The following is a 72,089-nucleotide window of genomic DNA, read 5'->3' as shown; positions in this document are numbered from 1 at the left end:
TCACTTACTTCCCATCTTTCCATATGCATGCCGCCCATCTCTTTATCGTTTCCCCTTTATCTTACACAGAAACACACACTCCCTCACCCACGCAATATACCATACACCATCATTTTCCTATGCAATCGTCCTCACACACACAAACACACCCTCACACGCAGGGACATACTCAAACACACGTTCACGCACACCCATTGAGGCACACATCACTTTAACAAAATATAAACACACACACACATCCACCCTCATTGGCCTACAAATTTTGTTGTTCATAAAATAACTGTAAACAATCTAAAAAAAGGCCTTTATTCTTTATAAGCCTCTTTGCAAGTTGAAAGTAATGAACAAAGTGAAAGCGTCCTACAAATATTACATAACATGAATAAACCTGGATCATTGAAAAATCATAAGTATGACAAGGATGAAAAGGAAGAGATACATCACTCAAGGAAGCCTACAAATAATGTTTACTGAAGAGAGTAGCAAACTCAATTAACAGAAAAGTTATGGAGAAAACATATCATTATTACTGCCCTGAGCATGGATTTCTGCAAGGCCGAAAAGGAGTTTTTTTCTGTCCATGATGGGTTGAATATTATATCAAGTAAAATTGTCATTAAAGGCAGAACCATCGTTTTCATTAGATATGTCGATCGATCTGGAGACCATTTCATGACGGTGTTCAGGTGGGTGTTTCACAAAGCCGTTCGTAGAGTTACGTACTACTTTACGAACGACTGGAACCTGTTCATACATGCAAGGCCAATTACAAAGGGATATGTCATGTACCATAAGAAAGGATCACCAGTCGTTCTTAAGGTTATTTGTAACGTAATACGAACAGCATTATGAAACACCCACCAGCAGATACAAGTAACGTAACAGTAAAACAAGTATGTTTCTCGGTCATCTAAACGGAGGAGAATTGTCAGATCTGGAAATTGATCAGACGATGAATGTTGATGAAACGCTCCCCGTAAATAAAGATGGGCTTAGTGAAATATGTTACAACTTGATATAACTTTGTTTGGAAAAAAAAACACGACTCACCATTGGTATCTCTGTATGAGAGTGGCATGGAATGAATACCTGTTCAGTTGGTTTGTTTAATTATCATGTCGCAGCCTCAGCTGCATTTACAAAGTTGAAATCATCAGCATTTGATAAAAAAGAACACTGTATTATTCTGTATTTATATTAATAGGAATTTCATATATTAAATAGATCCAATATTCTTACTTCTGCTATTATTAAATTAAGACTTTTAACGTTTCACATTTCAGCCACCATACATGTACCTGTCTTTGCTTGCAGATATAAATTTATGGCTATTCAGCTACGATCTATCAATTTAGGCATTAAAATATGACATCAAATGTGATCAATATTCGTTAGCAAAAAGTATTGCTGGTAGAGTAGTGTCATTCCACAGATTGAGCAAATAAAGCAAGATTGAGTGTATTGTTGTTTATATCTATTGAATAATTATATTCCCTATTTTACCATAAAAATTTATGTCGCATAAGTGAAATCTGGTTGATATGTTCTGGATGAAAAGAATAAATAATCTATGTTGATAATCTGGGCCCCGTCTTACAAAGAGCTGCGATAGATCCGATCAACCAAAACTATGGAAAGCCAGCATTGTCATCATCTAAAATGCACAAATATCAAATATATTTTCTAGATATGATGTACAGATATGAAATATAAATTTCATACATTCACTGTTTTCTTGAAGTGTAGTTTGGCGCTTGAATTCTCCACTTAATACATTTATATTGCAATGATTTTTTTTAAATAGCAGAACGGATACCTATTTTCTCAGAAACATTTTAATTTCTCTACACAAATAACATTATAGGCTAATTTATCATCTATCATTTATACCAATAGTTATCTGGAAGGGTATATCTTAAGCCTAGCCATTTATAACACACAGTCAATGAGAGATGTTTCTAAGCGCTCCATACTATTACCCTGGTTTTTACACGGCTACTCTGATCGGGCTCTAGAGTGTTCAAGGAATTTCTAATTTTCTACCGGGCACGCATTTACTTTACCTGGGTGGAGAGTGGCACATGCCTAACCAAAGGGCGCTAGTGCTGCGGTGTGATCTGAACACAGGACCTTGTGATTCAAAGTCTAGAGACTTATCCACTTAGCCACCATACCTCTACATAAATGACCACGGATTTGAAGTTAATCATTTTTCACTTTCATTTTTCATGAATATTTAGCTGATGATGGACCGAGATTTCGATTCCCATCACCGCACCGTTACGACCTTGCTACATGGTGTGAGGAGAAGTATTATCCATACGAAAAGGACGGGATGTTTGCAAGCCCAAACTATCCACTAGATTATAACAGCGATGAAGAATGTGTCTATAGATTTGAAGGTATTCATTTCACCTTTAAAAGATGTAACTCACTCTTTATTCAGTGTGAGCTCGTTATTTTTTTGTTCATTTGCATAGTATTTTTATACTACGGAGCCCCTAAGGTGACACGTTTTTTTCCACGAGTAATATATAATTAAAGTCATAAGTCGAGGCAGCGAGTTAGGAAGAAAACATGTCGTGTCACCTAAGGCGCTCTGTAGAATAGAAATACAATTTACATGAAAAAGAAAAATCAACCGCTCACATTGAATAAAGAGTGAGTTCGAGGGAACGAGTTAGTGGCCCGTATTCTGAAGTCGGGTTTAACTTAAACTCAGATTTAAAGTTGTGGTTTAAGTATGGATAGCCAACTGTTACATAAATCATTAACAGTAGAGATATCATATTTCAGCTCATTTGGCTCTCAAATCATTCATAATTGTCTAGGAAGTATACAAAAATGATTGTATTTACCATCGATGAATCAGGAAAGAGCACAGCAAACATAACAAACATACAACTTAATAAACAATTTGACACTTTTGGCTTCCCATAATTTTAGCACAGAGTTAGACCATGGTCTAAGTTAAACCTGACTTCAGAATATGGGCCACTAACTCTTGGTAACTAGTAAGAAACAAAAATCAATGTCGTGTCACCTTAATGTCACCTTTCATCTCAACTGGTTATGTATTGTTTTTTCAATAATGAAAGATGAACGTCAAAATAATACTAAATTATAAAATCATTGATTTTCCCCCAAATCTATCAAGTGACTTCACCAATCAGCATATAGATTTATCAAACCGTTGTGGCGGACATTTGATAAAGGTATATCTCAACCCCGATCATGAATATATAATACATAATCTAATTTACCCTGCACACACTTAAAGTCACAAGACTAACATAAAATTGAGCAAAGTAAGTGAGTGGCGATCCTATTTTTGACAAATCAAATTCATTTTATAAAATCCAAACAAGTAACCTAAAAGTATGTACAGCACTCTAAATCTTGATGATAACATCTTGGCATTGTTCAAACCCATTACGATCCTCTTTGACTAGCTGCCGAAAACGAGGTGATTGAGCTGGTCTTCTCTTCAACTTTCAACGTAGAGGGCTCAGCCGGGTGCGAGTACGACTACATCGAGATCCACGATGGTCGCTATGGTTACTCCCCACTCATCACTCGTGATTGTGGTAACGTTGCTCCTCCTCGGATAGTGTCCTCCGGAAATCATCTTCTTATGTTTTTCATCACCGATAGTTTACTGGTAGAGCAGGGATTCGCTGGGATATTCAGGTATCTACCAGGTAAGCTAATGGTGAAAGTTCTATAGCCACTGGAATCTTGGAAAATTTAAGATTAAGATGCTCTGCTCAATTCATTTACTTTAAAGACATAAATTACTAATATACCTCGAGAGGGATATGGAAGTGATAAGAGTGAAACTGTATATTTGATTAGCGAAACTCTTCGCATGTTGCTCAAGTTCTACGCCATACCTTGGATAAGGTTAACAATTTATCCCTTTTAAGATAAATGTTTAACAACACTGTTATCGGGTCAAATTTAAATGGATAACTTTTTCTAAAGACAAGTGCACACATAGTTTACAAACTTACATGTAGCATTTCCATTTCTTTGAATAAAGGATAAAAGGGTGGTGCCGTTGCCGAGTGGTCTAAGGCGCCTGAACTGACTAGACATCTGCAAGTCCGGGGTTCGATCTCCAGACACGGCACCTCTGCCCGGCCGTGAGCATGGCTTTTAATCGACAAAGCGCTTTTATCCCCAAATGAAGAACTTGATTAGCTATGGTCTATGGTTCGCTATGGTTTGAATGATATTGTGTTAATTTTATCGTATACTTGTTTTTTCATAATTCTTGAATTACTAACACAACGAGATCTTCGTGACATTTTTTTTTCAGCTCCAACCAAACCCCAAGCAACAAGTGTTTCGACAAGAAGGACATACGGACCTGAAGGTAAGCTTGGTCTAAAATGATTACATTTATTTGCTAATTTACTGACGGAAAATATAACTTTCTTTAGTAGAACCAAGAGGAAACTACAGATTGAAGCTGGGAGGTCAGGTGCTTTTATGTCGTATCCATCCAAATCCAACGATTAGGGTTCGAATCATATTACAAGAATGATATACATTCTGTAGAGTTAAAGTCACAGTCAGAACAAGAAGAACTTGAGAGCATGAAAGGGTTTTATCCATTTATATTTTACTTGAAGTATTGATGTTTGCATCGTGGGACAGTGGCCTTCTTGGACGATTGGAAGGGGTTCATATTCTGGATCTAAAAGGAGCGATGTAGATGAGATTAGGAGAGAGATTCCATCTTTCAAGTGGAATATTTTTTCTTCTTCCTATAATGAAGCTGGCCGTGGCAGTTATAAATTTATTCAGCCATGGATCTATTCCAAGACCGAGTAAGGTTTTTCGGATAGCGACGTAAAACGATCGGTTCCCGGATATAAATAATTACACCTGACTGATACACGTTTGGAAAAGCCTGGGGTTTGATAAATATGGTAGCTATGGTAACTTTGCCATTATTGTTTCCTTTAAAATTAATGAATTTTGACATTTTTCTTTTCTGGTAGAATGTTTCTTTTCGATGGACGGTTACGATGGTGAGATCTCAGCAGAGGACGTGTTCAGGATACTAGATGAAGATAAGAGATGGCCAACCAAAATAGACTGTACGTGGGAGGTTACTGTCCCTCCAAACAACAAGGTCTGTACCCGAATCAGAATTATGACGTCTGAAACAATGGGGGAAGCTTGATATAAATCCCCCAAAAAATAATAGAAAAGAAAACTGAGAATATTGTGGGAAGTTAACTGTCCATCCAAAGAACAAGGTATCCACCAGGGTCCCGTAACACAGAGGTTAGCGATTAATCGTACGCTCACTTTCACGATTGATTACATACATTGTAGCCAATTCAATCAATCGTAAAAAAAGTTCTACAATGATTGCTAAGCTTTGTGTTACGGGACCCAGATCCGTCATGAGCAGGGCAGTTGACAAGTGGCAAGGGTTTGAAATGGATTCACACATTATACGAAACATAATTTGGATCACAAACCATATTGTAAATGTCATTATTATTATTGACAATTTGAGCTGCTAGAAAAATGTGAATTTCTCCATTTTTTTTCCTTACGAGTACTCACTTTAAAGTATTATGGGGTGTATCTCGATATGACTAGTCAATAATTGACGAATATAAATCCGGATCTCCGAATTTCTCTGTCTATCTATCTATCTATCTATCTATATGTCTGTCTGTCCGTCCGTCTGTCTGTCTGTCTGTCTATCTATTTATCTTTTGTCAAACAAAAACTGTAGACATCCAAAGATTTAAATTGAACACTGTTGAATATAATTTCAATTTCGGAAAAAAATATTTACCACTGTCATTTCTCATTTATGAATTATACTTTGGCCTAACTTTATAAATGAGCGACTACTCCTGAAGGCAAAATTATTTGATCAGGTACTACTGTATTTGTTGTTGTACTTCTTTTTTGGAAAAGTATAACATTTTACCACATTTCTCGTCTCTCTAGATAATGATAGAGTTTGCGGAGTTCTCGCTTCACTACGTCAATGAATGCTACATGAATCAGATCATGATCTATGATAAGTATGCTTGGGATTTGAAGCGAATGAAAACGTTTTGCAGTACCTCGGCCCCATCTATCATGACAACAAGTAACAGGGCTTTTATCCGCTTCCAGGCCAATACTGGCAGCGTCAAGAACTTCTGGAAGGTCATCTATACAGCTTACCGAGATTGTAAGCAATGCAGATTCTTCTGATTCTTTCTGAAATATAAATTAGCTATGAATAAAATCGAAGTTTTCTTCCTTTTAAATTATTTGATATCACCATAAAATCCTTTTCATAACTGTAACGCTATTGAATATAAAATAGGACAGACTGATTTTTTTTTATATGAAGAAATTATTTTGTTAAATTTTTATTTCATTGTTAATTGCCTTTATCAATCATAGTTCTATCAAGTAAAAGAAAATAGGATTGATTCAAATCCCAGCACAAAGATATCATGTTATTCCAGTTTTTCAACTATATCGTTATAAAAAAAAATTATGTAATCCTTTGGGAGATTATAATGTTACAGAGGAAAATAAAGCTTGGTCAATAATACAAATCCTCTCGAGTGTTCCTGGTGGGACAATGATTATAACATAAGGAATACTTTATGGCGATCTCTGTCTCCGCCTAAAGAGAAAGTTAGATTATTTTGTTGGCTCAGTTGGTAGAGCGTCCGTCTCACAACCGGGAGGTCAGGGGTTCAAACCCCGGCCGCGTCAGACCAAAAGACGTTAAAAGATGGGAGTTGCTGCTACCCTGATTGGCGTTCAACGATTAAAGGGATAGAGCCTCGTCGATCTGGCGCTGCACAGCGGCTGCCGGGCCCACGATCAACTGGGCAAAGCAAATTTTCGGAGTATTTCATTTCATGTCTATTTTCGAACAATAAAATATGGATTTTCATTTTTGTTTAAACCATTTATAATATGTGAAATTCTCTGTTTTACAGACGAGTGTAATGAGACAGCATCGTTCACATGTGGTGAATATATGTGCATCAATCGAGAACTTGTTTGTAATGGAAGACAGAACTGCTATAACATGGCATACGATGAAGCCGATTGCGGTAAGAAACAAAGTCCAATAACTTGAAGATTCCTACAATTCTTTTTCCCTCATGTTTCGACAGTATCGTTGATCCGTCTGCCCTTATTTTGCTTTCCTAATTTATTGTCGCTGGCAAGTCATTTTATCGTTCTATCTCTTCACCCCACTTTACCCCTATGTTTTACCCACTAGGTCTTAGTTTGTCCCATTATTCTATCTTTTATCTCCAGAAAGTTTATAACTCATTACTCCTAAGTTTTAAATATGTTTATAATTTGTATGTACTGTATCAAGCCCCGACACATCTTTTGTTTCATTCTCCGCTCATTCACTACAAATATTTCTTTTCGCCCTTATTTTCAATGAGCGTAGTATTTCTTGGCCCAGTGTCTTGTTACCTCCATGTATCTGTTATATGAGAACTCTATCTCGTCACCCTTATGTTCTATGAGTTTTCAATCTCGTCACCCTTATGTTCTATGAGCACTCTACCTCGTCACCCTTACGTTCTATGAGCACTCTACCTCGTCACCCTTATGTTCTATGAGCACTCTATCTCGTTTCCCTTATGTTCTATGAACACTCTACCTCGTCACGCTTATGTTCTATGAGCACTCTATCTCGTCACCCTTATTTTCTATGAGTACTCTGTCTCGTCACCAATATGGTCTATGATCACTCTACCTCGTCACTCTTATGTTCTATGAGCTCTCTATCTAGCCACCCTCATGTCCTATGAGCACTCTACCTCGTCACACTTATGTTCTATGAGCACTCTATCTCGTCACACTTATGTTCTATGAGCACTCTACCTCGTCACCCTTATGTTCTATGAGCACTCTATCTCGTTTCCCTTATGTTCTATGAACACTCTACCTCGTCACGCTTATGTTCCATGAGCACTCTATCTCGCCACCCTTATTTTCTATGAGTACTCTGTATCGTCACCCTTATGTTCCATGAGCACTCTATCTCGTCACCCTTATTTTCCATGAGCACTCTATCTCGTCACCAGTATTTTCTATGAGTACTCTGTCTCGTCACCAATATGGTCTATGATCACTCTACCTCGACACTCTTATGTTCTATGAGCTCTCTATCTAGCCACCCTCATGTCGTATGAGCACTCTACCTCGCCACACTTATGTTCTATGAGCACTCTATCTCGTCGCGCATATGCATCATGAGCACTCTTTCTCGTCACCCCTATGTTCTATCAGCACTCTATCTCGTCACCCTTATATTTCATGGGCACACTGTCTTGTCACTCGCATATTTCGTGATCATTCTATCTCGTCAACCTTATTTTCTATGAGCACTCAATCTCGTCACCCATATTTTCTATGAGTAGTCTGTCTCGTCACCAATATGGTCTATGATCACTCTACCTCGTCACTATTATGTTCTATGAGCTCTATATCTCGTCACCCTTATGTTATATTAGCAATCTATCTACTAGACACCCGTATGTTCTATGAGAACTCTATCTCGTCACCCTTATGTTCTATGAGCACTCTATCTAGCCACCCTTATGTTCTATGAGCACTCTATCTCGTCACCCTTATATTTCATGAGCACACTGTCTTGTCACCCGTATATTTCGTGATCATCTCGTCAACCTTATTTTCCATTCTGTCTCGTCACCCTTATTTTCTATGAGCAATATAACTCGTCGCCCTTATTTTCCATGAGCACTCTATCTCGTCTCCCTTATTTTCTATGAGCACTCTATCTCATCACCCTTATGTTCTATGAACACTCTATCTCGTCACCCTTATGGTCTATGAGTACTCTATCTCGTCACCCTTATGTTCTATGAGTACTCTATCTCGTCACCCTTATGTTCCATGAGCACTCTGTCTTGTCACCCTTATGTTCTATGAGCATTCTATCTCGTCACCCTTATGTTCTATGAGCACTCTGTCTCGTCACCAGTATGTTCTATGAGCACTATATTTCGTTACCCTTATATTTTATGAGGACTCTATCTCGTCACCCTTATATTTCATGGAGACTCTACATCATCACCCACATGTTCCGTGAGCATTCTATCCCGCCAGCCCTTTGTTCCATTATCATTGTACCTTGCCATCGTTATATCATATGCTCACTCCATCTAGTCACCCGTATGTTTCATAAGCACTCTATCTCGTCACTCATTTATTCTATGAGCACTCCATCTTGTCACCCTTTATGTTCCATGATCATTGTACCATTTTTTCACAACTGTGTCTGTTTTTATCCGCAAGTCTTGTCACATTTTTATTTCACCATACTAACATTTTGGCTGTCCTATATTTTATACCTGCGTTATTTCATCATCTCTATTTTCATCAACACTTCGTCACCCCTCTACCATGTTTACCCAATTTATCCACATTGTGCTGCACCCGATCCATGTAAGGTAAATGGGTAGCTGGTAGGAATTAATTTTATTAAATGCGTGTGCGCTGTAAGTAATAACGGCTTCCAAGCTAAAGCAGGGGTAGCACATAGAGACATTATAATCATAATGTGATATGCGCTATACAAGTACTGTTTATTATTATCATTATTATTATTACCTCGACATTTCAATGTCTTGTCAATCATAGATTTATATGTCTCATAATAATTTATCTCGTCACCCCTTTCTTTCATAAACATAATTTATGTTCCTTGAACATGATGTGTTTATTTGGAATTTACACTATAATCTGTCGAAAGGATGGATTGATCATGTTGATGCTATGAAACAGTCCAGCTCTTCTAGATATATCGGAGACCATACTTGCACATTATGAAGACAATTGTATAGTATACCGAATCTTCGACTATCTTATATATTGAACCGCTACCGGATCAATTCTGTCTAAGGAGTGCATGATTTAATCACAAACAGTTTATTATATATCACCAGTTTGTAAGTAATATAATTATACCCTTTTCTCATATTAGAACCGGAGCACCCTACTTCGCTGCTAAATGGTAAAATCGACGCCGTTCTGGGATGCATGATGGCTATCATTTTCCTTGTCACCTTTATAACCATATGCCTAACGTGTCGTCATTCATGGTTACGAACTCGTGAACGAGCCAAGGCAATGTCGACGCGACGGAAAGCTGAAAAACAAGCTGTACAATATATGATGGACAACGAGGCTAACGCGGACGCACAAGAACTAAGTCCGATGGGGGAGCGCGAAACTACAAACTACACAGTATGGAACAAAAATAGTTTAACAGACGATAATTATGTTTCGTGTAATAATACATCGTCTTCGACCAGTCGCCATCTTGGGACGGGGAGAGCTTCGCTGACCTCACAAGTGAGCGATTACGTGGAACATATGATGGATAGGATTGGGAGTGTGCATGGACAAAGTAGTGGAGGGAGCAGCGAAGGAAAACTCACCCGAGCCAATACCAATAATGTTTGGACAAGACAATCATTTAGCGATCACCCCAGGACGGTTCACAAATATCCTACGAAGGATATACAAGTACATGTTTAAGAATTTCTCAATCACCTGTGATAAAGTTTAAGCTTCATGTGTGTATAAACCAAGATTGCCAAATCAAACATTAAGACAGAGAAAGAATCTTGGTTATCATTGCAATTTTGATAAAATGCAGCGAACTTCCACAGTAATCATCTCTTACCAAATATTCCTTCTATTTATCACTACTTGGTGTTGTCGTGTAAAGATTATATCCTCTCTTCCAGATCGTGAGTTGTTCGTGACGTCATCGGTGATATACCCTTATGCCAAACATTTGAAGCATAAAATGTACAGGTTGGAATCTCAAGGATAATATTGTCTTTGAGCTTGAACAATTATTCAAGACCATATGGATTTTTCATCGATAATAGAAAAACTGCTGTTTGTGTGGATGCTCGATATAAGACGCGCAGGATTCATGGAAAATCTATATGCGAATATTGGCAGATTTTCAAAATCTTTACATAAATTGTTTTACTACGTTGATGGCACACACTAAACGCTTGTCCTCATCAGCCTGTGTTTCCAAACATTCATTTGTTTCTGATCTGTGGAAACCAGATGAGAACTTGCTAGAGATAATATGTGATAAAGATGCAATCATTTCGATGTGCGGGCTATTACCTCGGGTTCACCTCAAAATTAGAAACCTTTATCTCTGGACCATTTACAACACATAAGAAACGAAGGTTAGGCTGTGAAGTCATTTCTTTGCAGGTACACTACTGGGCCCTGTTGCATAAAAGTTACTATTATGGTAACTTTGCCATCCAATGGTAACTTCAATGAAATCCTTTATTTTGATTGGCTCTTAAGCGTTGTTACCATGGTAGTTACCATTGGATGGCAAAGATACCATAATAGTAACTTTCATGCAACGGGGCCCATAGGACGTGTTGGTATTGCAACAAATGTTTTGATAACAGACTTCCACGAACAACGTCGTCCTGTTTTACCTCTTAATGATTTGAGCTGCATTTCTACTTGTCACCATTGAGCTACACTCATATTCCTGACACCATATTTTGGAGAGTATTACGAAATACCCTATCGACAAATTTTGGCTAACAAATTTGTTATTACACTGAAAAAACTCCGGTGTTGATTTAACACCAGCCCGGAATCTATATATGTCCACACCAGAGAAGTATTGAAACAACACCAGTTTGGAATCAAACCGATGATGTTTTGATACTAACTGGTGTTGTATAAACACTTCTCTGGTGTGGACTTATATAGATTCCGGGCTGGTGTTAAATCAACACCAGAGTTTTTGCAGTGTAGCCAACCTTATGCGATGGTTTCATTAGCTTTTAACAATTGTCATTGGAAACCATCAGCACACTGCTACATAGAATGTTCCTCAGAGCACCATTACAGAACAGTTTAAAGACGATTTCAAATTGACAGTAATAGATCTATATTCTTTTCATTTATGACTTTTTGTCCTTTTCTTACTCTTTACGACGCAGTATTCTGACTATTCTTAAGATGTTGCAAGGAGAAAACGCTCCGAAGATCTTGCTAACATACAGTTTCTAATTATTTTGTTTTCTAAACATACATCCAGTATTTATACTATCAAATCATCCAATCCTATTATCAATTTCTTCTCAAATAGTTTGCCTATGTCATGCCGAGGTATGAATAATCACTTGTTTAACACAACAATCAATTTTTTTAAGGCAAAAGATACACTGGTTTATGTATTATGCATGCAATTTTAACCTTTATTGAACTTGACGACATGATGCCCCCCCCCCCCTTGACGCTTCGCGCGATTTTTCCAGTTCACCGTTGCATAAGAGTTACTACTATGGTATCTTTGCCATCCAATGGTAACTACCATAGTAACTACGCTTAAGAGCTTAACTCCTCGAGACCAACTGTTTGACGTATGGGTAAAGAATCGCGACGCCACGTGACGTTTTGTATACGAGACAATGTCATGCCGAAAATGGATCATTTTTTAAGTGATGATTGGTGTTTAATATGCAAATATTGTTTTTCACGAATAAATTAGCATACTTCATTCATAATATATAACAAAAACATTATTTTAGGATTTTTTAAAATACTTGCTTGTGGTTTGTGTTGTAATAAATGTGAGTGCCAAATTTCGCGCGAACGGCTGCCGAGATCAGAATAGGGCATCATGTCCCAAGTCCTCAATACATCTCAAATAGATCAGTCCTTTTATTGTTAAGGAAGTTTATAGAAAAGAGTTTATGAATATCTAACTCCAAATATTGAAGTTAATCTATTGTTGGAATGTCAGGCTAACGGTTTACCTAATTCAATCTCTTAATGAAAGACATAATTCCAATACCTATGACAAAAAAAAATGATAAAACACTAAATCTGTAATAAACGTAAACCTATCTACCTCCCTCTAATGTCCTGTTGCAGATATTGAATGAATACGGAATCTGACAAGATTTGTTTTGCAAATTATGTGCACCTGCAGGGGTGCAACTGCGCTCAATGAACAGATGAAACTTTATGTATAATTAAAAGTGCATTGAGCTATATCTTGCATTAGGAAAGAACCCATTTGCTCTCTTCATTTAGCAGAATGCTCTGCGCCATTGACGGTTTATACGAACCCAACAGGTACAAGATTACACTTCGAATTGGACTTATATTATTGTTTGTTTTGGTACAAACTTACGTTTTTAATTCGTAGGGTTTTTCTGTTGTTACCTTTTTTTCTAATATTATTTGTGTCATGGAAGCTACAGAGCGAATTATGCCTATGTTTCAAAAGTGACACAAACCCTGCACCCCCTCCCTCCCTACCATCAGGTCCGTCTCTGTGAGACTCTCCCAAGTAGATGGGACAAAAAGGTGAACACTCCACCCGTAAATGTAGTCGCTCCTATATTTCTAAAGTATAATATTCATCATAATATTCATCATCGTGTACTTTGTTTATCATTGTGCTTCCTCCGTTAAAATAATGTTAAGATATTTTACTACTTCTGAGAGACTACGGTCATATTAATGTTTTGAACCAAACAAAAAAAAATGTTGATATTTATAAGTATGATGTTGAATATGATGGATGTGTAATTGCGATATATGTTATCAACATCAGTGTTATGTGATATGATTATAATTACGTGAGCCGTGACGTGTGTTATTCGATGTTTTACTTTCTCTCCTTTCCCATGTTTCCTATCCCCATTCATCGTTTTCCGTCTCCCCCTGTCTCTCTGTTATTGAAGTGCTCGTCTTTCTCTACTAGTGCAATACATTGTTCAGTGTCACATTATAGACCCGGCACGAAATTCCTGTAGGCTAAATCAACTGACTGATTTGGAGCTTGAGAGGTTACCTATAACATCGAGGTATGATAACATGATTTAGAGAAGTGGGAAGGACACAAATAAGTGTTCGCTCGGAAAGAAGAATTCAAGTGTGTTATAATGTCGTTTGTCAGTGAGCCCTCTTGTGTTGTAATTTAGTTTATTTTCAACTTTCATTTAAAGTAGTAGGACGATAACGTTTTTTTCTTTAATACGAACGAACAATCTATGTACAAAAGCCCATGGATTTTTATGTATCCTAAATTTGTACAGATTTTTTTCAAGGTCATTTAAAATGCTTTTATGCATTTTCTGATTTAGACGTTATTTTCGCGTAGAGGAACAAAAATTCATGTCATTCACTTGTTTGTGTGCATGAAATATTTCATGTAGAATTGATGCGAATAAAGATATCTCTGGGTAATTATTGTATTTGACAAATAATTTAGATTTTATTCCAATTCATTTAGATTTGATTCCTTACAATTCTTCAAAGAATAAAAATGCGGCTTTGTAGCATGCATATAAACACTTCCTCTTCACCACCGCCACCACGCCACCACAACAATCATCAATCTCCTTTATCATATACCACCCCAGCCATTGTTAGCAACATCGTTACCATTATTGTCGTCGTCATCGCCACAAGCGTCATTAAAGTCGATTTGACAGTCCCATAGGCTCAATACACCAACCTAGAAATGTTCTTTCCGATGAAGTTTTTTTCTTGATTCGTGTTCCTTTGGGGTCCTAGAACAAATTCAGCTTGGCTGCCCAAAGTTGCCGTTTGGGCAATTTTGCTAATTTGCATAAATCCAAAATGGCCGCCAGATGCCACCTTGAAAACCTAACTTTTGAACACTTTTCCCCAAAATGATCGAGTAATGACTCGTTTTAGGGGTTTAGAGGTGTGTGTGTAGAACTGATTTCTGTTATCATTTTTGCAATATAAGGTCATCTTCAGGTCAAATCTAAGATGGCCGCCAGATGCCATCTTGAAAATTTTGACTTTTGATCCCCTTGCCCCAGAATGACGAGCTATACCTCTATTTAGGGGTTTTGGGGTATGTAGAATCTCTTTCTGCTTTCCATTTTCCAATATAATGTCATCTTCAGGTCAAATCCAAGATGGCCACCAGATGATGCCATTTTGAAAAAATAACTTCTCAACCCTTTGTCCCCAGAATCATGAATAATAATTTGCAATATAAGGTCATAAGATGACGTTATATTGCAAAAATGATAAACAGAAATCAGTTCTACACACCTGTAAACCCCTAAAACGAGTCATTACTCATCATTTTGGGGAAAAGGGTTCAAAAGTTAGGTTTTCAAGGTGGCATCTGGCGGCCATTTTGGATTTATGCAAATTACCAAAATTGCCCAAACGGCAACTTTGGGCAACCAAGCTGAATTTGTTCTAGGACCCCATAGGAACACGAATCAAGAAAAAAACTTAATCGGAAAAAAACATTTCTAGGTTCGGAAAATGTCAAATCGACTATTATCATCATCACCACCAACACCGCCATCACCATCATAATCATAATCATCATCATCATTATCATCATCATCATCATTATCATCATCATCTTCACCATCATCATCATCATCATCACCATCACCATCATCATCATCATCATCATCATTATCATCATCATCATCATCTTCATCATCATCATTCTTCGTCATCATCAATGTATTATTGTTTGAAATCACATGTGCTTTTCGAGACAATATTCAAACTTAATATATGTAACCCCTTGGTTTAGCATAACAACAATAATACAGGTGCACCACACACTTAGGGATTTCCCTATTCCCCGAACGGGCAGTGGTAACTTATAACATAAATTTGTATAAGAAGGAGACTACAATTTAACGCGTTGCCTCAATTAAGGTCCCATTCGATGTAGTAACTGTTTTTGTTGTTGTTTATAGTATTGTCTGCGTCTATGAAAAAATGATTCCATCATGCTTCAGTTATTTTCAAATCCACTTACACAAAATTACCCATTCTGTTTATGCTAAGTCGCTCGTGCCCGAGAAAAACGTTCGAGTGACGGTTGTCCGTAGTACTGCCGCAGAGGAATCGTACGTAGGCCGTAATAGTGCGGTTGTAGACGGTAGTAGACCGAACATGAGCAGTTTTCAGTATTGTGTAAAGAGCGGTCGAAACGGTAATTCAACCGTCACTGAATGACCCTTTCCGTTACGGTTGTGTAGGTTCGTGTGAAGGCTATTTATTTTGGACAGCAAGAAAAACAAATGAAGATGTTTAAAAAAAATCCTCCAACTGTCAACTTAACGGTTCTTAGAACTAGTACACTGCGTATCTTCCACGGTAAAATTACGGCTACCTCGAGCCAGTATTACAGTACTCAATTGCCAAGACGGTAATATATTATCGACATTCATCAGTTGCGGTTGGATCGCGCGTGAGAGTTGGACTTGATCGCACTTGGTATAAATTATAAGAAATCATTCTATATATTTGGTATACTACGGTTACAACGGCTGTAATACGGTCCACCAAGGTTGTATTACGACATTACTGTGGTCTCTCAACCGTTCTTGTCCGTCATGACTAACACTTGAGCCAAAATATGTTCTCCAATATGTCGGAATCTATTGCGTATGTTACATCCTTAATGTTCTAGGAAAACACGAAATAAATGTCATACATTTGTGAAGATACGGTACCAAGTTTGTATTTTTGAGGTTAAATGTGTGACAATTCCATGTTATTGATATGTAACATGTTGATGGTGTTTTGATAATTAATTCATCGTTTATTTTGTAATCACCTATATAATAAACAAATCCCATTTTCGATGCAATATTATCACTGGTATGATTAAATTACATACTTTATATTAAAGAAAAAATACATTCTAGTGTGATTATTTGTCAGTCAAAGACTAAGTATTATGAACTGCAGATGAGCCCCCAAGATATTTCCTTAGCACTACATCCTGACTTATGGATCCTGCTGAGTATCGCCGTAGAAGTATTATTTCATTTATTTGTTAGCATATCTCCAGTACATTTATTTAGAAATACCAGTATATTCAATTCTAGCTTTCGTACTATATTGTTATGGTTTATAGTTTACCCCATAGGCATCAAATTATGATTTATTATTATTATTATTGTTATTATTATTATTTTTATTATTGTTATTATTGTTATTATTATAATTATTATTATTATCACATATTAGGTTCTAAGAAAATAAGTAAACTGACAGTACATATGACACGACTGGTGATGCATGCAAGGCTTTTTTAATCTCCCAGGGATTGTTATTGATATATCAAAAAGGTTCCAGGAAGAAAATGGCGATGTTAAAAGTAAACTGTTCTGTGTTGTACTTTCTCTCTTTTCACTCATTTAATAATTGATATGGTATAGAACCGTCTATGTATAAAACTCAAATACATGACAGTTCCACTAACGACACGGCTGTCTTCTGACAAAGGGGGCGTCCCATACGTGACACAGATAGAAAATTAGTTAAGGCATGGGGGTGATCATTGTCTAACGAGGGATTGTATGTCACCATATTAACCCGACATCCTCCAGCCTTAACATGCCAAATGGTTAATGTGCTCCTTCTTTCCAGGGTAAAGAATATATTATCATCGTCATTGCCCCCGTTACTCATTTGATTGTGGAAGATAAAATGTCGAAGGGGACAATCGGACGGAGGAATTCGGTGAATTACCGAATTTAAAAGGGGGGGGGGGGGGCTACGGGTAGGCAACAAGGGTGAATATTTGTCTGAAAGTGTGTGTTTGTGTGAGGGTGAAGGGGTGTGTGGGTTGGGTGGATGTGTGGGGTGTGTGTGGGGAGTGAGGATGTGTGTGTGTGTGTGGACATTCGTTAGTGGGAGTGAGGGCGAGATGAGATACGTGAGTGTATGTTAGGGTGAGGGAGTGTGTGAGTGTGGGTGTGTATGTGGATTGAAGGGGCGCAGGTATGTGTGCATGTGCGTAAGAGAGAATGAGAGTAACATGGGAGAGGGTGGATGAGTGTGTGCTCGTATAAGGGGGATAGAGTGTGGGGTAGTGAGAGTATATTAAATTTCATTTTTTTTTTAATTCCGAGACGGCAAAAGGGGGAGGTATACAATTGAGTGTGGGGATAGGGGTGAGCGACATTTGACAGCTCGCCGCAATGAAAATCGTTTGAATTTCTCCAAGGCTTTATACATACAGATTTAGTAGTCATCAGAGGAAATGCTTGAAGTCTGTTCCGAAGCTTCAAAATATCGTCCTCTTATCTCACTCACTCCTCAATCTGTATATCCCCATCACATCTCTTCCCCATTTCTCTCTCCCCTCTCTTCCTTTCTCTATCTCTCTCGTTCTGTCTGTCTCCCTCTTTAATGTCATCCTCTCCATCATCTGTTCTTTTGTCGTAGTAGTAGACCCTGTCTCCCCCTTCTCTCTCCTTCTCTCTGTCAGCCTTTGTCCTATTTTCTTTGCTCTTTTACATAATGTATAAAGAGATCTATACACACATTTTCCCTAATCATTTCCTAGGGATGTTGCTCAAAACCCAAGAAGATCTGCCATACAGAGAGAAGCCTGGAAGGGCCATAATGCATAATAGGCAACACGCACTGCCCGTGGCTTTCAGATATTCTGTGACAGTTTCTAACAGTGATAAATTCTCCTCCCGAGGCGGAAGAGGGAAAAATAAGGCCTATGTTACATTATTTTCAAAATAAGGAATCCTTCATAGCAGGCTGATTTTGTGCAGGAGGGCCCCCAACCCGCCCGGGGAACCTTCAGGGGGTGAACATGATGGAGGAGAAAGAAACTTGGATGGAAGTATTCGGGCGAGTCGGAGCTCTTAATTTAAATTAACCCACCACAGAGCTAGAACAACAACCTCCAAATTTGACACGGATACATTTTTTTCCTGACTTATATTCACCTTTTGTGAGAGGAATGAAAGAAAGAATAGGAGAGAAAGGCAGAGAGGCGTTGGATAATTGAGACCAAGAATAATTTACTTACAGACGATAACCCTAATGTTAAACGTACAGCAAACTAACGTTGCTGTGAGAATTGGCTGAATTTGCCTGTTCAATATTTTCCATGTTGTTATTCAATTTTTAGTTATTTAAACACTAGTTCAGATGACAAAAAATAATTTCATAAACATAAAGATAGTTATCACGAAGGTGGTAAAATCAAATGATAAAATAGAAGCCGATATCAAGCAATTTGCCAGTGACGAAGGACTCCTGCGTTCTAATAATTATGTGTATTAAGTATCCAACTTTACTTATAATATCTTGTAATAGCCAAAGTGTCAAGTGTATGTATATTTTCTACACTATACTCGTTCATTTTATGTGGTATTAGTATGAACGCAGAAAAAAAAAGAAATTAAATACTATACTACCACTACCACTACTACTACTACTACTACTACTACTGCTGCTGCTGCTGCTGCTACCACTTCTACTACTACTAATACTACTACTACTACTACTACTACTACTACTACTACTACTACTACTACTACTACTACGACTACTACTACTACTATTTTCTACACTTTATACATACATGTATATATATATATATATACATATATATATATACACACATATATATATATATATATATATTATTCAAAGCTGGGGGCCCGGGTTCGATTCCCGGCAGAGACATTTTTTCGGCATCACCAATTTTTTCAAAGGGTAGATAGCTCTGGGGAACCTTGATTTAAGCTACGCTTACCATTGTTCTCTTCATCCATTTCTTTACAATATTTAAATAAAAGAGTTTCCAAAGCTGTTGTACATGTATAACTTTACACATTTATATATATATATTTATATATATATATATATATATATATATATTCTACTCTATACTCGTTTATTTTATGTGGTATTAGGATGAACGCAGAGGAAAAAATGAAATTAAATACTATACCACCACTACCTCTACTACTACTACTACTACTACTACTACTACGCAATTCGTTGTTGCTTTTTTCTTTCAAATTTTCACGACCACCATTACTACTGGGCGTACATTGATAAGGCGTGGCGTTATGGCCCTGTGGAGTAGTCTCCAGACTTAAACATAGAGGGTCGCAGGTATATGGTATATATATATATATATATATATATATATACATATATATATTCTACTCTATACTCGTTCATTTTATGTGGTATTAGGCTGAACGTAGATGAAAAAAATGAAATTAAATATTATACCACCACTACCTCTACTACTATACTACTTCTACTACTATTACTCAATCCGTTGTTGCTTTTTTCTTTCAAATTTTCACCACCACCATTACTACTGGGCGTACGTTGATAAGGCGTGGTGTTGTGGCCCTGTGGAGTAGTCTCCAGACTTACTTGAAATAGAGGGTCGCATGTCCCAGCCATGGTGTAATATCCTTCAGCAAGACATTGATCCACATTGTGCTGCACTCAACCCAGGAATAGATTAATTGAAAAGCAGCCCGCGTAACAGCTGCTCTGCTAAAGCAAGGGTAATTCTACTGCATTATTGTAGAGCGCTAAGAGAATTCTGATAAAAAGTCAGTGTTCGGCGTTATATAAGCAAGTATGATTATGGATTATTATTATAATTCTACTGGTGCTATTGCTGATGCTGCTATTACCATTATAACATTGTGGATCAGTCTTGAAAATAAATATGAATGAAACCAAGAAATCTCAAGTGAACACAAAATGAAATAATGTTGTATTATATAATAATTCACAAGAGCATTTATTTTCATAGCGAGTGATAATAAAGACTTACATATTTTACAACTTTCTGTTTAAAGCTTTGATTCTATTTACAAACGGAAATGAAAACAGAATAACCGATAAGATGACAAAAGAAAAACTTAACACAAAGTTAATTAAATATACATGTGTTTTTAAAGTACATACACAAAAATACTATGAAACCGAAGTTATACCACGATATATATATATTTTATCTGAAACTGTTAGCTTACATACATTTATATCCTTACAAATTAGGTATTAATACTGTCTATAATACTTTGAAAACTCAACAAAACCAATAAAAAGTGAATGGACATTATATTCAGTTTCAACATTCCGTCACTTCAGAAACTCAATGAAACCAATTCAAAATACAAAGATGTTACATTCAGTAACTTTCACGTCCCTTTAGAAGCTCATTAAAACAATGGCAGTGAACTTATCGTTACATCTAGTATCAACACTTAGAAACTCATTAACACAAATGAAAAAGAAACGGTTGTAAAATTCAGTTCAGTAGCTCTTTGAACGCATCTTAAAAGACTACAAGATTTACTTAATGCTATTATGTAATCAACAGTACAATAATTAGTAGAATTATTTTGAAAAGAACGGTGCACTGAAATCTACAAATAGAAAAAAAAAACCGTTTTTACTTGTCAAATAAACACTATTCGAAAATGTACCATGGTTTTCTTATAAATATGGTGCTATAGCAGATCAGGAACCTCGAAGTCATAAATTTACCAAGTAACGCAGATTAACGAAAGGTTTCATGAAACATTTTTCAATGTTATCAATCTAATTATAATAAAACAATATGTACTAAAAGAACTAATCATAAGATTAATAATCATAATTAGTAGTGTACTACTATACTGCTCGAACTACTATTGGATTTTGTACTTAAATGGAAGCAATTCTCTGCTGCATTTGGACAAAATAAAATATCTCTTTCTAAACATATGCTATTATGACTTTCACAACTATTACGGTAAGAGTATCACTACTACTGTTACTACTACTACTGTTACTTCTACTACTACTACTACTACTACTACTACTATTACCACTACTACTATTTACTACTACTGCTTCTGCTGTTGCTGCTACTTCTACAAAGAGTAACGAAATGAGACCCCTAAAAATTGAGGGAGCACATTATGCCGAAGGGGGGATTCTTTTTTTTTTAAGTCGCGAGCGAGCGAAAATTATAACCGTTTTGCAATTAAAAACTTATTTTATGATAGATTGTGACATAATAAAATAAAAAATACATATATCATATTTCTCTCTACTGCATTCATTTTCTTACTTTTTTTCTCCCTTTTTCCTTCTTTTTTTCTTGGTTATGAAACTCCATTCCGTACCTCCAACAACACACCCGTGAATACTTCTACTAATACTCATAATAGGCTTATACAAAATTTACTGCTCCTTGTCTACGCACTTCTACTTCTGTTTTTCACTATTGTGCCCTGTTATTTCTCTCTATGATTTTCAACAATGATAATAAGGATAATAACATTTCTATAGTGTATTTTCTTAAAAAGATACAAAGCTAGACAATAAAAATTTGCAACAGCTTTTAAAAAAATACTGTAATCACTCAAAAAGTCTGGACACCTTCCCTTTCCTTAAAAACTTCAATGCAATAAAACCATTTATGTTTTAAAAGGAAGAATTTTAGAGCTCCAACAATTTTTCATAGTTGTTTTTAAAAGATGTTACTCGAATATGCCAGTGAAAACCAGGACACTGCAAAGATAAGAATCGCTCACGCAATGACAATTTTAAACAAACATTTTTAATACATTTCCTTTCACTCCTCCGACTTCAATACTTTTGGCTGTCTTTGAGATAAAACGAAGACAAAGTTTCTTTAGTTTGAGTCGTGACAGGATACGGACTATTAATAAGATTGTGATCGTGTAAGAACAACAGGGAGACTAGTGGGTAGTTTAGCTGAAGGGGATGTCTGAACCCTAAGGGTTACCAAGCCCTTAATAACAAAGCCACTTTCCCCATGGGATACCCTCAGCTTATATTTTCGTCAAAGGCTTCATTACTGCAAAAAAAAAGTTTTGAGTTCGTGAAGCGCGAAACGGGTACATGTGTAAGTTTCAGTGTTGGCTTAAATAGCGAGTTTTATTAATCGCGACGGGGATGGATTCTACAAAATAGAAAATCTATTGTCAAGTGCTCATCATGACAGAGCAGTCTTTGTCGAAAATCGGGGAATCAAAATAGCACTTTCGTCCTGGACTCTGGACAAACGACATCGAAATTTTCGTCAGCTAAAAATCTTACGACGATCAGCTGTCCCGGTTCACCAATTTCCGAAAAAGATTATTAATTAAACTTGTTTATTTTTCAATTAGATAAATTTCGACGTGCAGAGTAACCTCAGTGTCGTTAAATCTTATAATATACTTTGATCGGTCTCGCTCGCTTACATATAAAAAAAGAATAGATACAAAATCTTTACGACGAAATCAGTTACCATCACGATATAACGATGTAAATCTATCAAAATATGAGATGACACTGAATATTATTTGAACATATAGTTCAACATTCACATTAACAAAATATTACTGATAATGAATTTACAAATGAATGGTTGAAAGATTTTTACATGATACACTCAAAATAAACATGTCACATAAACAGTCACAACCAGGTTTGTAGTATTTTTATGAAAAAAGGTAAGCATATAGTAATCTATTACATCAATCAAATATCAATAATGAAATACGAGATGTGATTTTTCCATCTTAAAACCACAATAGCAAAACAAGTTATAGGGCTCCGTCGTGTATCTTACATTGAAAGGTTTGTAGATGTACCCATTTGTATTTTTGGGTACCTTGAAATTTTAATCTTTACCCTAATGTAACGATGTATTTTTAATGGCTAGGTTGTAACGTCACGCTCACGTGGCGTTGAAAAGGGGAGCAAAACTGTGCACATGATAATGTTCATGATTTGGCAGATTTTTTTTCTTAGTGTAGAAAATTAGCAGACCTTTTTAAGTGAGCCGATAACACAATATATATAAATAACATTTCGGTAATTGGCTTAACAGATTCCAATGGGCATTCAATATCCGACGATTGTTGAATATTGATGTCTTCTGGGCTAGGATCTACCATTACCAAAATACCGTTGACTTCAACTAAGAAAGAAAAGAAGAACTTCTTATTAAGACAAACTGGCAATAACAGTCGCGATTTGGTGAAATCGCTACATCAATATGTTCAGATAATTTTTTGTTCTTTTACGACAGTCATAACAGTCAACAATTTACTTCCATTCTGACCCACTGTCAATACGATTTATGAAAAGATGTCTTGGATTAGATCAAATTTCCTCTTGATTCCAAGATCAGAGATTTTAAAGGTTCAATAGAGGACGCTTCATGACCCTGTTCTGCCGGACAAACATCAGCGTGCCTTCTTGATCTGGTGACAAATAGAATGTTGCTATGGAATATTAGCTATCCGTAACTATCTGGTTCTATAAAGCGATATATTCAAAGTTTCAAAGTGTTTTCTGTTCGCCATCCATTTCTCACATTTCAGAAATATGGAGCAGTATAGGGTTACAGGCTTGGTGAGGTAGAGTTACGTAAGCTGTCCATATTTCCTAGTGAGGACGTACTCACTGAACTGCGACCCTTCGATACCTCCTCCGCTGGACGCAATCACAACGAAATTGTTCTGAAGCAGGCGCTGCAAGACCTGTATCGTGTACAACTTACAGAAAGCATTCAATGGAAACCTTATGACGCAGTTCGAATCTTGTGCCCAACCTGCTGCAGCTGGTGGGCTGGAGTTACAGATGACGCTCCCTACCTCTGGAAACAACTCGTAGATGATATTCTTGTTGCCACTGAGTGAGATACGCTCGACACAGTCTGGTGACGTATGTACAATGACGCATTCATTACCGGTACAACCACTTTCGACCTTGACGACCGGTGCCTTCTCTCGCTTCTCTTGAGTGGTCTTTGAAGATTCTTCAGAAGACTTCATCTCCTCAAGAGCTTCCATCATCGGGGTGAGATTGTAGTATCGTGCTTCCTCGTACAGAGCCTCCACTTCGGTGAAGTCATCAGGAAGAAGCAGCCTCGACGTCCGCATGAAATTTAGGATGTACCGAAAGAGATGGCCATCCCTGTCGATAAAATAGTGTTGCTTCAGAGAGTCCAAGATGATCGGTATGTGACCAGTGAAGAGCTTGCTCAGCCGTGACTCTGGAAACTTGGTCAACGTCTCCAGTGTACTGGTGTAAATCTGCCCTCCAACATCGATGTGGACAGGAGCGGTGTATCGGGTATTGGGTGCCACTCGAGGTACACCGTTGTGTTGAGTTGTTGACGAGGATTGGTGTTGTGTGGTAGAAGGGGTGGTGATACCTGTGGATGATGGTGCTGGTGGTGGTGTCACAGAGTTTGCGGTGGGCGTGGTCACTGGTGATGGAGAGAGCGATGATGACATCTTTCGCTTGATCCCGGACATGAATGACGTAGATATCTGCAAAAATATTAAAGAAAGCGAGGATAATTCTAATTACTTCATGAAGTGATGAGAAGAATAGCACCAGCATAAGACATTCTGCATATCTTTTGGAATCAATCAGCGATCCACTATTGAATCATCTCACTATATACTTTCAGAATATGCAACAAATGAAGCTTAAGGAAAATGATAAGCAGCTGGCGGTGTTCCTAACGTACACAGAGCAATGGTTTAACGAGCCTTGAATCAGCAATAGCTCCATCATGATTTAAAATATTCTTGGCTTGGAGAAGCAGTGAATGGCTTCAGGGTATGCGATTGGCGCTGGCTCCTGATCAAGGATTTATGACAAATGCAAATTCATGAGCTTGTGTGCATCTTATCAAACGGAAATGAAATTATACAAAAGAGTGAAGAACTTCCTCGAGTTAAAATATGGGGAGCTCAACAAGAGATGTGTCAAAATTTGACACTATGACTTATCATATTGTTTTTTTATTTGCTTGTTCTCATTTTGTTACTCGATACTCTCCGCTTTTACTCTAAATTATTAACCGGAAGCCAGCTCATTTTTCCAAAATGTAGTTATTCAATTGAGACATTTTCCATTAATTGTAAAACTGTATACTTTATTAAGTTTTAATTAACAAAATAGTGATATCTTAGGATATCAAGTAAACGGAACAAGTATATCAAATAAGAATGAGCATTGGTGCAAAGTACAAAAACAAAAGACAAATCGCTCTGACAAATTTGCGAGCGAGCGAAAACGTTTACCAAAGTATTAATAAAATTTTGTGATAGATTTTGACACATAAAAAAAAATGAAATCAAAAAATAAAATGTTTCACCTTTTTTTGATTGATTGATTGAATCCGTTCATTTCATTTCGATACAAATACATAAAAATATGAAATGAAATAAGAGAACTTAAAGAAAGGCTTAAGGCCTTTTTGGATGCAAGTTCCTTCAAATACATATTACATTGCGTCACCGCCATTTTCCTGTCTTTTTGTCTATTGTTTCTTTTAAAAGAGAAATCTTCAATATTTGTTAAATTCATTTTGTCGTCTATTATATTTATTATTTATTCATGTCACTATATTATTATTCTATTCGTGTACTTATTTATTTTATTTTATTCATTTTTTTTTGGGGGGGTCCAGTGTTCTCAGCCCTGAAAAGAATACACCGTAAAGTATCAGATAATACTGGAATATTTTTAACAGGCCTGTTGGATAATAATCCTGCTTTTAGAAGAAATGGTCGTCTACAACTGTATTGGAAATATCTTTGTATTCGAACTTTGGAAAATTAGATTGCTGGGTCTCAGCTTTCGTTTTCGATCGTTACAGCTATGGCTCAATATCAAGACCTACATCTGAGACTTGAATACACGATGTGAATTCAAAATGATCTTGAAAAAATCAATACATAAAGGAGGTCAGTACTTTACCAATGACTTCACGTTCGTTGTAGAGTTTGGTAAGAATGGACAAGCGAACGATGAATGTCATGAAAGTGGTAACTACAATATGACAATGATTTTATTAATGTAATTAGGAAAAAGATTGTATTATGTGCTTCACTTATTATTTCACCGCATATACTTGCTTCATCATGTAGGTCTATTGATATTAAGAACTAAAACAACGTAACATTCTTGTTCAAAAACTCGTTTTAGTCAGACGTTCCATCTCTGACTCAGCCTACGATAATTTATCAACATCGTTCGCGTTGAGTCATTTCTTTTCCCGCCTTTTCTGGTAATGATATTCCCTTCATCATTACTTCTATTAGGTTATGATAATGGAAGATAGGCGTATCAGATGAAAATCCAACTTCTCTATTTTGTTATGTCTTTTCATGGAAGAAGCATGTTTGTACAATCGTGTCCTCAAGTAGATAGCGCTGCGGGGTATTATCTCTCGTCCAATCCTCCACTTCTCCTTCTTTTCTATTATGAAGAGTGCTAGCAGTGTATCTCATATTTTTAAAAAGTAATATTAATTCCCTCCTATTTGTTGTGAAAGGGATAAACCCCAAATCTGGAAAAGTCACTGACTCCATATCGCAGGCGGCAATAATTCATGCGGCTATTTTCTACACTTGCATTCAGAGCTTTATGGGATTTGTTCTTCATCATATGAATAGCTAATCCTTTCCCAAACCCCTCCGGGCGATTTGGGCTCTTTAGGGTCACCATAGAAAGACTGGATTCCCATCATCTCTCACAACATGCATCATGACTTAGGCTCATCCCCCAGCCGATTGTTCCCTACTTTATGACCAGTACGCCATCAATCAGCCCCTTGTATTAAGTGAGTAACTGATAACATTTCTTTGTAATGGGTCATTATCGGTGTAATGACCTCAGTGCATGCAAGGCGGCTCTATTACCATTGTTGGAATAACTTCGGGCCTTCGGAGTTCGATCCTGGCCTAGTTTTTCTTTCTAGCACTGCCCCAGGCACATCCCTATTTTTGTCTAGGCCGCACTCAGCGTGCGCAATATGAGACGTGTATGAAATTCCCGCGACAAGTCTTAAAACCATTGTAACACAGGAAAGCAGTGTAAAGTTGTGTATAGACCTCAACATAATAATGTTAACTTAACATTACTTATATATTATGTTAGTGGATCATGTAACTGTGTGCGTGTGTATGGATGTGTTTTTACAATTATTTGCGTGTGCGCAGGCATGTGTGCAAATCGAGTGGAATTATTATGTTGGGTTTATGTACCGCCACACAAAAATAAAAGATAATAGAGCATCTTATTTATTCAAGTCGCACTATTTCAAGGATTTCGTAAATATTTTCATGAACTTAAGCAGTATACAACTAAAACTAGAAATTAATGGCATGTTGAAATCTGTACTGACGAAGACCCCATGTAAAACTAAATTTAAAACATTTCAATAAATTATGCTTCGCAAAAAGCTCGGTATTTGAGTTTTGAATAATTAACAAAAGTATTTTCAATCAAAGCTTATTAGATGAACAGACACCAGTCATTTTTATGACATGGGTTTATATCCCACTGCTGACACAATTACATTAAAATGGAAGGACACCAGTTTGGCTGAGACACCGGTAATTTTGATGCCATGTGCTTACATCCAACTGCTACCACCATTACATTTAGATGGACAGACTCCAGTTTGGCTGAGACACCGGTCATTTTGATGGCATGTGCTTATATCCCACTGCTGACACAATTATATTCATATGGACAGATACCAGTTTGGCTGAGACACCGGTTATTTTGATGGCATGTGCTTATATCCCACTGCTGACACAATTATATTCATATGGACAGATACCAGTTTGGCTGAGACACCAGCCATTTTGATGACATGTGCTTATATCCCACTGCTGACACCATTACATTCATATGGACAGACACCAGTTTGGCTGAGACACCAGTCATTTTGATGGCATGTGCTTATATCCACTACCACCATTACATTTAGATGGACAGACACCAGTTTGGCCGAGACACCAGTCGTGTTGATGACATGTGTTTCCCTGATGTGTTTACATCCCACTGCTACCACCATTACATTTAGATGGACAGACTCCAGTTTGGCTGAGACACCGGTCATTTGATGGCATGTGCTTATATCCCACTGCTGACATCATTACTTTCATATGGACAGACTCCAGTTTGGCTTAGACACCGGTCAGTTTGATGGCATGTGCTTATATCCCACTGCTGACACAATTGTATTCATATGGACAGATTCCAGTTTGGCTGAGACACCAGCCATTTTTATGACATGGGTTTATATCCCACTGCTGACACAATTACATTCAAATGGACAGACTGCAGTTTGCCCGAGAAACCAGTCAATGCAATGAGTTAATAACCTAGCGCTGCCAACACATCGTTCTGTGATTGCAAGTACAGTGTTGGTCGTATTAATAGTGTTAAATTCGCATGTCAGGTTGCTCTAGTGAGCTCCAAACCGACCATGGGTACAGAAAAGTCAAAACTGTTTGTTTTATTGACAGCCCAAGTTTGCACGGGCCTAATCACAACTGGCAGGCAGAAGATATTCATTCGAGCCGACCCATTGATCAATTTTTAAATTTGATATTGCTGATTGACAAAAATGAATGAATATGACTGACAATCTAACACTGATTCTAGGGAGGGTACCTACTGAACTTACTTTTTCCAAATTGGAAAGATATATTTCCACTATGGAACAATATTTTTACTGGCTGAAGAATTAGGGTCATTTTACTCTCAGTCTCAAGTGATGAATTTGATACCGTCAGGTGTAGTCTTCATAAATGCTGATTTATTTTTAAAATGAGCCGGTCGAGGTACCCTTTTCTGGTCAGATATGGAATGTCAGACATTTATCCTATCCACTGGTAGTAAACATTAAATCTTCGAATTTCCTGCTTATTTTTTATGAATTCTTTTGAAGTGCCACTTTAACACACGAGTCTATGGGAAATGAATTAGGCCTGTGAGCCCCCAAGGATACACGGGCCTATTAACATTGGGAAAGCAAGAGATATTCATTCGAGCCAACCCATTGCTATTTTTTTTATTTTGATATGGCTGATTGACAAATTGTATGCATATGATTGTCCATCTAACACTGATTCTATTTTTGGTAATTACTGAACTTCCTTTTCCCCAATTGGGAAGAAATATCACAAATTTTGGACTATATTTTGACTGGCGGAAGGATTAGGGCTATTTTGCTGTTTGAGGTGATGAATCTGCTCCCCCCGACGGTGTCTTCAAACACGCCAATTTATTTTTAAAATGAGCCGGTCGAGGGACCCTTTTCTGGTCCGATATGGATTGCCAGATATATATCCTATCCACTGGTAGTAAACATTCGACCCCCGAATTTCATCCTTATTTTTTAAGAATTTTTTAAAGTGCCAATTTAACACACGAGTCTATGGGGAAGGAATTAGGCCTGTGATACCCCAACGCTGAAAATGACCTTAATCCGAACACAGGCCTCGCTTACAGTTGATTTGGTTAATATTTATTTCGCTCCAACATTATTAAAGGCAGCTTTCAACACCGTAGTTGAAGTTCCATGAAAGGCATAAGGGATGAATTAATGGAGTGAACAAGCTTAGGACCTACTTTGATTTTATTGACAAAATTTACTGAAGAGAAGCAATGTAGGCCTATAACGATTTAGATCTTCTGGGTTTCATGAAATGAAATTCAGGCTATTGTGTGTATGTCTGCCCCCAAAAGTGTCTTAGATGGCAGTTAAAGTTGAAGTTTTTCAAAAGTTTACACTCAAGGACAGGATTCTGGGAGTGAAATATACAACATCTGCAAAAAATTTACCCTCGAGGCAAAGATAAACGTTTTCTTTTACTAATCTCCCATCTGAGGCCAAGAGGAAGTAAATTTAGGCTATTTGACGCTTACAATCTTGGGCTCGCGATGACTCAAAGATAACTGAAACCACAAACGTTAATAAGTACCAAACTTGGTAGTTAAAACGCCATTACACTTCAAATAATTTTAAATACATGTATTTCTAGAGTAATTCCGATTATATATGGATTTTATCGATATTTGAATGAAAACATAAGTTGAACTACAGGTTATGAAAGAAAACTGAAATACATGTTTCCAAAATAAACTCAGCTCGTAAACCATTACTACTTGCCAAAAGATTACGAACAAAGTTCTCTTAAATGACAGTGTCCCCTCCAAAATAGGATGACTTTTCAAAATTGTGTAAAGAATACATATTCATGAAAAGATAGCCACAGGCACATCTTGGCACGTAATCCATTAACCGACTTGAGCTAAGCCTAGTTGGTAAGCCACATACCGGATGACAAGGCTCCTATACCGTCATCTCGCCCGCAACTTGCCCGTGGCATCGCCCAGTGTTTATCACTCAGTTCTAAGGTCATTGCAGCCAGGACAATCCTGGCACCGATTGGCAACAGCTCTCCCCAATAGGATTAGTTTTCCCCAGTCGAACCCTCCTCTTCTTCTTGCTTTGTATGCTATATGAAAAGGGAACTCCTGGTGTCATACAAACTGAGAAGGGAATTATCAAGAGGTGTATCCAGGTATTGATAAAGAAGGGATGCAATCTTTGCTAAGAGAGAGAAGGAGTCAGTGACGCTACAGTCATGACAGTCACTGAGTCACACCCACAAAACTGACTCCAAGTCCAAACCTAAAACCGACTGGTGATTTGCTATGACATACAACGGACAAGCTTTGGTCACAAAGCTTAGTAATGATCACCGAACATATTTCTACGATTGATTGCACTGACTACAGTGTACAATCAATCGTAAAAATCAAGTGTACGATTAATCGCAACTCTTTGTGTTACGGGACCCTGGAGTCGGTTTTACTGGTATGAATGAAGCACAAGATGTGATCTTATGTCAATGATAATAATAATAATAATAATAACTCTTATTTACCCAGAGTAGCCACTTCAGTTTTAGGAAACTGCTCTACCAGCGGGCCCTGCATAACATAATATGTTATCATTACCCTTCTCCAATCTAAATGCTGAGCGCCGAGCGAGGAGGCAGAATGTCCCACTATTCAAAGTCTTTGGTATGACTCGGCCGGGGATCGAACCCCCGACTTCCCGATCATGAGGCGGGCGCTCTACCACTGAGCCACCTTGTTGAGGTCTGTTCCCCAACAGTCTTGTTTCAACATCATATGGAATGAAAAGCACAAAACCCTTTATTCAAACCTTCAAAATAGCTGAAAATTATTTTTGGGTATAAATGCAAAATCTAAATTGGTACCGAGTTGAGAGAGAGCAAGTTTATTCTCTGCATTATCCTGAGGTCCTGTCACATGGCACCATTTCGAAATATCGTCTATTAAACCATGGATCGACAGTTTATATTCGTTCTTCAACTGGTTTAGCTTCGTACCAAGACGTTGACAGAAGCTGCTTTTCTACATCTTGTTCAGGAATATTGTTAGACGGCAGTATGTTGTGTCATATGGCTTATTGAGTGGCCTTTGAACATGTTGAATGCATCGAAGAATATGAAGTGCAAGTCTAGAACGTGTGTATCTGATTGCTTAAATTTGAAGTTCGATCGGTTATATCTATTTTTGATACGGGTTTGTAAAACTTTAATCTGTTGTTAATGACTGATGTTTAACATTTCAATGAAGCATACAGTAAGGTAAAGATAATATTCAACATTTATCATCCATGCATTTCAATGTGTCGAATTAATGGAATGTCTTATTCTTAAGATGATTGATTTTTTTTTACGCGGTTACGTATGAGGAAAAGTGAATAACTTGGAAATAATCCTTTCAAACCCATCGTGAAACTAAATAAATCCACTGTGTACTAAAACGCTTTTATCTTATCATTTTGCAAATTTTACTTATGATTTTTTTTTCTGTTCGTTTCATCCATCTCATTGCCACTGCACTGCTTGAGGCTAGATATGGAAGGAGCGGAGACAAGCCAGAATTTCAACTTTCCGGCTGCATGGTATTTAGGAGTCTATTCTCTCTTTCTTAAGAAGATGGAGAAGAAATGGAAAAAAAAAATGATGTTGCCGAATTTGTCCTGAGGTTGTAATGGAAAAAGACATGTGTGTGCCTGATAACCTAATCCCAATTTATACCTATATGCATCATACCTCTTTGCGGATAAAGGTAGATGCCATTATGGTACAAAAATACGCCAGATGAAGGGTGGAGAAAAGGAGACATAATATAGTGAGATAAAGAGAGAGAGTGAGAGAGAGAAGGAGGAGGCGCAGAAAAGAAAAAAAAACTAAAAAAAGATAATTGCAGATATATTTTGATAATGGCTCGATCCATTTAGAGATTTAGTACCTGTTATGTAATTCTTGAGTGTTTTGACTAATACGTTTTCAATCCGTTCATAAATGCGTTTCGGACTAGGATTCTGTGAACACGAAATGAAATACAACCGAATAAAATGAGAACTGCCATTACTAAGACAACCATGATGTTGTCATGAAGCCATATTCATAATCATATCAACAACATCAACAACAACGCCAATGTTTACCGTAACGATTAACGTGTAAAAAATACAAATGATACACATTTACGCGTGTGTTGTGGCGATGCGACAAGCACTCGAGATGCTTGCATTGTCCCTAACATTACGAAGTGTACATTATTTGTTTTATAAAACGGGTCGGCAGTATGAATTCGTAGTGGAAAGTTTGTTCAAATGGCCGCAAAAATATTAAAGCATCGCACAGACGAAGAGGTCACAATCGCTTGACCCGTGTTATATTATCCATTAAAAATTATCAATTAAAAGATTTTCAAAACGACTTAAAGAAAAAATTGGCGTTGGTGAGTGCTGATATTTTGGAAGGGGAGTGAGAGAAAGGACAAAGCAAATTTTGATAAAGACCTATGTAAAGACCTGCAATGATCCATAGTCACGCAAAATGATATGTATGTATTTTTTTCTTGATCATCACGATGGGATGTAGCGGATACTTGAAAGTGGAAAGATGTCTGAACCTTCTTAGTATGAACTTTTTCTCTTTGACTATCCAATCTCATTTCCCCCCACTCCCTTCAACATTCATTTAACATGGAAAGGGGGAAACGGAGATTATTCTTCTAAATTGTGCTCATAAAGCACATGCGATCATTTAGTTGATAAAAACCGATTTTAATGTAATCCTCGGTTCATTTATTGACAATTTCGACAATTATAAGCTAGGTGTGCGTGTGCACATGGTTTTCAATCAGAGAGATGTATGCTTCCCTTCAGCATGTTCAGCGCGTGCGCACGCCGTGAAAAAATATTACTTTTTGATTTTCGAGCTGGTAAGCTGATGCGCAACGCACTTGCACCAATTTTCGAGACAAAGTGTGATACTAAATATAGTTCTATCAACTAACAAAAGTGGTTATAAAGGCACCACTCTCAATGATAAATGATATCAATGTATTTTAAAATCTGAACTCAATTTATGATATGAGCTCCTTTGTATGGTCGCGAAAGTGACTGAAGATAAGTTTTTATGAAAACGCCATGGAAAGCAAAGAAAGAAGTATTCATGGGGTTTTTTTCAGTGAAAGATCTGATAAGAACATTGGCCCGTGAAGTCGGGTTTAAGTTAAAAGCTGGTTTGTAGTTGCGATTTTAATATGGATGGCCAATTGTGACGGAAATCTGTAAAGGTTAGATAACAATCCATTTAAAAAAATAACATAGTTCAGAATTTTACTATCTTTTTAAAGCCACTAGCAGCCCACATGTCATGCCATATGTGGTTTTTGTTTTATAAATTCCCATTTTTATGGCTCGTTCCCATTCAGTTAAAGCATGAAATTATGTCTGATGATGCATTAAATGCAAATATGAGAAAACGTGATACTATTTTCACTCACACGTGACGTCACAAAATTAAATTTTTTTAAATCTAATATTTTGTTATTCTTTGATTGACATTCGTCAGACATTCATTGATTTGTTATTATAATTTTCGGTTTTTATCAAACAAACTTATCGTCTTGGTAAAATTCCTAGTTTAAGATTTGTACTTCATTGCAATTGTGCCAAATGGGTATTATAAATCAAATTTAATGGCGCTGATTTTAAATGTTTTAATTGGACTTCAATGTGAGTTTAGGTGCAGAAAATATACAAAACATAAACCTTCATTTCGATATTTCTGCGAGTGTAAAAGGTATTCGTCCTTCTATTTCAATATGCTTCCAAACTCACCTTTTGATCAACAATTTCCATCGCATACGGTGATGAAAAGTCGGTTGAACTTCTTCCATTCGACATCTAACAAAATAAACAAAAGATACAATGGAAAACATTAATGCAAGATGTGATAAATTGAAATTACGTTCGAAGGGTACGCCATGAAAACACTTATATAATAATAATGTTAATTAAAAGTAAAAAAAAATAAAAATAAACAGCTACGTTACAATCTAAAACGGGATAGACTAACGTTGAATCTTTGTTAGGGTTTTCTGTACCTTTTCCTTCTGATATCGCGAGCTTTCTTCGAGAATGTGGTATGGTTTAATTGATAGTGTTTCATAAGTTATATCAGTTGATATGAAAAATAAAAATGAAATAAGGTCATTTATTCTGGCCTATTATTATCAAACAGAAAATGGGTGACTGGCTCTAAATTAACTTTAACACCAGTCACAGCACCGAAAATGAATTAAACTGGTAAAGGGTTTGACGTCAAGAGGTGTTGAACTTTTAATGATGTGATTAGTATCATTTTCATAAACCCATATTCAACATCCTGGATAACGCTCTTACTCTCAGCACCAATTTATATCGGGTGTTCAGCACTATACATAATGCTCTTACTCTCAGCAGCAAACCATATCTGGTGTTCATCATCCTGTATAAATGCTCTTAGCACCGAACCATATCCGGTGTTCAGCAGTCCATATTCATTGATATTACTCTCTCAAGCAGCACCGACCCTGCCGACATCAACACCAAGCAACACCAAATCTGAAATCGCCTAGTGGGTCACCCGTGGCTTTTTTTTCCTTTAATATATAGAGTATTTGCTTTCATACAGATCCCATGAATGCATTAACAAATTGATAATGATCATGACATACAGAGGAAATAAGAGGCGAACACAGCATAATAATCATTTCGATTTTTGTTTTCATCTTGCAAAATGTCTTTCACATGAGTGCTCCTAGGTTGACAGCTGAATCCCTTAGCCTAAGGATGTGGCCTATAGGGAACATACACGAGTAAGAGAGAGAGATAGAGGGAGAAAGAGAGAGAGAGCTGAAGAGAGGGGGAGAGAGAGCTGAAAGATAGATAAATAGGTGGGGTTGATCGACGCTCGTTGGGGGCGTCAGGGTGACGAAAGATTATATTCTGATTTACGTCAATATGGCGCTTTTTGTGGTGACCATTTGTATAGAGCAAAATCTGATGAAGTACGGTGGGATAGAAAGGCAGATACTGCCAACTCTGTATAGTTCCACGCGATAAACAGTGGAATCGTATATTTTTACATCGCGGTTTTGACTTGAAATAAAGGCACTATGAAGATCCAATATATACCATTGCTGTTTTACCAATATAGCTATAACCCAAGGGGTAGAACTCGTTCATTTCGCTATTGCCAACCTTCTTTCCTCATTTTTAAACTTTCCTTTTTATTTTATTTATTTATCTTTTCGGGGGGGGGGGGGGAAGTAAAAACTCATGCCCATTGCTTTCTTTAAAAATATCTTTTGAACAAAAGAGTCAAAGTATATACACCAAAGCAACCTGGTCTGTGGACTCAAACTAGTAGGCATATTATTCGTATGGCGAGCATTACAGGCCTCCACTCATAAATTCAGTCAAACTCGACTTAAAATGTGTAAAATCATAATAACTCGTTTAAAAATATTGCTTACATTGAAGAAAAATTTGCAAGGAACATGTGTAATAATATTTTGAAAAACTAATGTGAAATCTACATAATATTAAACAAACATTAGGAGATCTGTCGGTTCAGGAGAAAATGATACTTTCCGAGCAAGCTAAGTAAACTATGGATTGAAGCAATTTCGGTAAACGGTGACGAGACTCAACTGAATTTTCGAAACAACATAACGTTTATTTGAGTGGAACTGAAAGGTTGTCGCATTACATGAAACAAAAAGACGCCTTAAACTTTAAGATCTCATGTAAATCAGCAGTGCAATTTGCAAAGCATAATATAGAACAAACGTTTTTCATGGTTTGTTTAAAAAGACTATCGGGTTTCAAAAAAACAAGACAGTTTATAAATCACGGTATCACGGTGCACAATTAGACTGTAAGATAAACGAGTCTTCTTCTCAAGGATATTTAATCCTTCGTATGTATTCCGAATAGCAGTGGTGGTCCGAATATTACACAAGCCTTACAAATGCAGACAACCAAGACCCGTTTAAACCTTACGTTTTTTCTCGAATGTATTATTTTTTTCGAGGTGTAACAGCTTCCGTTTATAATGATGGTAAGGGGGCTGGAAAGAAATAAAGGGGGTGGTTTAAAACTTGGTCTGTCATTCTTCGCTACTTCATAATCCCCTCGAATAATACCAACGGGTCTAAATAGCGCCAAACTCCCTCCATAAAAAACATAGACGCTGGGAAGCCCATGTCCCCCAGCCTATTCCGATGTTTTTGAAAATTTTATGTTTTCTTTGCCTACGGCCAGATAACACGCGATTCATTTGGATTTATTTATTCAGGCGTCTGAAAATTAGAAAGTTACAAAGTTTCCACTGACATGCTTTAACGATGATGAAATATATTGGTAAGAAATGTAATACGTTGTGTGTTGTACGGGAGGCGCTTTGAACCAGAGCGGTGCATTAACTTTCAGAATCCAGGGAGTATAATGGTCAGAAGAATGGGGGAAGCATTAATGCATAATAATACAGTATCATATATCATCTTCACATTGTTGATCTTATGCACAAATCTGCTTCGGTGTTGCGGTGTGGAAGAAACATAATCTATTCGAGTCAATGTACATGAGCATCTAGATTTGACAATAAAATGAAATGTTACTTTACCCCCCCCCTACCCCCTTAACAAATGTTATACAGGCTTCTCCTTTTGAAATTACAAAATGCGATAAATTTTGTAAATGTTTTCATCTAAATTTCGGTGGCGTAACAGAAGTAAGATAGGATAATGCAGGTGATGGGTATATAGATGCATTTCATCATTCTGATTTTCTTGAGAGCGATCGAAGCAAGAGAGCCAAAAATATCTAAAATCGACCAGATATCCAGGTAAATTTTGGAAAACATACAATGCAACGATTTATATTATGATTAGTATTTGCGAGTGTGGGTGAGGATGTTTGGGTGTGTATGGGCGGGTGTCTACTACAGAGTGTGCATAACAGAGAAGTGGTGCATGTGTTCGTCTTAACACAAATGAAGAAAATGGTGATAAATATTATCATCAAGAAGATAGATGACCAAGCTTTGCGCATGTGTATTCTTATCATTAATTTTACCGTGCAGCCTTTCGTCAAAATATATATATATATTTATTTTTATTGTCTTATTTACAGTACTTTTTGAACCAAAGTTTAAGACCTTAAGCTGGTGAGCCCGCGGCTGTCTTGGAAAGATTATCGACGCCGGCAAATGACAGCAGTATCTCATGATATAATATTTAATAAGACAAGAAATATACTAAATTTTCAACTACATTTTTATGTGGGTATTCATTAACGTTCATTTCAGATGTTTGTTTTTTTCAGCGAATTTGTTGTCATGTGGGGTGATTGATCTTGAAGAAATATATTCATGTAACTTACAATTATAATTATTGGTGAACTTGACTAAAATATATTTCAATGATTTCTGAGAAATGAGAGGAATGAAATAGCCGTCATTTTACACGTAAAGCATAATGCATTCGAGATATCGCTCTGCAGCAAATTGGCTTTAATTACCTATCTGAAGGTAATTAAACTGACACTTAAAAAAACAGATACGATACTATTTTTTCAGACTTCCCTTTGTCGAATTTAACATTGATGTTTAAGTAGAAAATAAAGTCGATCACGCTTTAACGTATATAATATTCATATTTCATCTACAAAATGGTTCGATTTGATTTATCAGATGTCAATATTTATAGATATAGGTCATTTCGTAAATCTTATTTAGACTCAATGTCATTCATCATGAATATCATGAAAATGGACGTCAGTTAAATCGTGTATTATTAAAATAAAAACATATTATAGGAATGTATTTCTGGCACACCAATGAGATCAATTGATGTATAAGACTTTGTCATAACTTAATCACTATTTAATAAAGGAATTGGGACAAAATCCAAGAGAATTTAAAAGACGAGTATTCATTGTGTTTGAACGAACAAGGCTTGGTTATCTAAATTCGGCTCCGTTAGTACAATAAAGTTATATACAGTAGTACATTTTTTGTGATTGAAAAGTAATGGCATATTATGTTCTTCGGGTCTATAATTGATTGAAAATCATGATTGTATCTCTAGTTTATATGCACTGTCAGAATGTCTGTTACCATGGTTACCTAACATCATTTACCTCTTACATTCAATCTAAATTTGCGTGAATACTTTGTAAGTGTAATGGTAGAAATACTCTAATGAAATAAAATAATTAAAAAATAATTAGTATTGAGTATGATTTACTAAAAACACATTTGTCATTTTGTTTAATAACATCCTAATTACGAAATGGCCAATACTGAGGAGGGATACAGTCGCATGGATACTGCATATGCTAACATACACTTCCACTGTCTGTGTTTTATAGCTCCATGGTTTGAGAGATACGTTTTAGTTTGAGTAAAAGAAACCAATTTACAGTGAATTGATGTGTAATAATCAAGAAATCAATTTGAAAGCGTAATGGGAGAAGCACGGTTGCTAAGGCCTTAACGTGCAAACGTTCACGTGTCAAGCATGGTCGTCTTTGATTGGTCAGTTGTTGAAGGTCAAAGACTGAGAGAAAACCTGGATCATTTTGGAAGGTATTTCTCAGAAATATTTCGTCTTATACAAATAACATTTTCTTGGATTTGTAGTAATGCATGTTAATTGTTTATGTGTTTAAAATGTTGAAATCATCTGGGATTCAAGCTGTTTACTTCTATCATTTTTCTAAAATTTTGTGAAATTATCTACTTTAACTTCAATTAATAATGATTATGTTGCGTGACTTATGATGTCACAAGTGAACAGGTATCAAGTCTTAGAACTAACAGACAGATCCGGTGAAGCACCCCCACCTAAGAATAATAATAATGAATAAATGAAAAATAAACAAATAAGTGAATAAAAAAAGAGAAATAAACAAATAATGTAGTCAATGAAATAAAAAAAAATATTTTAGAAAATCGAAATAAAAGATTCTAAAGGGAATCCTTGAACGTCATTAAAACAAAATAACCAATTATCTATAAATGCAGCAGACAAAAAAAATCAAACATATGGATTCTAACAGGTTTATAGCATGGGGCCCTAAATTTTTCGAACAAAATCAGATTTCGAATAATCTTAGTAGATTCAAGTATATGAAGCCTCGTATAATGCATACCTGGATCACTTTGGTATCTGGAAATTCAGGAGAAGGTCGAAGTGCGAGTGGGCTGTGTCCCCGGGAGTCACACACGGAGGTCATTGGTGGATCTGTAACAATAATCATGAATATTCATGAGTACTTGTTCAACAGAGATGATGATTGGTCAAAGTATCAAGTGCACTTTGTACTTTGGTATTTCATTTGCTGTGCACGATATAGGGCGTGCAATTCTCATTCTGTTCATTTTAAATACATCACGATGACTAAAAGATGAACTTGATGATGCTGCTTTTCAACATTAAAGTATTCGAATTGATATTTCCATCATCAATTGAATTTGGATTGAACGTTTTAATCGTTTAAAGCAATGGAGAATGAAATAGTCATAAATATGATAGCTTGGAATAATACTGTAAGCGTCATTTTTGTGGTGTAGAGAATATTGTCAGTCCTGACAATAAGAAATCAGTACAAAATCCGTTTCAAAATGAAAATTCAATGTATAAAATTGTTGCATGAATGATTTTTTGAGACGTAACCAATTTTTGTTCTTCAAATCGACCACGAACAATTCAATTGTGCTCTTTAATCTGTGAACTGTGAAAATAATAATAAAAACTTCTAATTTCTACCAATATTTCTTTTACGGAAACACACACACACACAAAATTATGTTCACGTCATTTATAACTTTGTATCTTTATTTCGAGACAGCAATGTCTTCATATTTTGTGTGTGTTTCCCCCCTATTCCTCATTCTTATCCTTGATAATAAAAAAACCCAGAAATACACATCAAATTTCGATTTGATGATATAAAAATATAATATATTATCGCAAAACAAAAACGAATAAAATGCGAATAAAACCTCGAAGCAGCGATCTTTACATTAATTCAAAACGGCTTTATGAGAGGAAATAACAACCTCATTGCTACTGGCAGTGTCGGTAAAAATAATATTGCCCGGGGTTATAGTCATTATATTTTTGCCAATAACATGTCATCAGCAGTCCCGAATACTCGAAAAACAGAGAATAGCCTTCTGCCACACACTTCATGGAAAAGAACCATGCCATATTTGGTTGCATATGTAAATTGCTAGATAAAAAGCATGTGACGTAATTGTGATATTTTTATTGGAGATGGAACAATAAGGCGGTGTCGATGATAACAGTCCATAAAGGTGCCGCACTCTTTCGAAAATAATTACCCATATAATAATGAGCAGGCCTTCTTGTATGGCAAATGTAAATAGATCAGTAGTCGGCCATATTGATAAGCATATAACCGTGTAACTCTCATTATGCGCACATAATGGCATCGTTGCCGCCCCTGTTTTCTTTGAAGATACTAATCTATCGGAAAACCCGACAGTAGAGGGAGTGTAGGGATGAAGAAGGGTAGAGAGAGGGAGAGAGGGAAGGAGAGAAGGTGGGAGAGGGAAGGGGAGAAACAGGGAGGGAAGGGGAGATTTAGTTTGAAGTTTATTCTACTCTAGCTATATCCAGTCCTTCTTAGGAATGAGTTCGCATAAATGCTTCCTATACAATTTCCTCTAAATCTAGCCTCCGGGCTATATGATAGATTGCATAAACTCATTTTTTTCATGATGCATATAGACGCCTACATGTGTTGCCGATTTGCGGATGCTTACTAAAGTACGGATGCTAATTCCGCAGGCCTCTAACGTGCTACAAGGTAAATATGACTCCCTACGTTGATTTAAAATAAGAGTAGAGTAAAATCAACTTTTCTTTTAAAAGAAAAGCACTGAAGTTGCCGATTGGCGGAAGCATTACAATTAAGATCGGAAAGCCTTCCCACAAGCAAAAGTTGGAAATGTATTTCATCTTAAATTATCCTTTACAAAAATGATTCAGAGAGCCCCTAGTCAGATGAGATTAAGCATCGATTACTTGTTATATTTTAAGAAAGATTATATTTTACAGTGATAATGATGATAACAACGTGGAAAAATCAAATCTAGTTTTACTAATAATTATTTTCGGGAAAAAATCACTCCGTAATAACAATAGAATTACAATAAGTATTAAAAAACACTACTGTTGATAAAAATGATAGAAATTATAAATTACGATTATGATGATGATGATAATCATAATAATAATAATGAAACTAAATAGTTATTATTGTGATATTACTACTACTACTACTACGGTTTATTTCCAATTCGTCTAATGCCAATTCGTCCAATTGCCAACTCGTCTACTATCGTTTGGTCTACCATCAGTTCGTCCACTATCCACATGGTCTAATTGCCAATTAGTCCACATACCATTTCGTCTAATAACCAGTTGGTCCAATGGCCATTTAGTTCATATACCATTTGGTCTTATTGGACTAAGTGTTAATTGTGCAAAATGAATGAAAATGAAATGGATAGTAGACCAATAGGTTATGAGACGAAATGGTGATTAGACAAAGTGATGATTGGACCAAATGGTTGTCAGACGAAATGTTGATGGACGGGATGGCATTAGACTAAATGAAAGTAGACCATGTGATGGGTGGACAAATTGGCAGTATACGAATTGGCAATTTACCACTAACTACTACTACTACTACTCCTACTACTACTACTACTACTACTACTACTACTACTACTACTACTACTACTACTACTACTACTATTAATATAATGATAATAATGACAATCAATATGGTATGAGAAAAAAAGGGTATAAGAAGAAAAGAAAAGAACAGAAAGGAAAATCGCTGGTATGATGACGATCAAAGAAGCAAGTAACAAATATAGACGAAAATCTTACAACCTACCTTTGTATTGTTTACTGTATTGTATTTTTGTCTATAGGCGTATCCCGCCACAAGCCTAAGCTTTTAGGGTATACGCCTTCTTTTATAAACCTAACATTCTTCATAACCAACTGATTTTTGTATGAATTTATGTTTAAGAAAAATGTCGAAATTTGTGAAATGGAAGAAAATAATTTTTTATTTGGATTGAATTGAAGACAGAGATATATATTTACAATATTGTACGCGTACTTATTTCATGATTACAACCCAATGTTTCCATTCATCTCAGACACCAAAGTAATTTCTGTTTTTAGGTGGTTTCGGTTGCAAAATCAATCTTAGATTTAAAATAGCTTTGGGTTATTACATTCGGTGGGTTTAAATACCCTTTTCCATATATTCGGATTTATTTATTTTTCTATGCCTTAATATAGTTTGAACCCCTCCTCGACAAATACAACTCAAATGTTATTACTGGTTATCTAAGTAAATTGAGACTTTTATGGGGCTACAATATAATTTTTAAAATGTCCCTAGATTTTATGTCACATTAGTCTCCGTTTGTTTAATTTACATTTACCAAATTTTGTCTGACTTAATTGATTATATATACGATTATATGAATAGAAATATAAACAAATATATTGAAAGAAAACAAATGTATTTGAATCGAAAACAATGAAAAAAAAATCTTAAAATATATGCGTTTAAGTTATTAATATGATCCGTAATACTTAGTCTCTCAGCGTTTACTGTGAATAGAAATTATATGTGTTCTTTCCCTTCAACTCTTATCCTTATTCTTTGTAATAGAAATAAATAAACGCTGGAGCTTTTGTTCAAATAAAAAAAAATCATGAATTTTTACATTTATTTTTTCATATAATCTGAATCAGAAGTGTTTCTGTGAACATTTTGCTACACGTATAAATTAATAAAACTTCCAGTAATCTGTGAAACTGTTTTATAATGTTAAGGACTAAATCAACCTCCAACAATACCATGATTATGATCGATTAAAGTTGGCGAGAGTATTTAAGTTACAAAAAAATAGTTAGGCATTTATCCCGCGCATGCATTAATATGCACTGGTAAAGAATCTACAGTTCATCATCGAATAAAATGAGAAGGGAGAACAGAAAAAATGCAAATAAATAGTTACTTCACGAAAATAAAAACAATTCATGACAATAAAACTAATGAGTAATGTTTACCATTTCCTAAAACGAAGTACCGTATATATGATAAACTCAATTATATAATTGCTCCATTTACACAGATTTCCCCGACCAATTTAGTCAGAGGGAAACGGTAAAGGACTGTACAATCATGACAATAGTATAATTATACGAGTCAATATTCAATCATAGCTCGATGATTGTTCAGTATCGACCTCTGTGTATTGTTCTGATCACGACGTCTGACCCTGCTCGCGATATCATCACCGCAAACTCCATTGATACAATTTGAATGGAACTTTTTATTTCTGCGTCCACTAGTATAACGTTCCATATTTCTTATTGGTCGTTAATATTCGAGTCATTTTAACGAGTTTGGAACCATGCGACATTGTGTTGAAAGTCATTAAATATTTTTTTGAAAAATGTTTTTGAAATATATTTCGTTGAATTTACATTATAATGTAGACGATTCTCGTCAACATTGTCATATCATATTTTAACCTCAATTATTCAAATTTTGGATGTGGACGAAACCTTGCACTGCATGCTAATTATATATATATATATATATATATATATATATATATATATATATATATATATATATATATATATATTAGAAAGACCGATTCATGTTATATTTAGGCCTATAAATATCTGCAATTTGTTACGAAATCTGGCGTCACATTTTCGGCGTTATCATCCCTTTTTCGTTCAGAAATTTAATTTCTTGAATTTCAGACTTCGATCAAGTCGTATTCTGAAATGTATTCCAATGGATGATTTATCACACAATAATAAAATGTTAGTTATTTTGAAGTTTCATAAAATGGAGTGGACTAATATAGAAAATAATCATGTATGATAAATAACGCAATAATTAACCATGTGACGTAGAAGCAGGACGTATATGTTTGACCAATGAGCAACAGAAAATATGGTCTAATGTTTCAGATATTCGCAAACTGTCAAAATCAATCTGCATCTCATATCCTATGATTATGATCATGAAAATATCAATGCCTTATTATATGGAAGGCCTTTTTAATATGGGAACGAAAACAATTTGCGTGAATATTTAGCGTGAGACACATTTTGTAAACCACGAGGTATTGCACGGTAAGTGTTGTCCGAAAACTTATGAAATCTAATAAAGATTGATAACAATTCGTCATCTCATTAAGATAGACGAGGTTTGACATGATTTTCATTTCATAGGACTATGCTTTTACTGATAAACTAGATTCATAAGAGAAATTGAATCTTTAGGAGAAGAGAGGGAGTGGAAATTGAAATGTCAAGACACGGCTTAGTAACGAGAGTCCTTTGCTTGAACGAACCCTTTCCAGAGAAGGTAATGCAAGCTTATCGGCTGCTCGTGTATATGAGCAAGCGTCAAACAAAATCTCCCTTTCCACAAGTATAGCTCCTCTCTTCCCTCCCTTTACAACAAATGGACGCACCGTCTCGACACACATCACATCTCCCCCTATTATTCGTACATACTCTTCGTAAAGTCACAAGTAAAAGACACAAACAACTCTAAAACTTACCGGGTTTTTTGGTCGTATTTCTCGGAGAATCACAACGTCGCACGTCTCTCTCGCAAGTAAATCGCAGCGATTTTGGTGCAAAATACGTGTGGGGCTCATGAACCCAGTCGAATGATGGCGAAGAGTGGAGAATTCAGGGCCGTTGGCGATCAGAAAGCGCTGGCGGGCATCACGCACTGCGCGGGTCTCGCGAGAACCGGCATAATTACAAATCTTGCCTCCGGCCACGCCGTGGCATCCACTGTTCTGTTTCTTACGGCAAACAACAATACACAGGCCTACCGTCCATGCTTATATTAAAAGTGTATAGGCTTACAGAGTCGGGGTTACAGGGGATATGTGTCCCCAGGTTCTTTCTTCTCCCCTTTTTATCTTCCCCTCTTGTACAAAAAAAACCCAGAGTGGAAGAAAAAACTTTTTCCGAGTCGATTCAGCTAAGTGGGCGATCCGTGTTTGTAACAGGTATAAGGCAAGTGAGTTGGTTTTGAGCAACAATAGCACCGCTCCAAACAGTTGCAGTTTGTTAACTTTATGCCGTAAGTCAACAAATGGTACATATCTTTTGACTACTGTGATGTCAGCAGTGGCAACTTGGAATTCAAACTCGTGGTTCAAGTCTCCATAGTCGTCTTTCGTTTTGAAAGTATCAAAATCATTGATATCACATAATTGTCTTAGGGTTTTTAAACAGAATGATGGGGCCGTGTCCGGATTGTCCTATCCTGAACTCCCGTGGTGTATATACGCCGAGTTTTTACTGTGTATTCGTCAGGCCATCCTGATTGCTGCCCGCCCCCGGCCAAATACGGGTCAGTCGACGAAGGAAAAATACCCGCGACAGGAAAAAGAAGTAAGGGTTGAATTTTTCAGAACGGATTAATCCTTGAGGCAAAACAAGAATGAAAAAGCATGCCGAACAAACCCGAGATACCTAAACTTTAGAAAAGACTTCTGCTGCAGCCCTCCACGCCTTAGGGTAGCCACATCACAGCTGTCTCCCTACACTCCTCGCCTTTTCCTTTTCTTCCTCATTTTTTCTCACGTCTCTCCCCGTTTCTCTATCCCTCTCATGAGCTCTCTTCTCCACCCCCTTCTTACCACCTTGTTTCCCTTTCTGCCTGATTCTTATGTCGATACTACCCCTCTCTCTTTACTTTCCTTTTGATTTTGCCATTAATGTAAGTTTTTCCCCCTAAGTTTGCCATTACGATGTTGTTATTGATAGTCTTGCTAACGGAGCCTCGCGGGAAGCTCCGGGGGTTTGTATCGTGTATCAGCGCTGTGCGGGTTGGCCTGTGACTTTCATACCCAGTAAGAATGTTCGATAATGAACCCGAAGGAGGGCTCCAGCAAATGGGAAAAATAATAAGGTGGAAATGTCTCCTGATGAAAAGCAAAGAGAAAAGGACGCCACCGCTCGGCTATTTGAAAGTGAGGAAATGCCCCCTACCCATTCGACTTGGATGATTTCAAGATTGTTTACAAGTGGCGCCCTAAACATTTTGTCTTTTCCCGACAAAAGATCGAATAAGACCCAAGTCCTTTAACCCGTTGGATCCTGATTTAAATGGACTCTGAACACACAGGCTCCTTCATACACAATCCAATAAAATTAGACTATTATACACTATAGCAATGTCAAAAGTCTCTTCGTTGTTAAGTCCAGATGGCCAATACCGTCACTGGTTATCTTCTGAAGAAGTGAACACCTCGCTTAAAATGTTGCAATGGGATAAAAATCGGACCCTTCAAAGGTTGTCATACCATAATACCAATGCAATTCAGCTTTCATATTTAATCAAAAAAGACATTAAAACTACATTTAGAAAGCAGATGATGAAAAATGTTAACATGACTAAAATGAATGTTCCTAGCTAAACGTGTTCATAGACAACACGAAGATTTGCGATGAATTGCAAATATGAAAGAACCGCACTGATTGGTCCCTGGTCAGTATTTTAGACCGAATGCGCGTGTAACATTGATATTGATTGGTCAGTTCATTAAACGATTGATCGTTAATCTTTGTGTTACGGAGCCCTGATTATGGTATGGTATGTTCTCCATGATAAACATAAGGTATTCATAATAGCTAAAAACTTTACTTCTTCACTATACAGAACATAAGTCAAAGCTACATTTGGAAAGCAGATGACGAAAATATTTTTACAACTTGCTGCCTCTTTTTGAAGGTCAGATTCATAGCAACAGTTAATTTTAGTAGTATTTAATAATATTTGACCCCAAAAATCCGGTTACAGCCCGATAGACCGCGGGTCCGATAGACCGCGGGTCCGATAGTCCGCGGGTCCGATAGACCGCGGGTCCGATAGACCGCGGGTCCGATAGTCCGCGGGTCCGATAGACCGCGGGTCCGATAGACCGCGGGTCCGATAGACCGCGGGTCCGATAGTCCGCGGTGTGTGTAAGAGTATGATCAGGATATAGTGAGATCCAATGTCATCAAGAGGTCAAAAGGCCAATGATACGAGTCCATGGGGTTCTATAACGATGACTCAAATGACAATCGCCCCCTGACATCTACTTCAAGGAAAATATTATCCCCATATTTTTATCGTGCAGGGACTGTTACCCCCCCCCCCGGAAATTTACCCTCTAGACGCCATACGGAGCCTCTAAAATGCCATCGACTTGACGACATGGCGAGATACTTTATCTTGCCTTGTCGACTAAATAAGCTTATTATGTCCGCATGGCGCGATACGTTATCCTGCCAAGTAAGTCCACTTATAAAAAGTTATATGTCAACATGGCGAGATATTTTATCTTGCCAAGTCGACTTAAATAAGTTACATGTCAACAAGGCGATATATCGGGATTCTCGCCGGAACTTGTACACTTCATATCTCGCCATGTGGACATATCGACTTGACAAGATAGAATATATCGCTATGTCGAAATAATAAGCGTATTAATTACTTTGGCGGTGGAAGCGGGGGGGGGGGGGGTCTTTCCTCTCTAAATTTGAGGTGGGGGACGGTCCCCCCTAGATTTTTAGTTGAGAACCTTTTTGTTTGCTTGTCAATTTGTTTTCTACGCCCCCCCCCCCTAAATTGAGGTGGGCCCCCCTAAAATGTTTTTGTCCCCCCCCCTAATTTTGGTTGATAACCTTTTTTTTCTTGTCAAGAAATTTTGGTGGTCCCTCCTATAAATTTTGGTTGATTTGCTTGTCAAAATTTTTACCTGTGTCCATCCCAAAAGTTCAGGTGGACCCCCTAAATTTTTTTGCCTTCCGCCACCAATGATTAATTAAGACATGGCAAGATAAAATACCACGCCATGTCTTCACGTTGATGGCATTTTCAAGGCTCCGTACTAGGGGTGATTATCCGGGGTAATTATCTGGAGAGTAAATTTCCGGGGGGGGGGGGGGGGGTAACAGTCCCCGGCGGTAAAAATATGGGGATAATATTTTCCTTGAAATAGTTGTCAGGGGGTGATTGCCCTAATTGGGTTATTGTTATAGAACCCAGGCGCGGATCCAGGATTTCGTGGGGAGGGAGGGGGGGAATTTGACCAGATTTTTGGCGCCCATGTGTACTTTTCGAAAAATGGCGCCCACTCCCTCCTGGCCAGGCTAACTTAAGTGCCTTAAATGGATTTTGAATTATCTTATAATCACATAAAAAAAAAAGACCACTTTTTCATGTGTTCTATAAAAAAAAAAATCCATCAATATATAATGTGATATCAATGGGAGCGCGAAGCACGAGCGATGGGGGGGGGGGGGTTCAATTTGGTGTAACTTCTAACCAGAGTAGGCCCTACTAGAATATTGTGTGAACTGGAGCTGTAGTTTCTGTACTGTTGATTTAGAATACCCTTCAATAATATTAATTATAACCTCTTGGGAATAATGCAATCTCGAAGCAATCGACTAATTATCCTCATCAGTGGCGTATTTATTCAACATGGGTGCACGGGGGGGGGGGGTGGCGACGGCACCAAGTTAAAAAAAATAAATGAAGTGGGAGGGGGGTAGACGTTAAAGAAAATATGAGATTTAATTCTTAAAAACACATTGAGGTATCTCACATGGCCTAAATAAATAATGAGAACGCAAAGCGCGATCTGATTTTTTAAATAGATTTTTCATGTATTATATCCTGAAAGCCTAAGTCAGGGGCGGACCCAGCTTCCGCCAATAGGGGGAGGGGCCATTTTTTCACCCATATTTTCCCCGATCGGCCGCTCAAAGTTGATTTTTTTTCTTTGAAGGGGTTGTCCCAGTGCCGTAATGAGCCAACAATTTCGAGGGGGCTCGATATGGTGTATCGCATAAAATTAATAAGAAGTTGCCAGTGAGCGAAGCGAGCAAGCAAATATGCTGACATTTTTATTACAAAAATACAAGGTTGTGATAGATTTTGACATAATATTTGGAAAATAATATTATATTTCTTTTTCTCTCTATTTTTTCTCAGTCTTGATGCTCTCTTTTTTTGGGGGGAGGGGGGGGGTGGGCAAAACGCCCATGTCCTAAAAGTCATTTCCTAGCTTTACTTTATAAGCAACATAAATGTGTAATAATCTCTTAAGCCCTATGTAATCTAAAAATGAAATTTCATGTATTTTGTCCTGAAAACTGAACATTTTGGGCAATGTTTGTGAACCTGAACAGGACGCGTATGTAACTAGATAATTACCACGAGCGCGAAGCGCGAGCAGAAATGTTAAATATTCGTTCTGGCCTGGTCGAAAAGGGACCTGTTACGGATGTTTTGTAGTTAGCCATTAAGACGATACATATTTCAACGATTAAATAATGCGAGCGCGAAGCGCGAGCTGAACATTTTTGATATTCCAACCTAAAAAGATGAGATTTCAAATCCCCCTATGGGACATTCGATTCATGTTTGTCAATCATGAAAAAGCATGGGTAATTTTTGGTATCTTCCTACAATAATAATGCGAGCGCAAAGCGCGATCAGAAAATTTTTGATATTCTGATCCGAAACTGGATAATTTTAGCACATTTTGAATAAGATCAAGCTTTGTATCTAAAAAAACATGCGTGCGCGTGTTTTAGAATTCGACAGAATCCTGGCAATCTGAATACATTTCATTTTTCATCATAAAATCAATAATGCGAGCGCAGAGCCCGAGCTGAAAATAATATTTGAAATTCCGATATGAAAAGGGTCAATTTAAGCACTGTTTACAGCACTGTGTATATAGTGAAATTTGATAGCACTATATAAATAATGCGAGCGCGAAGCGCGAGCTGATATTTTTATTATTATTTTGACCTAGAACGAGACATTTTAGGCCTAAGGACATTTTGTCATCATATAAGAATGATGACTGTCTTCTATTTCTTTTCCTAAAACTTGTCGATATTTATTTCTGAAAAAGGGACAATTTAGTTATTATGAATTCATACAAATTTTATTTAATATTTATTAATATGTTAAGCCTAGTGTGTGAAATTTGTTGACAGTGCATGAGGCCTGAAAACTGGATATTTTAAGTTTTTTTGTAATCATGAATATGATTCATTGGTTGATATATTTTTAGCAAATAATGCGAGCGCAAATCGCGATCCGGAATTTTTTAATGGGGGGATTTAAGTAGTTTGTTATATAATTAATATATAGGTATACATAACTCATCAATCAAAATGCGAGCGCACAGCGCTAGCTCATAGGCCTTTATTATTATTGTTTTACAATCGAGACACCTGAAAAGGTATATTTAGAGAATCTTATATGAAATACCAAAAGACAATAGGTAGGCCTACTTGGCAAATAGTGCGAGCGCACAAAATGTTGTAAATGTTGATTCAATCCATAAAACGGACATTTTCCAGAGCACTTAAAAACATAAATTGGTAAATAAAACAAAATAATGAAAGATCGATGTCCGAGCTGAATTATGTTTTGTATATTGATATCAAAACTTGATATTTTAAACTACATATCAGCATATTGAGCAAGATATGTATCTCATCGAACAGGCAATGCGAGCGCGATGCGCGAGCGAACCTTTAATATAGTGACATTAAATATTTTCAAAAATTGTTTTCCAAGTCTTCTCCTGACCTTATTTTATTCACTCGTCTTCCTCCTGTTATGTTTCGTCTTCTTTTTTTTCTCCTTTCTTCCCCCCTTTTTTTTCTTTCCCCGTTTTTCCCAATTTATTTGCTCTGTCAATAGGGGGGAGGTTGCCCTCGGGCCGCCTGGATCCGCCTATGTTAGTGGTTGTTATGATGAACACGATGCATATCTATTAAGAAATGAATGCGACCGCGAAGCGCTAGCTGAAAACTTGATGAAATGAAAAATACATTTCCAGTTGTCAGGTTAGAATATCAAATATTTTCAGCTTGTGCTTCTCCTCGCATAAAAAACTGTAAGGTCGGGATGCGTATATAACTAAACAATTTATTGATGCCAGCGCGAAGCGCGAGCTCATTTTTTTTATATACTGACTTAAAAAAGACTAAGGTATAATTCCTATTCTAATTGCTTGTCCTTTTTCTCTTTTTTTCTGTTTCTTACCCCTTTTTTGCGCCACCATGGGGGGGGGGGATCTTTGCCCCCTGGATCGGCCAATGTCCAATGTATGTTGACTTGAAAAACATTAACACTTACATGTGGGATTTATGCAGAGGATGCATACCTCATTAATCAAATATTGCGAGCGCGTAGCGCGAGCTGAATTTGATAATAACCCTTTTTGTGACCCTGAACAGGGTATCTATCTCGCTAAACAGACTTAAAACTCGAAAACATTGGTTTTGTCTGTTATCGTAAAAACGGGATATTTTAATTCAGCCGCATTAATTTAAGTTTTTTGGGCAGGACATATATTTCACTATAAACAGGCAATACGAGCAATGTTGCGCCCCCGGTCGAAAATGAATTTGCATTAAGCCCCCTAAGTTCAAAGTCAATTTGTCGCCCTCGGTTGAACTTAAACTTGGCGCCCCCATGTGAAATATAACTTTGCCCTCCCTCCCCCTCTCTGAAACATGTATTTGTCGCCATATGGTCAAAATTCAAATTAGCGCTCCCCTAGTTCGAATATCAATTTGGCGCCCCCCTCCAGTTCAAACATCAGTTCGGCGCCCCATAGTTCGAACGTCATTTTGGCGCCATCAAACCGACGTCCAGGTCAACATCTCCCTCTTCCGTTTCCCATCTCCTTTTCTTTCTTTTTTTCTTTCTCTTATCCTCATTCCCCTTCCTTCCTTTCTCTTTCTTTCTCTCTTTCTTTCCCCCTCTTCCTCTCCCCTTTTCTTCTTCTCTTCTTTTCCTCCTCTCTCTCTCTTTTTCTTCTCTTTATTTTCCCCTTTTCTTCTCTCATTTCTTGTCTTCCTTTCCCCCTTTTCTTCTCTTTTTCCCTCATCTTTTCTTCCCCCTTTTCTTCTCTTTTTTCTGTCTTTTCTTTCCCTCTTTTCCCATGTTTCCTCTCTCTTTTCTCGTTTTTCTTCTCTTCCTCCCCCCTTACTCTCTCTTTTTTTATCTTCCTCTCTCTTTAAATATTATTCTCTTCCTTCCTCTTTTTTTCTTCTTCTTTTCCTCCTTTTCCTTACTCCGTTCTTTTCTTTTCTTTCTTTTCCCCTCTTCCTCTTTTTTTCTCTTTCTCCCTTTACTTTTCCCTTTTTCTTTTTCTTTCCTTTCCCCCTTTATTTTCTTTTAATTTTTTTTCTTCTCTCCCTCCCGCTTCCCCTCTCTCTCGCTTTCTTCTCTTCTTTTCCCCTCTTCCTCTCTCTCTTTTTTCTTATCTTTCTTCCCATCTTCCTCTATTCAAATATTCTTCTCTTCCTTCCTCTTTTTTTTCTTCTTTTTCCTCCTTTTCCATTCTCCTTTCTTTTCTTCTCTTCCTTTTCCCTCCTCTCTTTTTTTCTCTTCTTTCCCCTTTTCTTCTCCCATTTTCTTTGTATTTCCTTTCCCCTTTTTCTTCTCTTTTTTTCTTCTCTTCCTTTCTCCTTCGTACTCTCTTTGCTATTCTCTTCTTTTCCCATCTTCCTCTTTCTTTTTTTATTTTCTCCCTTTTCCCCTCGATCTTCCCCCCTCTTTTTTTGAGCTGGGGGTGGGGGGGGGGGGCTGAGGCAGTTCCCCCTTGGCCCCCCATGGATCCGCACCTGATAGAACCCCATGGCTTCGTATCATTTGACCTTTGGACCTCTCGATGACATTTGATATATCTGATCATAATTTTACACACACTGCGGACTATCGGACCCGCGGTCTATCGGACCCGCGGACTATCGGACCCGCGGTCTATCGGACCCGCGGTCTAACGGACCCGCGGTGTATCGGACCCGCGGTCTATCGGGATGTCCCCAAAAATCCATGTATCCGACAAACAAACTTTCGTTTTCATTTAGATTATTTATCTCATGGTTGAGATGGATATTAGGTAGGTGAATAGAATTGTTAAACATCTTTGCTTTAATACTTTAAAATAATTTTGTTCTATCATGAACTTTCCATATTTCTCGTCGCCAATAGAAAAGCAACGACAATGACCATAATCGTTCGCAGCGCGCTGTAGTGAAATTGATTTTTTGTATAATCATACTGTAAAATTCACAATAACTTCGTTTCGACAGTTTGAACCACCGTCATTTGAATTGTCTGTGAATTTATAGTTCTCAACTCGAGAGAGATTGGCGTTTTCAGTAAGGTGAGACGAGAGAAAGCTCTTCTATTGAATCACACACCAAAGAGATATCAATATTCTTCCACGTTTTCTCATCTTACACTGGCAGTCTCGCGTTGCCATAAATGTATTCCAAAACGATACTCTATCTTGCAGTAAAAAGGGAGGGGAAAATATGCGTGAAAATTGAAACATAAATCCTTCTATTTTGCGCCGAGTCGGAGGATGGCCAAAATAGGCGCGGTGGAATCGTGCACAATTCATGTAGATTTATTCATTTACTTATCACGGTGCCAATTTAACATGGTGATCGTTATTTAGTGAGATGGGCACGTGGCGAAGCTAGAGCGATGACTCCTATCATCTCTAACGCTCTCTTCCTTTCGTTCCCTCTCTCATCTTAACTCCCATGACCTTCCAGATTCCCTTGTTTTATTCCCTTTGGTATATATTCATCATGATATTCTTTTTTTGTCTCTCACTCCAAATGATTCCCCATTATTTTTTTTTATCATTTCAATCGGTTTCGATTTAGATTTACCCATTTTCTTATCTTTATATTTTTTCCTCTATACTTCGATTTTTGTTTTAAGATATACCTACTTCATTTTATATAACTTCAATTTGGTATATGTTTTATTCACATCATTTCAGTACATTTTCAAAGACACTGCATTGCCAGCATTCACTTCATCTCCTCTGTTGTTTTTTTTAAATTTATTTATTATCATTTATGTTTTTATTCACACTTTTGTCAGTACCCTTTCAAAGACACGACATTATCAGTATTCGCTTAAACACTCCTCTGCATGGCTGTGTTTTTTTAATGGTTTATTCACATTTATTTCAGTAACTTTCAAAGACATTACATAATCAGCATTCACACCCTCCTCTTTTATTACTCCGTCTCTCTCTCTGCAATTTTCAATATTTCTGCTAATATAATTGTATGGATTTTTATTATGTCTTTTTTCATCATTCTTCAATTTTCCTACATTTGTTTACCTTCATTCATTCAGTTTGTGTCTGGTTATGCATAATTAGTTAAGTGTGAATTACTGAATCTGACCAAACTTTTTCCATTATTATTCTGTTTGTTCATTCCAGTGTTCAAGACAGCGGGTTTCGTGCACTTTTTTTTTCTTCAAGCAACTAAACCTAAATTTCAAGGTGTTCCCCAATCAATATTCTATTCTCATCTGAATGTCTCTTCTTCTTTTTTTTCTCTCTCCCCTTTGTTTTTTCGCACCCCTCTCCCCCCCCCCCCCCTCTTGCTATCTCTCTCTCTCTCTCTCTCTCTCTCTCACTCTCCCTCTCTCTATATATATTTAATTATATACATGTATATATCCATCTCTCTCTGTGTGTATCATATTAAAACCATCATGGTGTATATTGCCTCCCACCTCCCTCCCTCGATTTCTCTTGTCTTTCCTTGCTCTATCCTTCCCTCAGCGACATCATCTAAAACCTCTTAAGAATTGCATTTAGATGGAATATTGAGTTTCTGTCTCGGAGTAGGAGTAACTGTCGTTTTGTCAACACGTCATCATGATCGTATGGAGAGGGTGTTTTATGACAGAGTGGTGTAATACACGTCCGGTCCGTATTTCCTTTACAATCTTCAACTCAGAAGTGGATAGTAGTTGTCGGGAGAACCGAGGACAGTCTGCTCACTTCCATAAGTGATACTTTGCATAGGAAAGACACTTAGACCTCCGCTTTGCTGATGAATTGTCATGGTAATAATGCTGAAGTGAGTCTTAAATGCTTGTGTTGAATCAAAGTAACAAAGTAAATCAATATGCAAACAATGCTATTTAAAACAGGACAAATAAAAGCACAAAACTGAGGTTTTCATTTCAGGGTATGTCATAAAAGCTCCCAGAACATTCTGAAAAGCGACTATACAGCACCTGCAAGTATAGGAACAAGATAGCCTTGCAAAAATGGCGGCCAAAAATACGAGGACAACGAGCCCGTATCTTCAAGTGAAAGCTATCCTCCAAAATCGTGTGTTCACTTTCAATATAGAACCAATATAGGTAACGAGAGAAAACATTTTGATGCAAACCTTGCCAGCTAATCAGACCGCGTGTAGCCCGGGGCGTCGCCCGTGGCGTTGCTTATCCGAGGTTGTTTGGCGCCGAGCATAATGTTACATGGTAAACATTGCGAAGCCCCATCAATACGGAAACGGTCGCTGGCCAAACCGTTTACAAGTGGACGGATAAAAAAAAGACGTGCTCCTCCGATATCTGACGGGTTAATTTCATGGTGGCAATGATGGATAGTGGGCTGGCATAGGGCTTGGGGAAATATGCTTTAAAAGAAGTTAATCGCGTGTGCATTTAAAGGGAGATCAAACCTCATAATATACTCCGAGTCGAGCGATATTATACAAATAAAACGTTTGCGGATCATGATGGTGTAAATGCAAAAGGTAAATTTAGAGAAGAGACAAGAAGGGTCCAAGTTTGCTTCATTTTACAGGGGGGGGGGCTGTAGTTGGTGCCCCGCCCCCACCCCCACCCCAAAAAAAACACTTTTGTTTGTTTTGAATCATATGTGTACGGTTATTTCTCATAATAATTTCGTTAAATATGTATTTGTCGGGTTGCATTTGACTTGCCAAATTCATTTGAAAATACAAATTTTGGGGGCTTCTCGAAAATGTTCACCCTCTCAAATATCACCTATATCGTCACAGATTTGACAGCTTTGTAACGGGAAGGCCGGATTTGTGAAAGTGATGTCGTGTCAAACAATGACTATATTAGTACATACGAAAAACCTATACATTGCAAGTAGAATATATTGTCATTCATTTCTGTCATAAAGTGTTATTACCTATATAGCCCCGAGAAATATCACTTAGCAGATATATAATAAAAACAATGTTTGTTTATGAGAAGAGGATGATCAATTGTCTCATGTGGTGACGTCATGACAATCAAACCCAATTTTGAGATTTTACACGATCACGAGATTTGCAATAACCCAAAGCAAGGAACAATTCGACAATATGCCAGTGGCAATTATTATTTGTTCCTGTAATAATTGCCTCTTATAAAGTTCACATATTCTAATCATGTGTTTGGCAAGGATATTTTAACTAGCTAACTGCAGTAGATTTATAGCGACTTTATGATCGTATTGATCTAAATTTCAAATGGATACTAATTTCTTCTAAATGCTGATGAGTAAAATTATGTTGCATTTTGAAGTACACAACATTTATGATTATGAAATATCCGTTATTATGTTCACTTATGTGAAAACAAATGTCCCGAAATACTTACGTAAATTCACCGAGGGTCATTTAAGATATACAGTTACTTTTACTTTTATTATTGATTACATCATTGTATGGATTGTATGGATATCTTCAAAATTTCAACCTCAATTAAAACCAATGGTAATTGCTCTTCTTTCTATACAGCAAGGGTCCTAGAAGTTGTAGATAAAAAATAGATAAAGAGTTGTAGTATAAAATCAAATACAATCTTCATTATATTCCACATCATTTAAACGTTGCCATCTCATAATTATGTGAAGTGAATTACGTGATATTATAAGTGTATTTAAGTGTCATATTTTTCTAGGAATATGTGTTTTCTACAATTACTATATTTTTATGTGAAAAACAAAACAAATAGTCGCCTAATGGATAAGACAAACTATCATTTTCACAGCAAAAATGTTCTTTAGTCTGTTTCCCCAGCTTCTCCTCGGGAAGATATAGCTACGTCCAAATCGCCTTGGAAATGATGGAGTTTTTTTCCAATCACTTTCACCAACATTGCTTTCACTTCTAGGCAAGTTTATGCAGTATAATATTCACATTTCGTGCAAAAATGTGTTTACCTCACCTATAATGGAGCGTCGTGGCCCTGTGGATTAGTCTCCAGACTTTGAAACAGAGGGTCGTGGGTTCAAATCCCAGCCATGGCGTAGTTTCCTTCAGCAAGGAATTCATCCACAGTGTGCTGCACTCGACCCAGGTGAGGTAAATGGGCAGTGGCGGACCGTGACCCGGAGGAGACAATTGATTGGAGGGGCACTGTATTGTTTGTGAACACTGCTGTGCCCCTCCAATGCTTTGTCTCCTCCGGGTCACGGTCCGCCACTGTAAATGGGTACCGGCAGGGAGTAATTCCTGAATAGGGAGCCTAGCTCAGCCGGGTAATAATAATAGCAGGGCCCGCTGGGAGAACGGTTTTCGGAACAGAAGTGGCTATCCTGGGTAAAAATACCGTTATTATAATTATTATTATTATTATTATGCAATATAGATTTTATTTATTAATCAATCTTCTCCTGGATGGTTCCATGCTTTCCATTCTCCTAATTTTCAGAGGGAATAGAAACCCAGTGTTAATAATTATTTTGACAGTTGATCAGAGTTAGCGTCCTCTTGTGTCTCATACTAAATACCTTTAAATACAGTATCTTGTATACTATACATTTAGTTATGTTATATAAAATGCTATAGATTCACATTATGTGTTGATTCTTTCGTCCATATACTTGAGAAAGAGAGACCATTTAGTCGGGAACCCGACATTATTTGTTTTATTTCTTGATTTGAGTTCTTACGCATGAATGTATTAGATCGCATCTTTAATACCCTCTTTCATTTTCATGTAACATCGAATTCAATTTAAAAAGAATTATTCTAGATTTACCAAGACTTGATACAGGCTTTGAAAGAAGCCTTAAATCTTAGATATCTCAAGATAGCCAAGTATTAATGCCAAATATCAAAAGCAAATCCGAATTCTTATTTGCAAATTTATACAAATGAAATAATGCGATTTGCAAATGCGCGCCCCCTTCTTTTCATGACAATAGTTGACTTGTTTTACACCGTAAAATTCTATAATGTCAGATATGTGTTTTGGGGCTATAGATAAGAGAGCGCACAATAAAGCAACGGAGTATGCAGGAATGCATATCATCATGTGGAGTTTGTATTCGAATTGCCCAAGGCATTGCCTACGGTCGTGGCTGGGGCTTTTTCAAAGCAAGAGCTAAAACCTAAAAAGGTCATTTGATGACAGCAATCTCGTTTTACATAAATATGAAATATGATTAAACGAACTGTGTATAGATTGTGAGTATAAACCCATTAAATCGAAAAGGGCATTATTTGTTTATGGTAAAAGAGAGACGTTTAATCAAATTGGGAATGATCTGAGTTTCATTATATTATAATGATGTGATACATGTAGTCATCGTTTTTCTATACTCGAAATTACATTTGTGTAGAAATTATGTCAACCATACAAATCTTTAAAAAAAATCACACAGAACAGATAAAAAAAATAAACAAAGCATTGCTAAACTTTGTTACTTACGATGAATAAATGGAATACTCATGCATGTCATGAGTGATAAATGTGTAGTAGCAGCGGATGATCGAGAAAAACAGGAACGATGGTAAATTGAAAAGACAAGAATAGAGAGAAAAAAGAAGGAAATCAGGAGGAATTAGTATACTAATAGAATCCAGAATAGAGGAATCGTCAGTAAATGAATAAAATGCGCTTGCGCCAATTGCGTTCTGTCACGTGACATCGCATTTCTGACCAATAGCGTGTGGCCGCCTAAATATTTTATTAACATAACTTATGGGGTGTTGCAAGAGACTTGCGTTTGATCGTATAAATCGTGCTTTATAAACGCAAATCTGCAGTTGATTTGCAATCAATGGCAACTTGGTTTTCTTGCAACGTCCCACTAGTGGTTTCTCATTGGAGCTCTCCTATAATGATGCCAATACGAATGTCATAAAATAAAATTGGAAAAACGATCTTTTCGAGTTGCTCTTCCAATTTCTACCCCCCCCCCCTCTCTCTCTATCTATCCGTCTCTTCTGTTCTGTTAAAAGTATAGCGCAATTATTTTGAGGTACATAATAGGGAGATCGTTTTCAGTATGTTCTTGGCATTGTTTACGTTTCAGTCTTCACCATGTTTACATTTAACGTTCATTTGGCTATTACTGGAATTTGAACTTACGATCAGTTTATTGATAATTTTTCACTCAGTCGACAATAAATCTAATGCGACACTAATGCTACACTACTTGAATTTTGAATACTGTGAACAACATTAATGTCAGCAGATATAGGTTTCAGATATGTAGTCAGTGCAACACTTCAAAACTATTAAAAATACTGTTTCAATGTTGATATCGAGATTGAATTTGGGCTCGTAACAGCTCACATGCAGTTGGTGAATAACTTCCCAATGTCTGTATCTAATTCCGAGTGTTGAATAGATTATTCCTTGAAGGGACCAATTAGCGTCTCATCACCATACACATCCGTCTATCACCCGGGCGCTATTGTGAGGAAAAACGAAGATGCCTTAAGGTTTAACATGACCTATATACATGTACATCGCACAAAGATATAGGGGGAGGGGACATAGGTTCAAAGACGGGAAGGTCACGGGGTACATCCCCTTCAACAATAATTTCCTGTCATCTACGTGTTAGAGTTTGGTTTAGGTTTCATGTTCTTGCCTGATTATGACGGTATAACGTCATTCATATCATAAGGATACAATATTGAGAGGGAAATTCTTATCACATCAAACATGGTATTCAGTTGTGACTGTTTCGGGTCTTTTAAAGGTCCTATGATGGCGCTATTCTTTAAGTTTAAATGAAACTATGTGGGAAAAGATCTTTGACGATAGTGAAAGGAAGGGGGAACTAAAAGAGGGTAGTTACTAACTTTCATGATTTTTATGTCATCTTTTGTGAATACTGGAACCGTATATGTCATTTCCACTGAAATATAGAGGACATCCAGGCCCTTTCTAACCCAACAGTGTGTTTCTGTAGATTTGGAAACCTATATACTGTAAGCCAAAAATGTTAAAATACATGCTGTTGGCGAGGTGCCGTGGCTGAGAGCTCTAATGCGCACGACTATACACCACGAAAGTCCGGGTTTCGATTCCCGGCACTGCCCTTGACCAAGGCACTTTATCTAAATGATGAATATGCTTTATGCTTTATTGATACCAACGTGTGCACATGACTTAGTATTAAAAAAAGGATGTATAATTACCTTAATATAGGTGTGAACACTGCAAGTTCTTCTTTGAAATTGCGACTTTAAGCAAAATCCAACGGTTACAGAACTAGCAGCAGAAATTTTAAAAATCAATTGATTTCATATCTGCGTGCTGGGCCCCGTCTTAGGAGTTACGATTGATCGGATAAATCTCAAGTATATGGAAATCCATCAATGTCATAATTGTTCAATGTCCATTGAAAACAAAGAGAAGCATACTGAATTGTCAAGAAAACAACGAATGTATGAATACACGTCATTTCTATAAAATATCTGGAGCAAACATGTATTTTAGATAATAATAATAATAATAATAATACAGGTATATTTACCCAGGGAAGCCGCTTCAGTTCCGAAAACTGTTCTCCCAGCGGGCCCTGCTATTATTATTACCCCGGCTTTAGCTGGGCTGCCTAGGCGCTCAAAGCATTCAAGGAATTTCTTCCTACCGGGTACCCATTCATCTCACCTGGGTTGAGTGCAGCACAGTGTGGATAAATTTCTTGCTGAAGGAAATTACGCCATGGCTGGGATTCGAACCCACGACCCTCTGTTTCAAAGTCCGAAGACTAATCCACTGGGCCACAACGCTCCACATCCAGATGTTGACGTTGTTGGCTTTCCATAGCTGCGATTGATCGGATTAATCGCAACTGTTCGTAAGACGGGCCCCTGATGGTTCTTTAAAGTTAGTCGATTTCATTTAGACTTAAATCATAAACACCTTTAATTTTAGTCGGTTACTTTGTATTTACAAAGTGATCAGTTTGAAAGTTAAAATGCAACGAAATAACAGAAGACTGTGATCCTGTCGCCTAAAACCAGTTAACTTGAGGGGATTATCTGCAACGAAATAGGTCAGAACCCAAAGGGCTAATGTCTGAAGACATCAAAATGGCTGGCTATGATTAATCCCATATCCTCTGAGGTATTCATCGTCTCGATGGGTAACATACCTTGCATGAAAATTTTAAACTACGATTTAACAAAAGGTTTTAAGTATACTATTCAGACTGTGCGCTTTTTAATCATAAAAAGTGCTTCCAGTGTAAAAAAAAAAACTGGACAAAACGGGATTCACATTATATCCAAAGGATCGTTATTCAGAAGGTTCGAAAGATCGGAAATAAAATACTTTCCTGATTTTTACCATTTTACCATTTATACAGATTCAACATGACTTGGTGCCCCTTTAATCACAATTATGGTAATCGCAATACTCGTAAGCTGAATAGAGCACGAATGGCATGAATATAAATCTCATTTTCAGGGTTTTATTTGAGTTTCTTGAGACGTGTTAGCAGAAATGTTTGACTTTTATTAAAAGAGAGAGGGGCCTATAATATGGGGATCCACATTTATCACTAAAAAAATAGCCCTTTTTATACATACATATTACTTTTTTTTTACCTTAGATATGTTAAATAAAATAATCAAATTACATGAACCAGCATAGATGACATTGCAGTATAGACAAAGGTATGATTTGAAAAATGCATTCTGAATAATCAAACTGTGTTAATTAAAAAACTTTTTGTGATTCTCAAATCGAACGCGGTCGTCTTCTGTGTAATCAGAATATATCAATGAACACTGATAAGGTTGCTGAGTACACTGTTGCAATATGGACGACATGGCAAGTTGCAGAAGATAATGTCAATAAAGGTCGGAAAAGCAATTTCTTTGAAAAACGATACATATTGATTTCAACGGTTTGTCAGTGGGATGGAATCATTACTGTGAATACCATCTCGGTATATGTATGTGTATAGCTTAAGTGCTTTCTTACAGCCACCCTACAGCGAATTCACAGGCCATGCCAGTGGATGAAGGAAAATATACTTTTAAGGTTTAGGGTTTCACTATCGGGTCCATCGCTAATTTTCCTGACGCAATTACGTCCAAGAAAACTGCAAAGAGCTTGATAAGAAATACGCCCCCAAGCAGGGCCCGAGAGACGGAAGCTGGGGAGCCAAACTCGTCTCCTACCGCGCGGGACCCGCCGGCATAGCGGGAGGCGAGGTCCCGCTCTTTGATGAGATGTACATACGTGCATGGGCGCTTTTGACAAGTGAGGGGGTTATGAACAGTGTGAATATTTCCTTACCCCCGTCAGCTTAGAATTGTGTTCGTTTTGTCACGAAGACCAGAAAGAGAGGAAAAGATTAAAAGCTTATGAAGAAAGTATAACTATTCGAAATGTAGGCCTATGTCAGCCTCTATCTGTAGGCCCTGTAACTTTCAAAGTGATTTTTTTTTAATCTAGTATTGATTATACCCACACTTCAAAAAGTTGATAAACTGCAGTTGCTGAATTCAAAAATGAAACGACCATTAAACGACTTCCTTACACTTCCAACGTCAAAAATGTATCTTATATCAGTACATATATAATTGGGGACATGCAATTTTGCCGCCCACCTCATACCCAGTGCTTCATATAGGGAGTTGTTCATGATAATCATGCCATGCATGAAGGCTATTTGAGATGAGCTCTGCCATCTGCTTAAGATCAATTTTTTTTTGTGAAAAAAAAAATGAAAGGGATTGTACAACAATCAATATAAATGTATATTATTCGGTTTGTATGAATATCACGAACGAATTTAGAAAATAGAGCATTTTTATTTTCAAAATACATATATTAGAAACGATCGAGTAACATGTTATTAAAGGTCAAGTCCATCCCAGGAAAATGCTGACTTGAATAAATAGAGAAAATCAAACTAGTATAGTGCTGAAAATTTCATCAAAATCGGATGTAAAATAAGAAAGTTATGACATTTTAAAATTTCGCTTATTTTTCACAAAACAGTGATATGCACAACTAGGTGGGTCAGTCGATGATGTCCATCACTCACTAATTCTTTTGTTTTTTATTGTTTGGATTAAACAATATTTCATTTTTTATAGATTTGACATAAGGAGCAACTTGACTGAAACATATAGTATTAAACAATGCTTATGCCACATGTTCAGGGAGGAATTAATCGTTGTATCACTTGCCAATGAGGAGAAAAGTAGAATATTTCATATTTGACATAAAAAAATACAAAAGAAATAGTGAGTGGATGACGCCATAGTCTCCTCATTTGCATACCAGCCATGCAGGATGTGCATATAACTGTTTTGTGAAATTAAGCGAAACTTTAAAATGTCATAACTTTCTTATTTTACATCCGATTTTGATGAAATTTTCAGTGTTATGCTTGTTGGATTTTCTCTTTTTATTCAAATCAACTTTTTGTTGGGGTGGACTTGTCCTTTAAGAATATTACAGTCGTAATACTATAGATGTTTTTTCCAGTTATTCATTGACATTCCACATTTCTTCCCTCTCACTTTAAATTATTTATTCATTTGATTACATTGAAGTCAGTCAATCAAGTCAATGATAAGTGTTAACATATTCAAAGATGTTCATTAACGAAATGTCCCCTTGTTGAGTTCTTCTTGTTGTTGTTGTTATGAGCTGAAGTGGCGAGTGGATGTAGCTGATTGATAGTGCGTGCGCACGTGATCAGGGTTTTTTTCTGCCTAACGCCTAATTAATTTAAGATTAAGTAACTTATCCTATCAACGAAGAATACATCATATGTTCTGAAGTTATATATCTTCATGGACATTCAACAAAATAATAATGCGCATAGTCATGATTTTTAACACGAAAAACATTGCAAGTATCGGAAACAAATTTTTAAACACGACACAAAAGTAGGTATCCGAAAAACTTAAATGACGTTAATTTTTTCCCTCTAAACTAATATATTTTGAATAATAGTGGGTTAGAGTGACACTTATTGACAAAACCTCCTTGTAAAAAAATAATCTGTAAAGTAATGAATGAATAAGCACACATTACACGCAAAACTTGTATTTCTCAAACTAAAAAAAAAACATGTTTAACATCACTATGTACACAGTTTAATAAAATCCGAAAGAAATTGTATTCATACTAATGCACAAACATGAGAAATGTATAACAAGCTAACAACTTGTTTTAATTTCGAATGAAAAGTTATACGGCTAGGTATATACGTTTCTTAAGATTTTAAACTTTTAATCCAAATACATTTAGTTTTTCACAGTATATGATTCTTGATTTTTTTTTATGCAATATGTGTTTTCAGCCACCCCATTCATCATGCAAGTAAGACAAAGGAGTGAGAAATTTAACAATCAGTTTATTTTCTTGTTCAATTTCGATCTTAAAAAAAAAACAGAATAAACAAGGAGTTTAATACTGGGTTGAGCAGTGGATCTTATAAGTTTACCTGCCATGAAATATCAAAATCACAATGGCTAATGAAGGTAAACTAACTATATTTCTTGATTTTTATGTGTGCTTGTTAATTAACTATAACAGGTATTTGCATCGTACCGGTTTTATGTGTTTTTTTCCAAGTACATCCCTGCTCTTTTACTTTTGGTGGTAATGTATACGCGTTAATTGACCATTCAAAAGTTACTTTGCTTCAGATATTCAAACAAATATTTTGATTGTTTAATAATAACTGATAAAGTAATGGGTGGCGGCCATCTTTTGTATATTCATCACGGTCTCGTTATAATTTCCCAACATTTTCTCTATTTTTGTTTTCTCCAAATGATTTCACTTCTATTCACTCTGTTGCTTTCCTCCCTCGAGTGTAACATGTTAAACCATGCTCTAACCCTATACCTCGCGGACGAACGCACAATTGAATTAAATCTGTACAGTATGATTATGTCTACGAATTATTGTTATCAACAGTCATCTATCATGTTTACATTAATTTTACTTTTTGGAATGGCACACATGTTCTTAGGCTCGATCACGTAACAATGCATATCGTTTCGACATTGTACAGGTTGCTGTATGTTTGAGATCAACAACAGCTAATGTGACGATAATGCAATCATGCGCACGTCATAAATATTAAAGTCATGACGTACATTAGTTTACTGGAGTTACTTTTGAAATCAAAAGTTTCAAAACTCTGTTCAACTCTCATACTCGAAAAACGAAAAAGTTTTGCGGCCACTGTTATCGCCAAATGCATTCACTCAACACATTTATTTTCGTTAAGTTGTTTTCAGGGCCCCTGTTCTCCGTTTCACTTCCGACAGAAAAGGGAACTTTTTTGTGAAATGATTCGAGCTTTCCGTTCTGTTGTATTGTGTCTCATTGAGTGTTCTTGTAAAGAGGTATAGGTATGGTTAATCAAAGAGGTTTTCTGAGTGGATGCAATCATGCTCAGGGGTACATCATACCCTTCTTACTCATCACTGGGTCACATAATGCCTACATTTTCTCTTCATATAATGTTACACAACATGATGGGCGATGATGCAGAGATGAGAGCCTTTTAGGGCTCCTATATAGTTTATTAGCTAATGATATGAAAATTTGCGCGCCATCTGTTGCCACCGAGATGCTACACCAAACTTTGCCCGGATCGCCCCGCAGGTTTCGTCACCGTGCGGAACGCCGATATTTTCTGGGGCTAAAGGGTGTCCCGTTTCAGCTGCGATAACAAGGCACAGCGGCAAACGCAGCGCCGAAATGAAATTAAGGAGTTTGGGGAAAAGGGAGAGAAAAGGTAGGTGGTTTACGGGCAAGAAGATCAACTGACATCACTTGAGGGGTTATTTGGGAGGGTTTACGAAGAAGGTAAGAGCCTTGAAAGTGAGCTTTTAGCGGATCTAGTTGATTGGCCTGATGTGCAACGGTTAGGGTGTCTGTGCATGGTACGCGCTGTGCGCTATGTCGGGGTGTATCAAACTCCCGGCTTTAGACCATCGCTGCATCATCCTACTTCCTCCTCTCCTCCTACTTATGTGATGATATCTACCAAGATGATGATGATGAGGGGGGAAGAAGGTGGAGGATGATGGGCCAGTCTGAAGAGCGATATGGCTTCGCGTCCTCCATCTATCTCCACACTCACTTCAAACAAAACAATCCTAGGCTTACATTTTTGGAGTGTGCGCGCGGTGCCATGAATACTACAACTACTATCATGCCCATTGCGCCGAAATCCGTCTCAGTTTCATCGCTGTCTGTATTAAACCCAAACACTAAATCATTGTATAAGCAAACACTTTAACAAAATAAAGATGATATCGTTTGGAAATGAGAAAAGTGAATATGCACAACAGAAACCATAATATGATTGCAACTCAGTCAAATGAATTCATATTAGCAGTTTACTGGCAACATTCCGATGCACACCACGAATAACGCGATGGTCAATGTCGCCACAAAAATAAACGTATAACCCCTATCACAAACTGGGTGACATCTAGTTTTATTTTATTGTAAAACTGTTTCCATGGTCCATGGCCACAGTGGGTTGTCTCAAACAAGCTAAACACAAATCATAGAAGTAATTTGGAAATATCTTTTTAAGCGTGATGTGAGTTTGAGCATCAGGGTATTGTTTCATGAAGCGTTTTGTAAGTAATTTGCACTGTCACACTCGCTCTCAGCCAATCACGTATAAGGGATTCAGTAGCTTGTTACAATCGTTAGTGGAATACAAATGATTAATTGATTTGTGAAAGCGATCCCCCGATCGTGCTGATAGGGTGATTCGAGACCGTATGAATTAGCATGTGTTAAATGATCTCATGATGGATGTCAAATCAAAAGCGCTTTCATCATTATGATCGTCGTTGTTATAGAGACTTGGGAGAAACATCATAATGAGTGGTATGCAATAACAGTGAACAAAGGAAAGCATACAAATTGATATTTTATATTCAATTTTGTCTTGCTGGTGCTTGTTGATGCGATTAGTCACCACAGTGGCATAAATAAATTGTTCACTATCTTGGGTAATGTTTTGTTGTTTTGTGTTCAGAGCAGACGTAACGAGAACTAGCGGGGTTTTTTACGTGAAGACTATTATCATTTAACTAACGCCCTCTCTCGAACGCAAGGAATTATATCATCGAATATTCAAAGGGCTGCAATTTTAGAAGGTGCAGGGTTGATTTTTTTCTTATGGTTTAATGTTTTGGGAGGATAAGAAGCAAATCTTCCGGAAATGCTGGTTTCATGGCTTTCTCATCATCTTTCTCAATTCAGTGCTTCTTTCGATTCATTTCCATTACCAAGACTGATTATGCAAATTTTGGACTACAACTTTTGCATCATTTTCACCCGTGGATCCACCTAAACAACTATACCTAACAAAACCTGAACATCCCTTTATAGTATTATGTCCCTTTGTGATGTGTAATGTCACTTTCGAGAGTTACACTGTAAAAATGCCGGTGTTAAGTTAACACCAGCTCGTTATCGATATAGGAATACACCAGAGAGGTGTTGAAACAGCACCACTCCGGCTTTAGGCTAACACCAGATACAACACCAATCAGTGTTAAACAAATATCGGTTTTGATTCTTAACTGGTGTTGTTTCAACACTTCTCTGGGTGTTTTCCAAGATAGATACCAGGCTGTTTTTTGTTTGCATTTCATGACCTAAATGGAAATGCGTTTGTGTGTTTATTGTAGACATGCATGATACTGACATTACATAAATGTCTTCAAAACAAGATAATGTACCGTTTTAAAATTAGTGATATGACTTTCGAATGGATGCATTTATCTTCTGCAACGCGCCTGGTATATATATACATTGTATATATATATATATACAATGGGGTTCCATCGTCTCATTCTTTTCTTCTCTCTCACCGGTCATACCTGGTTCAGAATGTGACAACATTGACAGTAACTATCTTCAAACGATGATTCAGATGATATAGTATCCGTAATATCGCTTTATTTCTTCCCATTAATGCTAATTAGCTGTCCGATACAGTTATATTTATTGTGAACAATTGTAAAAACAATTGTTCCCATGATGCACCTGAACAGCTGAAAAGCAACCGATCGATATTAACGTGGTAATATCGCGCAGTTTGAAGGCTCCGAGTGCCAACGTAAGTTGTCGAAAGAATATGGTTCAAGTTTTGGTCAACGATGGGGATGATGGATAGTGCTATACTTTGCCCACCCAACCACGCCCAATTATTCTTAAATCGATTCTCAACGCAAAGTATGCCTCGGTTCTGTTTTAGAATGTCATGTAGGCCTATATGAGCATGTATGTAGGCCTATAAGAAAATAAAACAGAAACTCAAGCTGCGTTTCAAGCAAAGAGCTAAATATGATAATGATGACTAGTTGTATTAGATCAGACTAGTTGAACTACTCAAAAGCCAATGACTTAAAGGTCGTCATGGAAGTTATCGGTAATCGTCAAGATTCAAGGTGGGGCGGGATGTTTGCTATTTTCTCCCCGCTCAGTGGTCGACACTCGACAGACAATTACGAGCTCTGTGACGAAAATGCTTGCAATCAATTGGAAAATGGCATCGATCATTCAAGAACACTGTTGCATCGTGACCATTCCCTTTAAAAGACCGACAAGTAACAAATCAGAACTGCTCATTCGAATTTGCGATTGGATCGCAAATGTTCATTCGAAATTGCGATTGGATCGCAAATGTTGACGAGGCACTGATTTTGTCGAGCCTTTTATCTTGACGAGACGGACAGCACATGAATTTGGTAAATATTCTAATGTACGATATGACTTACAGCAACGGGGGATGATTCCTACAACGCAGCAAATGCATTGAAAATACAAGTCAAATCACAGAGAGGTCTTTGACGAGGGTCGATGAATCGGCCGAACATCAGTTTCGTCCGACGTTTCAGAGCTGATGTCGTTTGTCCAGAGTCACCGACGACGCTGCTGTTTCGATTCGCCGCCCCCTCGACAAAGAATCCATTGTCACGAAGGGCATTTCAGATTTAGATTTATTTATTTCCGTTCAACAAAATTTTCAAAATATAATCAAAGTAACAATACATATTCAATATAATACAGACAGATCAATGACATATTCGTATCAAATATTAAACAAAACTAAAAGTGTGTTGCAATACTTTTATCTATGAAAATTGTTTACAATATATTTTCTACGTTCCAGAAAGTATCTGCGTAGCTGTTGCGAAATCTCCTTATTGAGAACTCGCAACAACGACACTGACAATGAACCGGTATTGACGCTCACTTGAAATACAGTAATGCCTATGCGCAACATGACTATAGTCTACGAGCAAATAAACTTGAATGAAATGAAACCAGAAATCGTAGAGCATCAGACTTGAGATGGTAATAGGGCAGTGGCTCTTTTCACACCAGCCCTCAGTAGAGAACTCGATTTACCATCGGGGGATGGGGATGAGAGTTCTTGTCGTATTATTCCCCAATTAAGATTACGGAATCTCCAATTCCAAAGTCACATATGTTTCCCAAAAAAATAATTTGCAGGAATTACACTCAAATGAAATATTTTTTTTTAATTATTATTTTTGGAAACATTAATTCTTTGAACAATGTTAGTCCTAATGAATAATTTGTCCTTGTTATGCACGCATTACACATTTAAAATGTTGGGCAACATACAGTCCACCATGTTCGGTAATGTATGTTGGTAAAATATATATATATATATTCTGGGCAATTATTATCAAATTGAGAAAATTTATTACCCAATTGTTAGTTTTTAGTACCCAATTTGGGCAGATTTTTAACTAATAGTTGTGTGGACAGTATGTTGCCCAGGGTTGGTTAAAAGTTTGGCATTTTTTGCCCAACTATTTTAATGTAGTAATATTGCGTAACTATAGGTTAATCTAAATGTGTTGCATGGGCCATTATGTGAATAAAACGAATATCCCTTTTTTTATTCCACTTATAAATACAAGCTTTATTTGAACTTATGTTGATTGAATTTTGACTACTCTCATAATGACACTAGGACTTAAATATAACACTCATTCTAAGACTTGGTACAGAAATTAAAAATCTTCAAAATTTCTACAATACCCCCCCCCCCCCCTCTTAAACCTTCCCTTCCTTGTGCTCTTCTATAAATAAAGAAAGAGAGGAGAAAAATTAAAAAATGAGTAAAGTATAAATCATGACAAATCTGCCTCTTGATCTTTTTATTTCACATAATAGTCCTCTGGTCCTCTCCTTCATTCTACTGATTCCCATCAAAATTATGTAGACCTATACACCAAAAGATATGGTAAATTAATATTTATCCTTAAAAATCTTTGATATTCCATAAGACTGAGAAAGGGCTATGAAACCTAGGCAGAATGATGTAGACGAAAGTCCACCTAAATGAGGCCTATGGTTATAACATTTTGTCTTTGTTTGAAGTTATGACATCGATCTTCAAATCGGAAATAATGACTAGTGAGTGGGATGATGCCGGTAGTATCACTTTACCCAGCTTTAATTGATTACCGTTGTTTATACCTTACTGAGGAAGAGATATGGTGAAATTCTGCTTTCAAATTAATCGTCGAAAATCTATTCCTTTCCCGCTCGAGCATAATTGCTCGCAGATGCCATGTTGGACGAGTACTAATTACCTCCAAGCTAAAATGCTATTTCTAACTTCCCTTGTGGATTACTCAGTAATAATCCCTCATATTGCTTGACATCATCAACAAAACGTCTTCCCAAGTGTGAGGGGCAGAAATAATGGGTGAAAAGTCTAATCTTTATAATACTCATTTCGACTCAT

The 72,089-nt window shown here is 36.9% G+C and overlaps 2 protein-coding genes across 2 annotated transcripts in view; one reads left to right on the top strand and one right to left on the bottom strand.

The window, feature by feature from the left end:
- Positions 1-12,894, top strand: part of LOC129277632 (neuropilin and tolloid-like protein 1) — a 12,991-nt gene extending 97 nt beyond the window's left edge. Inside the window, exons 2-8 of the mRNA XM_064115250.1 lie at positions 2,241-2,402; positions 3,453-3,701; positions 4,322-4,378; positions 5,010-5,143; positions 5,983-6,211; positions 6,981-7,097; positions 10,016-12,894. Of these exons, the coding sequence (XP_063971320.1) occupies positions 2,241-2,402; positions 3,453-3,701; positions 4,322-4,378; positions 5,010-5,143; positions 5,983-6,211; positions 6,981-7,097; positions 10,016-10,572 (1,505 nt within the window). The 3' untranslated portion in view covers positions 10,573-12,894. The remainder of the gene's footprint in view (positions 1-2,240; positions 2,403-3,452; positions 3,702-4,321; positions 4,379-5,009; positions 5,144-5,982; positions 6,212-6,980; positions 7,098-10,015) is intronic.
- Positions 12,895-20,611: 7,717 nt separating this feature from the next.
- Positions 20,612-46,884, bottom strand: LOC135158010 (BTB/POZ domain-containing protein kctd15-like). Its single transcript, XM_064115245.1, has 4 exons — positions 45,765-46,884; positions 40,268-40,359; positions 34,907-34,972; positions 20,612-25,187 (listed from the first exon to the last, which is right to left on the bottom strand). The coding sequence occupies exons 2-4, from the start codon at positions 40,349-40,351 to the stop codon at positions 24,276-24,278; spliced, it is 1,062 nt and encodes a 353-aa protein (XP_063971315.1). The 5' UTR covers positions 40,352-40,359; positions 45,765-46,884; the 3' UTR covers positions 20,612-24,275.
- Between the last annotated feature and the right edge of the window lie 25,205 nt (positions 46,885-72,089).

Source organism: Lytechinus pictus, unplaced genomic scaffold (genome assembly GCF_037042905.1).
Source record: "Lytechinus pictus isolate F3 Inbred unplaced genomic scaffold, Lp3.0 scaffold_25, whole genome shotgun sequence".
NCBI lineage: Eukaryota > Metazoa > Echinodermata > Echinoidea > Temnopleuroida > Toxopneustidae > Lytechinus > Lytechinus pictus.
Note: the sequence above shows the minus strand (reverse complement) of the source record. Positions and strands in the feature narration are given on the sequence as shown.

What these genes read in the sequence shown, in the direction of transcription:
- LOC135158010 (XM_064115245.1), bottom strand. Translation starts at nt 40,351, where the DNA reads ATGACCTCCGTGTGTGACTCCCGGGGACACAGCCCACTCGCACTTCGA. An exon ending in CAGATACCAAAGTGATCCAG is followed by an intron (nt 34,973 to 40,267) that starts GTATGCATTATA and finishes TTATTTTGTTAG; the next exon opens with ATGTCGAATGGAAGAAGTTC. An exon ending in TGGAAATTGTTGATCAAAAG is followed by an intron (nt 25,188 to 34,906) that starts GTGAGTTTGGAA and finishes ATATTTTTGCAG; the next exon opens with ATATCTACGTCATTCATGTC.